The 72089-nt window shown below is 35.1% G+C and overlaps 1 protein-coding gene across 2 annotated transcripts; it reads left to right on the forward strand.

The window, feature by feature from the left end:
* The first annotated feature begins 6716 nt into the window (after positions 1-6716).
* On the forward strand, positions 6717-42506 carry LOC131157429 (uncharacterized). 2 transcript variants are annotated; one of them, XM_058111594.1, is made up of 7 exons: positions 6717-6881; positions 7038-7085; positions 7721-8075; positions 10567-10746; positions 19584-19710; positions 19933-20046; positions 42050-42506. In XM_058111594.1, exons 3-7 carry the CDS (start codon positions 7767-7769, stop codon positions 42163-42165), a joined length of 846 nt encoding a protein of 281 aa, XP_057967577.1. In that variant the 5' UTR covers positions 6717-6881; positions 7038-7085; positions 7721-7766; the 3' UTR covers positions 42166-42506. The 2 variants fall into 2 exon arrangements, with proteins under 2 accessions (XP_057967577.1, XP_057967576.1); XM_058111593.1 differs by having other exon boundaries at positions 6722-6881; positions 19566-19710.
* The last annotated feature ends 29583 nt before the right edge of the window (positions 42507-72089 follow it).

Here is a 72089-nt window from a genome sequence, read left to right on the forward strand (position 1 = left end):
AACAGGAAAATTAAGAAATCCTCACACACTCTCTCTCCCCCTTCGGTTTCTCTCTCCTCTCTCTTCGATTATGGCTCCGTCGCTCACCAGATCGACGATCTAAGGCCACCACGATGCTCCTGGAAAAGTTCTCTGCGTATTTGCTGGAGCGGATCGTCGGTGGAACTCTGTTGAAATTCATCCCTGAATTGAGGTAAGACTTTTTAAGCCAAATTTGGTCTTATGGTAGTTATAGGAAATGATAAACACGTGAAAATACTGAAGTTTAGTACTGTGAGTTTTCATTTTCAAGGTATTGACCAGGAAACCCTATGGGTGTTAGACCAAGATTTTTAGGGGCTTTCTCAATAGTCAGGTAAGGGAATAAATTAAAGCAGTTATTTTTCATGTAAATTATTGTTATTTATAAGCAAATTGATTTTCAGAAAACATGTATCATATTTGAATATTATGCAGTAAATGTATATTTGAGAAAATATTGTTGTTATACGGGAATTATGATTTTAGAATGAAATGTATGATTTACCCAACTTTGTGTGGCATGAATGTTATTTTCATGAAAGTATTATGATATGGCAGTTTTATGAGTAAAACATGCTTTCAGGAATTATGAAATAATGCAGTATATGAGGATTTTGAAAATACATGATAATTGATTTATTTTTCTAAATGATATTTATGAAATGTTCGGCGCAAGGCCGTATTTATGAAATGTTTGGCGTGAGGCCATATTTATGAAATGTTTGGCGTGAGGCCTATTTATAAAATGTTTGGCGCGAGGCCATATTTATGAAATGTTCGGTGCGAGGCCGTATTTATGAAAAGTTTGGTGCGAGGCCATATTTATGAAATTATGAAAAATGCTATATTATCATGTATTATATGTTATTAGAACCCGAATGTTAGTTTAGTTTAATTTAGGAGCACGGTACCGTAGCTTATAGATCAGATATTTATGATCAGATTGGTGCTAACCACCTCACGAGGGGGTGGGAGATGGATAGTCAATGTGACTTTCAATAGAGTGTGGACGTCCACCTGACAGTCCGGACCAAGGTGTGGTAGGCCCATCGTACTTATAGACATTTTTGACTCTACAGTGGTCGGCCAGTCATTGTCGGGTCCCGCCTTTTGGCTGCACAACCCGTCATGGGGGGTAATACATGACATCAGCTAGCTATTCATCCGGGGTATATTTTCAGTATTATCAGATATAATAAACAATTTATGAATGATATGAGTTACTAGAAAAATATGAAAGTATATGATGATTCAGTATGTTATGACGAATGTTTACAGATATATAAAATGTATTGTATATGTATAACTGCATTAAATATTCATGTTGCCACACATTTGTATTTAGTTTATTTTCATTTACTGAGATGTGTCTCACCCCCGAACTTAATTAATTTTTCAAGAGACCCTGAGAGATCGGCGGGTCGTGACCGCTGTTGAGTGAGTTGAGCTTCCCTGCTATAAGGGCAAGCTTTGATCTAGGATCAGGAGATTTTTGTTGTCAGATTCTAGATTTGTTTTGATGTTTTGGAGATTGTATTCAAATACTGTATTTTGGGAATGTAGTAGACTCTGGTATTATGTAATTAATAGTTTGATGGATGTAAATTATTTTTATTGCTGCTTAGGTTTCTGCTGTTTATGTTAGGCTATCCCCGCTTCCCACGAGTTCAGGTTGATATTATTATTATTTATGTTTATTATGTGATAAGTTAAGTAGGTCGTTACAAGGCCCGTGCCTATAAATACAACAGATGTGTATATAATTTTGCCTACAAGGAAATGCTTCTTACACTAAGCTGATTATGTACCATTAAGCACAATGTAATTAATACACTACCAAGAGATAAGATTTGATAAGGTCAGTGTAGTCTAAGTATCTACTCTTAAATAATTATGAAAATATTTCAATCAGCACGTGAGAGTGCAAATAATGTTATCTTTGTAGCACACTATATTTTTCAATCACAATGCCCAAACAAAGATGATATCAATACTTTAGATATCTCAAATGATATTTCTCAATATATAAGGCTCAAAAGATATTCAGATTTAATTTATAAAATAATTTGATCTTTGTGTTCAATAAGATAAAATCAATCAAAAGATATTTCAATAAAGATCTTTTTGCGTATGCACAAATATCTCAACAAAATATTTCTCAAAGTAAATCACACGAGATATTTGAAATAGATTTGCTAAAATTTATTTCACAAACAAAAAGCAATACAAACTCTTGAATATTGTAATGATGATGCAAAACTCACAAGCTCAAAAAAGTTTTCATATGGAAGACTTATTAATGAAGTCTCATAGAAAAACTTCAAGCATACTTTCGAATAAAAATATATATATCAATCAACTAGAACAAACGAGAGAGTAAGCTAAACTAGATACTTACAATAACACTCTTACTTAGCAAGATTTGTAATGAGGATTAGTAAAAATGGAAAAATGAAGCTTGGATGTGAGAAATAGAGCTTTTGAGAATCAGAGGATATTTGCTAATTGTTTTTTCTAATCTCTATGTAATTTTTCCAAATGAGGGGGTATATATAGACTTCCCCCAAAATATAACCATATGGGACACACTTTGAATTATTAGGAAAGTTTTAATATAATTTAATTATTTTAACCCTATTTAAAAAAGTTAACCATGGTAAAAAAATTAGGGGCAACCCGAGAGGTCTGGTTGACTAGAAACATTTTCGGTCGACCGAAGTTCATATGGTTCGATCGATCAGGCCAAATTTGAACTACAGGGTCGGTCAACTAGGAAGGGCGATTTTTCCAAATAGCGCGGTTCGGTCAATCTGGAAGAAATAAATTAGATGGTTCAGTCGACCAGACTGTTGGGGCATCTCCTGATGACCCTCGGTCGACTAGAGCGTTGACGTTCATTTTGGGCTTGGTTGACTAGGAGGTCAAAGTGTTGACTCAAAGGGAGTTCGATCGACCGGGTGTAAATGAATTATATGAGTTCGGTTGACCGAACTGTGGTCAAACTGTTAACCTGGTCCGGGTTCGGTTGATCGGGAGTATATGTATTGTGAAGTACGGTCGATCGAATGTGCCTATTTCGAACATTTTGGTCCTATTTAAGCATGCAAACACCCTATTCAAATGACCATTCATATATATGCATGTGTGAGTGTCCTAAAGTCATTTTTAGGTCCTTTTTAGTTTGAGGACACCGAAAAAATTCGGTGTTGGTTAACCTTTGTCATGAGCTTATCAATCCTACTATGCAGGTAAGACATTAATTATTACAGGTCATTTCCTATTTACTATTGCAGACTCAATATGATAAATCTAAATTACAATGAATACACATTTTGAGTCTTCGTCTTCTACAAATCCATGTGCATGCACCATATGATATGTTCGATTGGTCTTGCACACAAACTCATCAAACCATTAAATACTAGAGTATTTGTCATAATCAAAATGGGGTATGACCCATAGGGTCAACACCTTTTATAAAAATTTTTGTCATATTTTTTGTAATATCCTCTTGATGGCTTATATTTCTTATGTGATTGTTTCTTTTGATGTTTTTTAGACGGTGCTTGAATTCTTTTGTATCCATATTGAGCACAAAAATCACCAAGTTCTCCTTTATTCTTTTTAAATTCACTTTTCATTTGAGATTGAATTTTTAATTCATTACAAAGTCTTAAACCTTCATGATTGATAACACAAACAATTTTTCCATAAGTAATTGATTCATAATTCGATCGTACAGTTTCTTTGACTCGATCTCTAACTCTTTGAGCAAATAACTTGGGTAATCCACTAATGAACTTTTCTTTTCAAAACCCAGATCTCCCGTCTGGTCTACTCATAATTTTTGTAGTAAAAACATCTTTGTACCATTGAAAATATGATAACTTTGGACAAGTGAGATTAAGGAGTATGACACTGTTTTTCTCATGTTGACTGCTTTGATCTCCAATGAATTGTCTAAAGATTGCCCAAATAAGTGCTGCAACTGCATCACTTTCTTGAGTTTGAATTCCATTTTCTTCTTTAATCTTTTTGGCATCCACGATTTGTCTTTTTTCTTGAGTGGTAAGATAGTGATCCCACCATTCTTTGAGAGTTCCAACAAATCCATGAATAATTAAAGCAACAATTTGTTCTTCACTAACTCTAGGTGAGTGGAGCCTAAATGCTGTTGCCGCAACAACCATTTGATGTAGTAGAGCATGAATTTGATGTTCAGTTAATCCATCAATTCTCCATTCATGCATTTCATCTCCATGAAAAACCCTTGGGGGTAGCATGTTGTTTAATTCTTCGAATAAAAGACTAGGAGGGGATGGTTTCTTATAATAAGTTGTTTGACTTTGATTTTTCCAGTTTCTTATTTTATTGACTTCAAGGTTTTCATCACTTTTAAAATTTGATTCTAAAACATTAATAGCTTTTTTTTTTATTTATGACATATTAATTTTTAAGTTTGTAGTTTTATTAACAAGTTCATCATTTTTTTGAAAAAGAAGTTCATTCTGTTTTTCAAACTTTAAATTCTTTAAGCTTTTGTCTATGGTATTAATTGGCATTGGTTCTTCTAATTTAATTTTTGTTTTACTGGATTCTCCTTTTTCATAAGTGCTATTAATTATAATTTCTGAAAGATTTTCAAGACATTCTTCGATTCTTGTCGATTGATCAGCCATTGTTCTAAACATTTGATTTGTATAATTATTTTGATTAATTAATTGGTCAACATCATTTTTTCCTTTTAATTCTTTAAATGGTGAGGCAATAATTTCTATTCCTCTATAATTAAATTTGATTGAATTTTCTGGAGGATGAATTGATTTGACTAAGTGATTTTCTATAAGTTTCCAATTTTTGTTATGTTCTTGAATAACATTGATTGTTTGTCTTTCTTTAACAAATTTGAAAAATGGGATGTTTTCTTTTAAATTTTTCATTTCTTTGAACCATTCTTCCTTAATTTCCTCTCTTTCTTTTTTATAAATTTTTTGTAAAATAGAAGTCTATTTCTTTCGTTAAGTTTATGATAGAAATATTTTCTAATCATTTCCATATTTGGTTCAAAATCTTTGCTTATAGTCATAATATTTTTTCTTTGATTTTCTTCTTGAAGAAGTTCTCTTTGATCTTCTGTTAAGATCTGAGATTCTATTGGAGAGTTTTGTTCAGAGACTTCTTGGTAATATCCTTGGGGTATTTCAGAACCAAAATTAACTCCTTTAAGTTTGAGATTTTTATTTGGTTCAATATATGTCTAAAGACTTGGAATACTCTTTCTTCCTAAATCAATTGATTGTCTAGAAGATTGTCCAACACTTTTACTTTTTGTTAATAATGATTGAAAATTAATTTTGATATTTCCACTTTCATCTTGAATGATTTTTGTAGCCATTTTTTTTTTAAATATTTGGGATGATTTCGTGATAAGTTTCATTTAAATTGTTGAATTCCCAATCTTCTCAAGCTTGAATCTCATGCCATAGAAGTTTCTTGGGATGAGATACAAGTGACTTTCTGTTAAAATTGGCTTGAAGCATAATTGTTTCACATTTTTCGCTAGTTTGAATAAAATTTGGAAGAATTGTTAGCCTTGTAGTAAACTCTGTAAATCATTTCAAGATTTGAACTTCTTGAATTCATGTCATAACCTTTAGTTTGTATGTCAAGGGTTAAAAGCTTGTATACTGATTTATCTTGAAGATTAGCCCTGATGTTTGAATAACATTCAAAATAAATCGGTCCTTCTGCAATATTTGATTCTAACATGCCTAAAAGGGAATCATTGAATTCATGATGTCTTGCATCACGAAGAACAACACAAACTGGTTTGTTAAGACCGGCTCGTCCAAGAGGAAATAGTCTTACTGGGATCATTCTAATATGAATCCTATCGTATTTGGATCTAAGGGACTTTAGATCTTCAACATCTAAAAGCCTCTTTTGTTGTCTTGCTTCGTTTGTAACTAAAGAGATTGATTTGTTAATAACTTTGATAAAATATTCTTCATTATTTTCAATTGATCCTTTTTGCTTAATTATTTTACTTTTAGATCTAGTCATCTTCCAGATTTTGCTTGAATCTTGGTTTGGTAAATCTTTACCGTTCCAATTTATTGATTTTCAAATCCTTTAATTGTTTCCAAAGTAAATTTTGGAGATATAACAATTAAGTAAAATAGTTATAACAATTTTATTTTTATTATATTATTTTTTAATATTTATTGTTTTATAATTTTATTATTTTAATCATATTTTTATAATATTATTTAATTTAAAGACAAAAATGAGAATTTTTTATTAAGTTTTAATTTATTTTAATTTTATAAATATTAACCAAATAAGTTGTTAATTTTAGGTTTTTAGTTTATGTTTTCAATTTTTAATTTTAGTTTTTTATAATTTTTGAGACAATCCCTAAATTTCAGGATTACAAATTGAAAAATAATAAAAAGATGTTTTAAAATTTTATATAAATTTTAAAATATGTATTAATATTTTTATTATTATTTATTACCTATAAGTATTATAAAAATACAAAATTAATTTTATTAAAATAATTATTTAAAAAATTAAAATAAAAAAGAAAAACTATTTTTCACACGGCTCTCCGGCTGGCGACGCTTCCAACTAACCACTCTGCCCAACACACACACACACACACATATATATATATATATATATATATATATATATGGGTGCGTGCGTGTGTGTGTGTGTATCATAATACGTATATATATATATTTTCCTCTCTTTCTCTTCTTCCTCCGTTTTCATTGGAAACTTCTAGTCTAGGCATTTTCGTGCTGCACGCAGTAGCCCCCAAACCCGAAGCAGATTCCAGCCCTCTCTGGAGCCAAGTACTTCCACCGCCTGTCTCCTCTTTCTCTTTCCCTCCCTCCCTCCCTCCCTCCCTCTTTCGCCTCTGTCATTTTTCGAATACCCTTCTCATTTTTATTTTTCGTTTTCTGGTGCTTCGGTTGTTTCATGAACTGAATGTCTTCTTTTTTTCTCAGGCGACGATCTACACAGCGAGGGTCTTCTCAGGCGACGTGTTCTTCGTGGTACTCCTTTAACCTACCTCGCTCTCTCTCTCTGATCAAATTGTTGAAGAATCTGCTTCCCCACCGTAAAGGCAGATGCAGTGGGAAGTCCTTCAGTTGTGAAGATGGTGGCGTGAGAGGCCAAGGCAATGCCATGTGCTTAACACAGGCGCAACAAAGGGCAGAAGCAGGGGGAAGCGCTTCACCTTTGTTCTGCCTCTCACGCCTTTGATTGCAATCTTAGGATAGTTTTACTTTCTTTAAAACATGGATATTTTGGGATAAGGAACTGCAAATAAGAATAGGGTTCGTTTTCCTAATGCCAATCTAATTCAAACAACACATGGATCTTTAGAACATGAACAACATAGTTGGTTTTGTTTTTAGACAGTTTTAGATTTTCAACAAGTAGAAACAATTGAAAGCAAACAACCAAGTAGGTTTACAATTTTGCGATTTTAAGCCTCAATGATTGAACAAACTTATTGATAATTTTCATTGTAAGTTTTTATTCTTTATTTGATCTATTTTGTGTGTGTGTGTGTGTGTTTTTTTTTTTTGTTTTTTGATAGTGTAGTAAACGCCAGCTAGTTTGTTAACCACGATGCTCACGGAGCATTCTGGAAGCTCACAAGAACATTTTGTTGTCATTCCAGATCATTGAACGCAAGCAAAAAAAGGCTTCTCAAGCTTCGAATAAAAATGGTGGTGATAGAATCAGAAGCAGAACCAAATTCAGAGCACGGACCTGCAACAAATCTAAATAAAAAAACTCCATCAGCTTCAAGAGATGACACCACAACAACCACTGCGACGTATAGGGACGCTTCTGATGGCTTTGAAACTGCCAGTGAAGGCGATCATGAAGAAGGGGACGATGACGGAGAAAGCGCTGATGGTAATGATGAACACCACCATGTTCAACAACAACGACAACAGCAACAAGATGAAGCTGCTGCTATGAAGAATGACTCCTACGAAGATGCTTTGAATGATGAGGAGCTCAAGAAGGTTCCCCTTTCTGTTTTCTGTAAAATAAGTTTTCATTTTAATTGTTTATATAATTGAAGACCAGTACATTTGAAGTGTAATTAATTGTAGATTTGATGATATTGGTGCATGGAATTTATAATAGCAATTTGGTTTTTATGATGCTTTTCTGATTTGAGGTTAAATTCATATTATTGTGTTGCTATTAGAAATGTATGTGATTCTTCATTTTTTAGCTATTGCTACCATGATTGTTACTTTTATCTTGTTGACTTTAAATAGTTTGTGCTGCAACACAAGTACTTTTATACGATTACAAGATTCCTTTTATTGCTTCAGATTTTTGATACTTGGAGGACTCTTGTGTTTTTGTGAATGCGGTTCTAACTTGTATCAAGCTCTTGGGTTCAAGCAGTTGTTATTGTGGTAAATGAACTTTTGGCATTTTAATATGCTCTACAAAACCCCTTTGTCCAAGTTTTTTTCTGAGAAGTTTGGTGCTTTTTTTATGCTATGAAAATGCTTAATTTATTTAATAGATTTTTTAAATTCGATATTTTGTTTAATTTGTTGAGGTTTAGATTAGAATTGTCAAGAGTGAATTCTTCAATGTATATTGGAATTTGATAATTTGTTGAAGAAGGGTATAGTTATTATTCTGTGAATGAAAATTTATGAAGAGAGATGAAAGCAAGGCATACATATACTAAAAAAAGCACGCATCATCTCAAAACCCTTGGAGGGGAGAATTTTTGAAATGCTTGTGGAGTTGCTCCCAAAAAAAGAGAAAACATAATAAATGTATATCATTGAACTTTGGAGTGCTTCTATTCTGCACTTTTTTCCCAAGGTGTATCGAAAGTAAACAAATCAGGCTAATCCTCAATTAAGTTGACTTGCTCATCATCCCTTTTGTGCTCCACATGCAGAGTATCCGTAATTGTTGCTTCAAATGTTTCGATTCCATACCCTGGCAAGTCTTCTAGCAGGAAAAGCAAAAAAATCTCTAGTCACCATCATTGCGATTGCAACTGTGCGTCTGCACCACTCCCACCACAACTACTGCACGTTTACTGGCAGTATTACCTCCATTGCTGACACTGCCATAGCGCCATTTTACAAAACATTCTTGCCTGTGCTAAAACAACTCAATTTTCTATGACACATGATCCTTAATGCTCTTCATCAGGTTTTTATATCAGTTTCAGTAACAGAAGATTGAACATGCGTGTTATGTGATGAATATGATGCTAAATATTTTTGTTCCACTCTCTCTATAAATATAATGATGGTGTGCTTGTGATGCCTGTTTTAGATGGTCACAAATAAGTAATTGAAATGAGTTTACCAAAAGGTTCAGAATGTCAAACACCAAGACACATGAGTACTCGATCGCACCATGAACAAGCTTGTTGATCCTTAGGAATCTTGAGACAAGAATGACTTGAGGTGGTTGTGGCTGTGAGCTATGAAACAGGTGTGGGTATGTAGTGTTGATGATGACGTCGATGTTGTCATGGTCTCTCACCACCCAATCTCTGGGGAGACGGAACGTAGCCTCATACTACTCACTCACAAGGAGAGGAACAAGATTCACAAGTTCAAGCAAAAACTTCTTTTTTTTTTAATTGATAATGCAAGATGCCTTTTACAATACAAGTGATGGCATATTTATAGCCTTACATGCACATGACTTGAACATGGCTTCTTAAAAGATTAAAGATAATACAAAAGTAAAATAAAACATTTAAAACATAGGTAATGAGGTTCTTAGGAAATAGTTTTAATAGGAAATAGGTGGCCTAGGAACTAGAATAATTATGATAGTGGAGTCTAGGAAGCTAAAATGAAATAAATGCTTCTTGAAAACCCAAGACTCTTTGACTTGCAAGTTGTTATGCTTCTTGAAAAACCAAGACTCTTTGACTTACAAGTTGTCATCCTCTTTCCAAGCTAGCTTCTAAGAGAAGCTTCAATTGCTGCAAATAAATTTCACATTAATGGTGGACTTTGGGTAGTCGTCCACATGTCACAATATCTGCGAAAAATACTCGAGGTGCATATTGATCCCCATCACTTTTCTGTATTTAATACTTCATAATTGGGAAGAGTCATTCACTGAGGGTTGAGAAAAGAAGTGAGGCAAAAAAAAGAAAGATATTTCTAGTTGGGATGCAGATTTACTGTTCATGTATATCTTCTACTTTCTGCGCTTGTATGTTACCTTGTTAAGATTATAGTTTGAAGATCTTTGTGAAGGAAGGGGACTTTCTTCTTGTACAGAAGGATAGATTTCTCCATTAGTTGTATCATCTTCTCAATATATATGTGGAACATTTGTCTTCCTCTCTATTGTTCCTACGTGTGTCTTGTTTAATGCTTCTTTATTGAGGTGATCAAAATATTATTGTAAATTTTAACAGCTGTATCTGTTTTTTCTGCAACAAAATAAATAAATCATCTTTAGGATTTAGCTATTCATCTAAAAGTTGTTATTTCTTTCTTGGCATAGAAAGGAATGGCACAAGCAAATGATGCAAAATTGGAAGGCAACAAATTATTTGGAAATGGGAAGTATGAAGAGGCATTATTAGAGTATGAACTTGCTTTGCGTGTTGCTCCAGAGGGGCCTTTGTCCGTGGAAATACGTTCCATCTGCCACGCAAATCGTGCAATATGTTTCTTGAAGCTGGTATGTTATTTTTACCATGGCTATTTTTTAAACTGGTACTTTATCCATTCCAAGGGTGCATATATCATATACTTTGTTTGGCATATAGTTTCTTGTAACTTGCATATTCTTTATGTGAAGAAAATGCTTCCATGTCTTAGTTAATCTATGATCTGTTAGATTTGGTCATCAATGATTATCAAGTTAGACACTTGACATGATACTACTAATAACACAACTGGTATAGATTTACAAGTCCTTAAGTTTCTCAATGCGACATATATTATTAAATAATAGCAGAAGCAGCAGCAGCACAATAACAATAATAATTAACTTATTCTGTTTTATTTCCCAAGTTATAAAATAAATAATATTATTATCATTACTATATATGCACATGCACACAGAGTTGTGCTGTTGTGCCAAAATTTTGATACAGCTAAGGCATCCTCACCCTACATGTGTTAAGAGTGTTGCCTCTCAGATTTGAACACCCATGTCCATGTTAACTGTTGATGAAAGATTATGTCAAACCACCTTTTAGCTACTTGTTACTCATCCTCATAAATACTGTTGTGTATGTTCTGTAAATCTTATACATAAATTTGCATGCATTCATTATTATTTTGCCATTGCATCCTATGGATCTGCACCCCATAGCTGTGTCAAAGTGGTAAGGTTACCAGATGATGATATCTAGATGGTAGATAATCCTACTAGTTGATCTTGGTATAGCAGGGACATGTGCCCGCATTTTTCCTTTGAGGTGACTGCTTAGATTTTGATAGTAATCAGCGGGCTTTAAAATATTTTTTTGGGACCAGTATAAATAACTAAAAATTCTTATTTTGGTTTAGAGAATTTCCTTCTTATTCCTTTCTTCTGTTTTTAGTTTTTTTAAAGGATTGTGTGTGTGCGTGTGTGTTTTGAGGGGTGGGAGGCTCCAACCCATGTGAAGGGCAGGGAAATGGCTGCCTTATCATGTGGCACACCTTTGGCCTTGTGGAAAAGAGAAAATTAAAAGGATATTTGCTAGTTTTGTTGTGGAGTTCTGTCTGGGTTGGATTACATAATTTTGTGCACAACTTGTCAATGTATTTTGGGTTTGCCCATAAGTAGAAAGAGGTAGCGAAGTTACCAAGGGGTGGTAGCTTTTGACTCTTTTTTTATTCACTCACAACCTGACAGGGCCCTAGACATTTTGCACGTAATTGCCTGTATCCTAGATCTTTTTTTTGGTAGAAATCTCTTCTCTATAAATTGGATATTTGAGAGTTTTTCATTCATTAGTAGAGGGAAAAACAATCGTCGATCCCAGCTTGCTATGGCTAATTGAACCTAGATTGCAGAGAGCTCAATGGCAATTCTATTAGCAGAGATATGAGGATGGACTTGAGGGAGGAGATGAAGTGGCATCTGAATTGTGAGATTGAAGCTGAGATTTGGGCAGTTACAGCAGCTGATCCTGATGGGATTCTAATGTCAATGAAGCAGAAGTGCTGTATTTTGAGAGGGAGAGAGTAGAAACACACACATTCTGAATTTAACTTGATAACCAACTCCAACATGCAACTACCAATTTTACTTACATCCTAGAGTTAACTAGGCATATAATCACAAATTAACCCCAACATAACATAAAAATATACAACAACAAAGTCTAATGTATGCTTCCAAATTCCCTAAATCTGTGCTTAAAATATGCATGCCAAACAAACAGTTTGAATGATAGCGATCCTTAGTCATACTTTTCCTGCTGAAAGGAATGCGATTCCTGGGAATGTGACAGCTAATGCATCTAATAGTTCTTGAACACTCGTGAACATCATCTTAATTATGTACCATTTGAAGCCTAAACCAAATATCGTTAAGAAAACTACTTGAGGATAATCCACCAACTTGTATTGTAGAATGACCTCGACTTTATCTTGTGGCTGAGAAGTCGGGAGAGTCTAAGGAACTGCATAGCATGTGTAAGCACTAGAAGACAAAGCAGGAGGCAAATCAAGCAAATGGTAAGGTGGTAAGGTGTTGAGTGCTCCCCATAAAACAGAAGACTAATGGTCACAATAAGGAAAATCAAGCAAAAGAGCATTAGGTCCAAGTTTCCTAAGGATGGGCCAATGGCATGGGCATGGAGCTTCTTAAAGGAATTTTTTTACAGTAGTGCTGGGGGCTAATATGAGCCATGACACTATCACCCACATTAAATTATCTAGCCCTATGATGCATCAACAGTAATTTTGGATTCTATTTAGCCTGTTGGAGTTTTTAATTGCCTATCTTAGAGGCATCACAAGCAATCTCAAAGATTCTCAAGCCATCTTCACTTTATTCTCTCTAAAAGCTTTACCAGCTCGAGGGATCAATGGAACTCCCCTTCGTAAGGCAATCAGGGATGGGAGCCATAATAGTGTAAAAAATCCTCGTAATCTCCAATAAAAAGTAGACAAGCCATGGAAGTTACAAATTTTAGAAATGGTCTTGGCCTCGGGCTATAATCTAATGGTGCTACTCTTATTGGGATCAACTATCATACCTTGCCCAGAAAACATGAAACCAAGAAAGAGTATGCTACATTGGTGCTACACTTCTTAATGTGATCATACAACTTAGCTCCCCTCAAAGTGACAAAAACTTGACGAATATGTGCTAAGTGTTGGTTCCTAGTCACATTATTTAGTATCTTATGAAAATAGACCACGAGAAATTGCCTTGGCTATGAAACACGAGCATAGTCGTCAAATTGAGATTCAAAACACGAATCAAAATTTTGGTTTTGGGGATCGAGAATTGAATCAAATCACAAGCTTTAGTACAAATTTCCAAAATCAATTCTAAATGACATGCATGTATTGATATACAAACAACAAGCAAAACAATAAATACATTTAAATTTTGAAAATTAAAAAAAATCATATTTCATGTATACACTTTCCCTAAACAAATGAAAAGTAAGAGAATGAGTCAGGAAATAGTACTAAAAAATTAACTTTGTGTTGTTTAAGAGAAGGAATAAAGAAAATAAATAATAAAAAAGGAACTTTTGGTATTTATAAATAATTAAAAAAATAATATTTCATGCATATTGATTAAAAAACAATATTTCATGCATATTATTTCTTAGATTAAAAGGAAAAAATAATTAACCTAAAAAAATGATAATAATTAAACAAACAAAAAGCCAACTTTTGAATCTTAACAGCACAGTGAAACATAAGTACCACCTTAGCCAGAGATTGTTTTGCCCCTTCTTCTCAATAGCAGAACATTATACTACTCCTAGAGTGAAGAATGGTTGTGTGAAAGGCAACATAAGACCTAATGTTCTATTTTATCCCCTTTTTTTAGCACAAAACTAATCATAGACAAGGAATGGAAGGTAATCATGTAAAAATAAAAGTAATAATGAAAAACACTTTTTTCGAGTTTAGTTGGGTTTGTTGGGGTATGATAGGTCTAGAATTGTGCGAATTGATGGATTCAAAACAATTCGCTAGCTTCACAAGGTGAATCAATAGATAGCAACGATTTAGTTGTTTCTAGATTTGCTAGTAAGATTCAAATCGATTTGGTGCGGAATTGGTACAAATCGTATGAATCAAATCGTGAATCGTAAAATTATAACTACTATGAACATGATTCATAGCCCTCATAAAGTTTAGGGGCATTAGAGACTCCAAAGGGCATGACGAATGACTCAAATAGACTATATTGTGTCTTGAATGAAATTTTCCACTTATCCCACTCTCCATTTTATTGATTGTGTCGAGAAGAGAGAAACACGAGAACTTTTGAAGGAGCATCTACTTCTCTCATAATCCCAAGGACAAATGGTTCACAACTCTTATAAATTGGTTTAGCCGACTGTACATGTTGCACATTCATTTATTGATTTCTTGGATATCTTGTCACAGAGCTGATTTACAATTTTTTTTCTCTCTCATTTTCTTATTATGTATTTAAGAAGCACCCTTTTGGTGTCAAAACAATAAATTATCACTTTATTGAAAACAAATTAATCTAAATCGATGGTATCCAACATATAGATCAATCTTAGGGTACTACCTAAAGCCAGCTAATACCAAGTATGCCGTTAAGTCTAGCTGTGGAAAGCTAAATTTTATTAATAGCTCTACTATCTATGCACATCTGCCTAGATCTATATTGAAAGGTCACGAACAACAAGAAGACAAAGGCTATGTCCTAGAAAATCCTTCTCTATAAGCTCTCTGATCTGCCTATTCAATTCAGCATGCTTCTTAGCTATTCAATCTAGAAAGAGTGAAATTAGGTATCTGGGATCCAGGAACCAAATCTATGGCATGGTTAGTCTCTTTATTATAGGTGACAACTCAAATAGGAGCCTATCTCAGATATCTAAAACCCACTCATCAAATCTCATACAACAAGAGAGAGCTAACAAATATAGACATAATTAGAGACATTAGCAGCTAATAAATTCCTTTTCTTAAATGCCTTACATTTTAGCATATAGACTACCTTCTTGACCTAGACCCATGGGGTTGACTTCTCCTTACCATGATTTGTTGGATTCAAAACATATAACCAAGGACATCCTAATAGGACATCGACTACGTCTACAGGTAATACATCACAATAGAAATTATTCTTATAATTTTCTAAGAAAATGGGCACTAAACACCTTTGTAATTGTTGACACTAGGTTCGGATGACTCATTTTGGTTGCCAACATGTTTGGTGACTATTCAAAAACCAAGTAAAGACAACCATTGGTTCTCTAACTTACCAATTTATTTTAGAAAATGGAGTTGCCACTTCATTTTAGTTTTGACAAAGTAAAATAAAGAAAAAAACCTTTTGAAAATAGTTTAGGTCCGGGAGCACCATTGTGAATAGGGAAGGTAGCCCTTTAAACTTCTTTTAAATGAAGTTTAAAGATCTAGCACCTCTAAGACCCATTCCGAAAATGGTTACCATACCTACCTTGTGTGTGCGCGTGTGTCCCATTTTGAAAGTCAGTTTTTAGAAAGTCATTTGAAAAGAGTGAAAAAAAAGAAGGTGCAGCAATGGCAGGTCGACCGTCTTCAGAGGTTGGTTGACCGCCTGCTGCAACTTTCATTTTTCTTTGTTTGTTTTGGAAAAAAAACTTTCAGATCTTAAACCTCTTCTGAGAAGGCTTTTGTAGAGTCTATGCGGAGGCCTTAACCTCATGAAAACTCTACTACTTATGCCCTTTCAAAGCAACACACATTCATGTATCAAGAAAGAAAAGAAATGAAAAGAAGAAGGGAAAGGAAAATAAAATTTATGTTTTTGATTGTTATGGCTGAGTCTGCATGTGTAAATTGACTACATATCCTCTAGAAAGGAATCAAGTCATTTGTAGTTCATCAAAACATTTCCAAATTTGGTTTTAGAAAACATTTTTTGATGGAATCCTTGAAATCACTTGAAGTCTTGATTGAAAAAAATCTTTGTTTTCGTTTTAAAACTTTGAATTTCCAATTAATTCTTTGTAAAGCAAAAATTTGAAACCTAGTTGACGTTTGAAAAACACAAAATTTTTCCATCCTAAAGCTACTTTATAGATGATTACTTCGAAGGATGGTGTTTTACTTCCTTAAACTTGAATAAGTGTGGATTTTCAGTGGGAGAACCACAATGTCGCCTCAAAAAATTTATTTTTAGAAAATTTGAAGACTGTGGAGAATGTCCAAAAGCCACATCATGGGCATTTACTCTAGGACTTTGGTTTAAAACTTGAGGACTCTAGAAATCTTTTGAAAATTCTCTTTTAAAATGAAATCTTGGTTTTTTTGGAAAAACCATGAAACCATATTATAAGAGCTGCATTCAGACTTGACCATACACTCCAAAGAGTGTTTAAACCCAACAGCATCACGAAAAACTCAAGAAAATCTAGAGAAAATGGCCAAATAATTGGTCTCTGGACAGACCGGTCAATTGTGCTTGCAGGATTGTTGACTGTTGACTTGTAGCGAACGACTACTTTTCAAGAGCCCAAGGGGCCAGTCGATTGTGCCTGCAGGCCGGTTCACCGCTTGCATGCTCTCTTAGAAAAAAAAAATGCAATTTTAATGCAGTTTTAAACTTTTTTTTCATTAATTTAGGTCATAACCCTGTTCTAAAACTAGATGACATTACTGATGAAATGTAGATTTACATGCAAAAAACAAGCACCAACATTCTATGGAAGCAAAACCACAAACTAAACTTGAAAACAATAAGGAAAATGGATGAATGACTGACCTTGCGAATGCTGGATGTGTAGGTAAGTGGGGATATTCTCAAACAAACATACGCAATCCCAAAAATCCAATTGGAAAGATCCAAATTAGATGAAGATTCTTCCAAAATCCTAAGAAAGAATGAACTTTCTCTCCTACCTTTAAGGCATTTGAACCCCTCTTATTCTCTATAAAAACTCTCCCTTACCCCCACTTTTTCGTGCCCCAAAAGTTCTCCAAAGGTGTCTATTTTAGACCACCCAAGAGATGGAGGGAAACAACCACTTTTTGGGGGTTGTGGATGGAGTGTAATGTGCGCATTTTTTAGGGAAGAAGTCGGCTTAGTTTCTGGTTTTTGAAAAGATACACTATTTGGCTTCTCTTTGGTGTGTGGGACAAGGGAATTTCAAGGGGGTGAGTTTTTTTGATATTCAACGCGATTGGCGTTTGTGTTGGAGTGTTAGTTCATGATGGTTTTTTCTTTTTTGTTCTTTAGTATGTAGGTTGTTCCTTTGTGTTTTTTATGTAGATTATTTAGATTTTGTTAAGGAGATATCTTATTCTCCTAGCTGTATATTCTTATTCTATTGATGAATTCTTCTTTTATTATTAAAAAAAACAACTACCAATTGCCTTGGTTGTTGCCTGACATGTGGCAACTTCTGAGACACTTGGCATGCCCAGTTCCTGAAAACTATTCAAAACTTTGGAATTTCATTGGAGCAGTCGACTGCTTGTAGAGCTGGTAGACTGCTATTGTGTGGTGCCAAAACCCGAGAAGGGAACTAAAGCCGGTTGTCTGCCAATCAATGGCCGGTCGACCGCCATATTCTGCAGACTTCTTGGGCCTTCACAAATGATTGGACCATTTGCTCTCTTGTAAAAACATTCCTGCTGCCCAAGCCCAACTCAAAAGCCTGCTTTTGGGCCTCCTTAACAAAAAAGTTCGGCAAAGATTTTAATAAACTCTTATTATTTTCGAAAATCCGAGCCTAATAAATTATAATAGACAATAAGCCATGCTAAACCCATTTTAATTTTGTCAGTCCATCTTACATGCCAGAAACCCTAGCTGCCTTTGTCTTTGTTGTCTTGTCATCAACGCAAGAAACCCTAGCCGCCTCTGGTGATTGCTCAACCAACTCCATCACCTTCATCGGTTGTGCTTGAGGCACTACCTCTTGTGACCTTCCCCTCACAGCGAGCGCAAGCTTTTTCCTATTCATTTGTAGAGAATGAACGACCTTCATTGTCGCCTACACTTCTAGCAACGACCTAGCTCCAAGAGCGATTTTCGTAGGTCTTCTTGCTATCTGCTCCAATTGAGCCCGACCGACATGAACTCTCCAAAGTAACGAAGGCTTCTCCAAATCGAGGCCACCCTTACCTTTCAGCTTTCAAGAGCAAAAATGGAGTACTACTTACCTATCCATTCATGTCCTAATTCCATAAAATTTCTTGCCTTAGTAATGTGAATCCCCATCCAATAATCAACATAACCAACCCTAAAACTTCGAAATCTCTTGCTTGACTTACCTGCGAGAAGCGAGAATCCCTAAAAAAAACTTCCCTTCAATTTGGATGGAGCAAGCCCCCACCATTACACCAAATTAGAAACATGAAAACATATGTATGTCAAGTTATGCTGTTTACTAACCATGGGCAGGTCTTGTTTTTTGGACATTCCACATTATTTGAGTCTACAAAGTTAAAATTTAAAACCTGTATGAGTTAGCCAACTTCCATCCCAAAGTTTCCACATTATACTAAAAATCCATTTGTACATGCGGAGGAGAGTGCGAGGGGGAGAGAGCTTTGACTTGGGATTGGAATGGGTTGTAAATGAGTGAGGATATTTTTGGACTTAAAAACCCCGGATATCCACCTTTTAAAATGGGAATAGGACTGTTGGTGTTAAAGAGCTTTATGTACCATTCCTAGGAATGAGATTCTCAATTATAAAATGTGAATCAAATGTGGGAATACTCAGGAATCAATGAGGACTGCTGGGATTCAATGGATCTACAAACAGAATGCCACATCAGTACTTTCCAATTGCAAGAGCCTTTTGGTAGGCATACCTCAATGGTCTCAAGAGAGCACAACTCAACCTTTCCCGTAATTTTTTTTTAATTAAAAAAATTATCATCTATTCTTGAACCTCGTTGAATGGCTAAGGGCATTATGATTTTTTAGTGCCCCAAAATCTTAAGCTTGAAGTGTCTCTTCTGGAGTCTAGACTTTTTTGAGAATTGAATTTGCTGTTCTAAGGATGGGGGAATTTACTTGAAAATAGTTGAAATATGACAATTGAGCTCATGGTATTAGCTCTAGCATGGTTATTGGAATCGATGAACAAGTTACAGGGGTATGCTTGAATATGTGTTTGAAAGTGCTACATTAGTCCAGGGAAAGTCTAATGATGGTTAAATTTACTAGTTACATCATTCTGATTGGAAGGCAGTGGCTTTTTTTGCACCTGTGACATGATCGAACCATTCAAATTTGGAGGCCTTCTCATTTTCACATTATCGAATATGGCTGTTAATTCATATCTTTCTTTGGTGCATTTGTCCATCTGAGATATTTCATGAACCCTTTGCTTAGGTATTTGAAATGCCACAGGGAAAATATGAAGACACAATTAAGGAATGCACGAAAGCATTAGAACTAAATACGACATACATGAAAGCTTTGCTTAGAAGAGGAGAGGCCCATGAAAAGCTTGAACAGTTTGAAGACGCTATTGCTGGTAAGTTAGGATGCAATGATTGTGTCTGATGGGAAATTACTATTTTTCAATTTAAGATGATAGTCTTGTTGGTTTACTGATGCTGCATTTCAGTTTGTTTTCTTATATTCTTTTAGTCAAGCATCTTTTACCTGCTAATGCTGAAAGGATACGGAAGTCCTTGTAATTATTTTCTGGTCTTTGACCCTTGCTCTGAAATCTTATTTAGTTGCTTCATTGTAGATATGAAAAAAATCTTGGAATTGGATCCATCAAATGATCAAGTGAAAAAAACCATCCGTCGTTTGGAGCCATTGGCTGAAGAAAAGCGGGAGAAGATGAAGGAGGAAATGATTGGTAAGCTTAGACAATACTTTATTTGTACTCTTCCTCTCTTTTCTGGCCTTAATATTTTTGAACGGTCAAATCTTCTTGTTTGTTCTTTTTGAATGGAATGTTATAGTTTTCTGATTTGTCTCTGAACATGTAGTGTGTTGTGCATCAATATCGTTTGTATATCAATTTTTTATGATAGTGTTACTGTATTTATGAAGATTCAATTTTATTTTTATAAATAAGTTTATTAGGAAAAAAGTACTTAGTACTTTGGGATGTAATAAATCATGTCCATGAAAAGTTTGTCCCGGATGAAATTACACCATTATATTTGATGGTAGACTCTTAAATTTGGCTAAATTTATTATAACAATATCTTTGCTCTTACTCTTATGTATGGATGAACTCTAGTTCAGTTATTTCCTATCATCAGCATCAATATGAAACAACATACAAAGTACACAATGTAATGGGGAGCATACCTTCCAAAATGTGATTCAATATTGATTTCTACATGATATTTAATGTTCATACGAAAAATGTATAAGAAGGATGTGGTGATAATATTACCATTTATACAGATGCCTAATATATAATGATGGATTGTAGATTAATAATCCAATAAATAAGGCAAAAGAGTATAAATAGCAGAGAAAAATAGAAGAAGAATGGATAAGAGAGAAATTGATGCATGACAGGAGAGGGAAAAGAGAGAGATAGAAAGGGAAAGAAAAGAAGAGTTGACAAATGTGGACGCATGTCTACACCAAGGATAAACTCAGAAATTTCCAAATTCAATTTTTTTGATATGCAAGGGAGGGGGTTGGTGAGGTCTGAAAGCTGCTCAAATGCGGAGTGAGATGAATCCATTGTCAATTGCCCAAGCAATTAAAAAATAGTGATATATATTGCATCACCAAGAGATGAACCTTAAAATTCCAGCCTGCTAAACAAATATATAGTAGTGATATTATGCTTGGGAACCTGGAAAATAAGAATGGGGAAACCTGGTATCACCAGATCATTACTTCGCCAACAATTATAATGTCAGAATCCTACTCATTTATAACCTAATAAGGCACAGCTAGAAAAATAATATGAGAATAGTAGAATTAAAATGAAAAATAGAATAATACCCAATAAATCCCAATCCTTGAATTTGAATTTCTGGGCTTGCTGCCCATACTGCTAACTTCTTCCCTGCTTGGAGAAAACTTGGCTTGAATTTAAATGTGTTGTGGGAGAAGAAACCACCTTATGAACTAGAATTTTCTGATAGTATAGATATCCAAAAGCCAAAATTGTCTTGTTGGAAGCAACTGGAAATTAATTAGAGGGTGGCTTGTTCATCGCAGAATCAATCATAAAGGATAAACTTAATAATGTATATGCTCAGAAACTTATTAGCATCATTGGTTGCCTGCTCACCATTAGGTGGAACTTCAATTTTGGTGAGTTTGGGGAGTTTCTTGATATTTATGTTCTTGGCCTTGTCCTTCAATGGTACAGATGCTGCTGAGAAAAAAATTGCCTGCAAGGTTCCCTTCTTTCTTTGCCCCTTTGTCCTCAGTTGTGCACACTTGGTGGGTTAAATATTACCTTCAATGTTTTGTTTCTCTACTTCCTTTGCAACGTTGCCTTGGTGAATATTTGGGAAGAGCTTCTTTCTTTTCATACAGGCGTTAGGTTAATGAATTCATCATTCTCTATTAATTATAAATCGTTTCCTGTTTCATAGTTGCAAATACTCTTTATCTTTTGCTCTAAGTTTAACCGAGTAATGTGTATAACCTTTGTATTAAGAATGTCACACCAAACAGAACTCAAATGTTTACACATTCCAACAGGAACCAAACATCTCTGAGTGATTGGAAGATTTAGAACAAAATGAATATAAGAAGAATATGCAAAAGATCCCAATACCTTGAGTATGATTTCTGGCCTTGCTACTACTGCTTCATTCTCCCCTGGTTGGGAAAAACTTGGCATTGAATTTAAATGGGTTGTGGGGGTAAGAAACCACCTATGAACCTGAATTTTCTTAGAAGTACAGATATCCAAGTCGATGAAGCTAAAATTGTCTTGTTGTGATTGATTAGAAGGTGACTTGTTAATCGCAGAGTCACTCAAAGTATACATTTAATTTTGGATATTTACATATACTCGTTAACATTGTTGGTTGCCTGCTCGCCATTAGGTGGAACTTCAATTTTGGTGAGTTTGGGGAGTTCCTCGATATTGATGTTCCTGGTCTTGACCTTTAATTGCCTGCAAGGTTTCCTTCTTCCTTTGCTCCTTTGTCCCCAGTTGTGCACACAGGCTTGGTGAAATGTTACCTTCAAATTTTAGGTTCTCTACTTTCTAAGACAGAACATCTAGATAAAATTTTTTTCTATCCTATTGTTTGTATTTCATTGGCTTTTTGAACTGGCATCTCTTTCCCATTGAAAGCCTTGCTATTCCTTTCTCATTGGATGCCACAGCAAGCTCTTGGAGGTTTTTTTTTTGGGGGGGGGGGTGGGGTTGGGGAAGGATCTCAAGCCTTCCTTTTTGCCGCTAGGGAAGTACCTTGTGCCCAAGCACAACAGAAGATATGGCAGACACACAATCCAACATGGGCCAAATTAACAGCAATACACTGCAGGTGGAACTTCATTGCTCCAGAGCAACTCTGCAATGTATAGGAGGAGGTTATTAGATGTTTCCCTACTTTGAAGTGGAATTCTACATCTCCTTTGCAACTCCGCAGTGTATAGGAGAAAGTTATTATATGCCTCTTCACCTTGCACATTAAACACCACCTGGTTAAGATGATCCATCTCCTTTTGAGTTGCCCCACGTGAGTTTGGTTTCCAACATGAGGTTTAAAAAACCAACTCTTTTTGGGCCTTTTGGTTTCCAAATATGTTTCCAAGGAAAAATCCTTGCCTACTTTATGATAAGGGCATAAATATATTTTACACACAATTTTCAATTGTGGATACAATGATTAGAAGAAGAATTAATATAATTTGCCTTCAAGAAACTAAGTGGGTGGGGGAGAAAGCTAGAGAAATCGATAAATCAGGATTTAAACTTTGGTACACTGGAAAAGAAAAACATAAGAATGGAGTAGGCATTATTATAGACAAAAACTTAAAATATAGCGTTGTGGATGTAACTAGAGTAAGGGATATAATTATAAAAATCAAGATGGTATTAGGACAAGAGATAATAAATATCATTAGTGCTCATGCTCCTCAAGTTGGCTTAGCAGAAAATCTTAAGAGACAATTTTGGGAAGATATGGATAGTATTATACAAGGCATACCAGGGACTGAAAAAATATTTATAGGAGGAGATCTGAATGGAGACGTTGGAAGAGATAATAAAAATTATGAGAGGATACATAGAGGATATGGTTATGGAGACAAAAATGAGTATGGGGGGATGATCTTAGACTTTGCTATGTCATATGATTTTAGTATAATGAATACTTGCTTTAAGAAGAGAGAAGAACACTTAATAACCTTTAAAAGTGGACAAAATAAAAGTCAAATAGATTTTTTTTTAACTAGGAGGATAAATCGTTCATGCAAGGATTGTAAACTTATTCCAGGTGAAAGCCTAACTACACAACATAGAGTCTTAGTGTTAGATATATGCATTAAAAAATGGAAGAAAAAAGATAAAATAAACCAGTGTAGGAGAACTAGATGGTGGAACCTAAAAGGAGAAAATATAATAAAATTTAAAGATAAAATGATCAAAGATGGGGATTGGACCTTAGAGGATGGGATAGATACAAATACTCTTTGGAATAGATTAGCTAGCTCTATTAAAAAGATAGTAAAAGAGATTTTAGGTGAATCAAGGGGAAGATTCTCAAATAGCAAAGAAAGTTGGTGGTGGGATAAAGATATACAAAAAATCATAAAGACAAAAAGAATTTGGTATAAAACGTGGCAAAAATGTAGAAACAGAGATAACTTTGAAAAATATAAGGAGGCAAGAAAAGATGCAAAAATGGCTGTTAGTGAAGTTAAATATAAATCATTTAATAGTTTGTATGATAGATTAGGTACAAAAGAAGGGGAAAGAGATATATTTAAACTTGCTAAAGTTAGAGGAAGGAAGAACAAGGACTTAAGAAATGTAAAATGTATAAAAAGTGAGGATGATATTGTCTTGGTTAAGGACGAAGATATTAAAGAAAGATGGCGAAGTTACTTTAGTAAGTTGTTTAACGAAAACCAAATAGAAGGCTTAAACTTAGAATTGTCAAATGAGGAAAAGACTAAAAATATAAGATTTATTCACAAAATTAGAGTTAACGAAGTTAAGTTTGCACTAAAAAAGATGAAAAATGGGAAAGCTATGGGACCAGATAACATCCCAATTGAAGTTTGGAAATGCTTGTATGGTTAACTAATTTATTTAATACAATTGTAAAAACCAAGAAAATGCCAGATGAATGGAGGAAAAGCACTTAAATACCTATATACAAATATAAAGGAGATATTCAAAATTGTAATAACTATCGTGGAATTAAACTTATGAGTTGTACGATGAAACTATGGGAAAGAGTAGTTGAACAAAGATTAAGGTTAGAAATGAAGATCTTAGAAAATCAATTTGGTTTTATGCTTGGAAGATCTACCACAGAAGCTATTTATCTTTTAAGAAGATTAATGGAAAAGTTTGGGAAAAAGAAAAGGGACTTGCATATGATATTTATTGACCTTGAGAAAGCATATGATAGGATACCTAGGGAAGTTCTATAGTGGGTTTTAGAAAAAAAAGGTGTATGTTGTAGGTATACCGATGTTATCAAGGATATGTACGATGGAGTAATGACTAGTGTAAAGACTATAGATGGAGAAACTAGAGAATTTCCAATTGCCATAGGTGTACATCAAGGATTTGCTTTGAGTCCTTATCTTTTTGCTTTAGTGATGGACCAATTGACTAAGAGTATTCAAAAGGAGGTTCCATGGTGTATGTTGTTTGCAGATGATATTGTATTAATTGACGAAACTAGGGATGGAGTAGAGGCTGAGGTAGAATTATGGAGGGAAGCTTTGGAATCTAGAGGCTTTAAGATAAATAGAAATAAAACAGAATATATGAAATGTAATTTTAGTAATGATATGAGGAATATTGGAGACAAAGTTAAACTTGATGACGAAAAAATAAATAGCACTTGTAGATTTTGATACCTTGGATCTATTATGCAAGCTGAAGGAGAAATTGAAGATGATGTAGTGCATAGAGTTAAAGCAGGTTGGGTAAAATAGAGAAGTGCTTCAAGTGTGCTATGTGATCGTAGAATACCCTTAAAATTGAAAGGAAAGTTTTATAGGACAGCTATAAGACCAGCTATACTATATGGATCAGAATGTTGGGCGTCGAAGAAACATAATATTCAAAAAGTAAAAGTTGCCAAGATGAGGATGCTTAGATGGATGAGTGGTATTACATTGAAAGATAAATGAAGAAATGAACATATTCGTGGTAAGTTAGGTGTAACTCCTATAGAAGATAAGATAAGGGAGGGACAACACAGATGGTATGGACACTTGCAACGTAGGCCTTATAGTGCACCTGTGAGGAAGAGTGACTTAGTTACTGTGGGGGGTAGTAGAAGGGGTAGTAGTAGACCTAAAATAACTTGGGAGGAGATAGTGTGTAAGGATTTAATATCCTTGAATTTATCAAAAGAAATGATCCATGATCGCATAAATTGGCGGAAAAAGATTCATATAGCCGACCCCACTTAGTGGGACTAAGGCTTGGTTTTGTTGTTGTTGTTGTTGTATGTTTCCATCTGATTAGGATCCTCGTTGAGGCTGTCAGGTTTTTTAATATTTACAAAGGATTTTCAACATCAGCTACCTCCCAGTCTGTGATTGCCTTCAGTGATGGATATCCCAACTGGTTTGAGTTAATGCTGGACGAAGTAAACAGATCTGGGAAATAATCTTTGATAGCTGTTTCGCCACACCATGTCTTGTCAAAACCAAGCCTTAGTGGGACTAAGGCTTGGTTTTGTTGTTGTTGTATAACTTCAATCCTGGGAAATTTGGGGAATTCCTCTTTTTCATATTACCTTTCGAAAGGCTGACCCGTTAAGAGCCTCAGGTCACATTGAATAACCATCCTCTGGCAGAGTTGCCTTATTTGGCTTCAGCAACCTTCTTTCAAATTACTCCATTCTCATTTGCACATCTTCATAACCACCTAGGGGGCATTTGGTTTGTGGCATAAAAACTATTCCTATGGAATGGCATTTTCAAGAATCTCATTTATGGGATGCCTCCCTTGTGGGGATAGTTTTGTTGGGTTTGCGCTATAAGATTCCCAGGAATGTGCATATGATGCCTTGTTAGTGTTTGGTTCAACATGGGAATCCTGTATATACAATTTATGAAGAATAATTATGTCTTTAACACAACCTACTAAGAGTATGTACCTAATTAAATCCATCTCCTAAAACTTTCAGCAATCATAAATTTAAAAAATTCAACACTTAATAATCCAATTAGCCAAAATAATTGGCGGCAGTATGATCTCCACATGTTTTTGATAAAAGAAACTTTATTCAAGCAGAAGGAGAAAAAGATACAAGAAAAGGAGGTGAAGAAGTCCTCTAATGAAAGAAAATAGAAATTAAAAAAAAATTACATTGTCTTAATAAAGCACTCCAATGCCTGGTGATATCTTGAAAACGACATCCCTTGACACAGCCAGTGCTACTAGACCGAAGAGAAACCAAGTAATGAATCCTTTCCCAAATGATTCCCACTGAAAAACTCCCTGAAAAATTCTAGTGTTTCTTTCCAGTCAAATTCTCCACAACACAGCACAAAGAGCACATCTCATCAACTTTTTAGCATCCTTCCCTTTCCCTAAACCAGTAAAAGCCGTAGTCAACGGATCTTCGACTGATTTTTGGCAAAGCCATATTTCAACAATCACCCCACAAAGTGATTTCAACAAATTCCAGGCAAAAGAACAATGACAAGTGAGACACATCCACTGGACTGTTTGTTTCCACGCATAAGACACATCCACTTAACTATTTCCACACATAAGGCATATCCAGAAACAATTTTGACTATTGTATTATATTATATTATAAATAATGTTTCTTTCATTTTTATTAATTGTTTATTATTTTAAATATAATAATAAGCGTGTAATAATATTACATAAGACACATCCATACACATCCACTGAACTGTTTCCACACATAAGACATCCACCAAACTGTTTATATTATATGCTTTTTTTTTTTCATTTTTTATTGATTGTTTATTATTTTGACTATAATAATAAGCGTGTAATAATACTTTGTTATGGGGTATTGATGTCCAACCAGCAAAATAGTGAGTCCCAAAAGTAGGATTCCAATGGGAATAGGATTCTCATAAATTTTACCAATGAGGGAGGGTCGGAATGGGATGCCTATGTTTTGTGGGAGTCCATCCCTAGGCATAGATGACATAGGGATGCCTATGTTTTGTGGGAGTCCATTCCTAGGCACAGATGACGTAGGTATCACATTTTCGAGAGTGTTAAAAGATGCGACAAACCAAACGCTCCTTAGAGCCGTGCATAGTTGGAAAATTGTAAATTCCTTTTTGAGAATGTTGAAAGATGCGACAAACCAAATGCTCCTTAGAGCCATGCGTAGTTGAAACATTGTAAATTCCTCAATATATATATATATATATATATATATGTTTACGTCGGCTGTCCTTGCCTCCCCACCACATCCAGTTGACACTCCAGCTGACACTCCCGTTGACCGGACACACTCTGGTGGCGACATAGGGTACTCAGACTATACCCACGCCCACGCAACAGGGCCCCTCTCACTGCGCAGGGGTAAATACAGGATTTGCTCGCTGGGGTAGGAATTGAACCTGGGACTTAAACCAACAAGTGGCCCATTCCAAGCCAGCCTTTGCCACCTGAGCCATTGCCTGGGGGCATAAATTCCTCGATATTTGATTGAAGTGGGGATTGTTTCCTGCATAATCATATGGGATTTTTTTTTTTAGTTAATATCTCATAAAAGTTTCTATTATATCTGTTATGGTTTATTTACAACCCACAGTTGGAATATTAAAGTGGCACCCTAAATAAGTTGGCAGGCTAGAGAGAGAGAGCTAGAGAGAGTGCTCTTGATCAATGTAAATCTTCCCCCTTATAGTAAAAATGCTAGTAAATATCCCGTGTGCGCTGCACAGGATTGAATGGGAATAATATTGTGTAAACTAGTTTTATATTTCTTAACAAAGTTTATAAATGAATTAATAATATATTTTTTCATAATTTAGTTTGCAAAAAAATAAAAAAAAAGAATACTCAAAGTTCTTTATAAAAAAAATTACATTTTGTTTAAAACTATAAAATACTAATATAAACATGAGATATTATTATTATATCATCTAGATATAAGTATTAGAAAATATTTAAAATATAGTATATGATATGACAATGCTTTAACTTTAAATATTTATATAGATGGACACAATTTAGGGAAAAAGACATCGTCTCCCCTAAGGTTTAGTAAAGGACGTTAACGTCCTGTGAAGTTCAAAAAATTGTAGAGGCTTCCCATTAGCTTCGTAAAAGGACTTGGATCTCTGTCGAGGTCATATAACTCCCTTGACATTTATTTTTTGGGGCAATATACCCTCTTCCCATGCTTTATTTTTTGTAGATATCTAGAGTGATCCGTGTCTTTTTTCCAAACCTCAAGGGAGGTATACGGAGTTTTTGAAATGGGGAGATTTGCATCGTTTCGTCAAAACTTATGGGAGGTCAGTGTCTTTTGCTAAACAAATTGATAAATAAATGTAAAGTTGTCTCATTATTTTTTATTTTGTAAAAAATCTCAATATACAACTTCTTTCAATGAAAATATTAATAAATTTGTTGCAATTAATAAATTGTTATTTGCTTCCTAAAATCTTATAATTGTCATTTTTTGTTTACTTAATAATCATTTTGTTTAACCAAATGAAAGTTTTTTATTTTTTGTATAGTAACTTCTAGATATCTAATTTTGGTTGGAAATTTTTTTCTTTTACAAATATTTTGTTTTACTTTCAAAAGGTAAGAATGTTTTGGTATAGAAAATGATTTACAGTATTTTATACTTATATAAATATAGAAATTTATTACTTTTAGAATTTTTGGTCTTACTTTTAAAAGATATATGATACTTTTGTCTATAAATTGATTCACACCAATTATTTTGCATGGAAATTTACTTTTTTCACTTTGAAATGATAAGTATATTTTTTTCCACAAAATGATATATATTATTTGAACTTTGAAATGTCACAACCTCCCCTGAGGTTTCAAAAATACCACAAGCCTTCCTTGAGGTTTGCCAAAAAGACAGAAACCCCCCCTAAAAAAACTTATCTTTTTACAAAATACAAGGAGAGACTTGTGTCTTTTTGGCAAACCTCAGGGGAGGTCTTTGGAATTCTTCAAACCTCAGAGGAGGTCATTGTCTTTTTGTCAAACTTCAGAGGAGGTCAATGTCTTTTGCCCTATATATTATGGATTGTTTTTCCACCTTGCGAGTCTTCTTACAAATCCCTCCATCCTGCTAGCTTGCTTAGACTTGGAATCAGTTATTTCTGGGTTTGGAACATGAATGGAAATTGGAATTCCAATATTGCATTTGATCTAAAGTGTGGAGCGTTAAGGATATGCCTATACATATATATTTATGAAAAGCATGCAATGGAACTCGTATATTTTGGAGAGGATGTTGAGGTGTTTCTAAATCTAGAAGAGATTTTATTTTGTGAAATAGCTTGATATTGACAAAAAAAAAAAGTATAATGCGATGATTCCCACTTTATGCTAATAAAAAAAATGTTATGTGAAAAGTATTGAATTAAAACTTTGGATAGTTATATTTAGCCTTTTAGATCGAAAATGTACCTTGTTGTCTGTATCAATCATGGTTTGCTTGGTTCTTAGTGTTTTCACTATGCTTGGAATTGGAAGGAGCACCGAGAGGCATCCTGTGATATGCTGTGATATGTAGTCAGGGAGGTTACCATCCTTGCAACCCAAATGGCCTGCCAGCCTATCCACCTCCCCAACTTTCCCCAGAGTGATAATCTTAACTCTTCCCACATTAATTTTCCACCAGAGATGGTTTTGAACCAGAAATGCATATGAGAGATCTCAGCTGGTCTTTGTTTTCATGACAAAAAATAATTGTCTCTCTCCAGAGAGAATATGAGCCTCCTGCATGCGTACTTTTGCCAGACCTCTTAAGCTCTCTGATGAAGCAACACTTAATGTTTTCCATAGTGAGCAGCTTTCATAACAAGAAAAAAACTGGGGTGAAAGTGGGTCCCCTTGCCTAAGTCTACACGAGCTGGCAAAAAAGCCTTTAGCATAGCCATTGATCCAGATCGTGTACCGTGATGGTAGAAATGCAGAATTTTATCCATCTGTAACCCTGTCCACTTAGCCCGAAACTGAACCTTCTCTAACATGGTAAGAAGAAATTCCCCGTTCATGTGGTTGGTCTTTTGCCTTATCAGTGTCCATCTCGCTTATCAATTATGGTTCTGCCTTTCATTGGAAAAGGGCCTCTCTAGGCTGGCTTTATCCTCTTCACTAATCACAATAGCAATCTCATTAGTAATGTGCTCTTCACTAAACAGTATGCAACTAATGCTGATGGTGCTTGTGAAGCTTGCATTCCTATGGACTTTTGGCTACCACATTTGCTATCATTCTCTTTCACAGAGCCAAAGAGCTCTAGATTTCTGTGTCTAAGAAATTTCCTCTATTAAGTTGCCACTTCACCTTTGAGGTTCTCTCTCATTTCTTTCTATTGCTGAGTCCTATTACCAGCTTCTTCCTTTGAATCCAACCCTTTGAGCTCCTCTAGAAAGCCAGCTAGCTTGATTTCCACTCTTCCAAACACTTGTTCCATTTGCTCAGGTCTTCCTTCAGCAACTTCACTTTTCTGGCTAAGCAGTTGGCTCAGTGATCCTTCCACCCTATTCATGTTACACTGGTTCTGAATCAATCTTCCTTAAGCCACATGTTCTCAAATCTGATTGAATTTTTTACCCTTGAGAGATCATGATGGACACTAGAATCGAGAAGCAGGGGGAAATGGTCAGAAACTAGCCTTGCAAGGTGTCATGGTCTCACATCCTTGTGTCTGTGACATATACAAGAGGGACTGTAATGGAAGCCCTGGAAGGGCATTGGCATATGGATGCGTCATGGAAGAAGCTCTCATGGAAAAGTGATTCGATTATGGCAATGTCATAGACGTGCCTTGAGTGTTACTATGAGTAGATAGTGTATCCAGGATACATATCCAAGTGGTGTTCTGGTAAATAAGTGGAGTATGATTCCGTAGAATACTGATGCTTCATCATGCTGGAGAGAGTGGCTCAGAAAACTTTTTTTAGGGTGGACACTTGGTCAGCTTCCTACCACTCACTGTGTCCTGGTAGGCACTAAGTGAGTACCCCAAGCAGAGTTTTAGGAGTAGGCTGTTGATGTGCATGAAAAGTGTCTTGGTCTCATGGGATTGTGGAATTGGGAGCCCTATGGTGGCACTAGAATATTGTGCTGTGCATTACTCTCGATGGAGTGGTTGAGATGTGCTTGTGCTATGTCCCTTGGATTTACTACTATATGATGTTGTTTTGTACCGATTTGGCTATCGACGGATACCGAACCTTTGTATACCTGTCTTTAGTATATAGGATGCTACTGTATTGATGGCTTCGAGTTATGGATCTTTAGTGGTATGTATGCTTACATGAGGATTGTGTTGTGGGTTGAGACTTGAGAGTGAGCTCAGTGCTTGTGGGATATAAGCACGACACCTTACCATTGGAATCACGGCTTCTTAGTGACCATCCCAGTTGGGATTAGAGTTGTCATGCCGATGATACTTGATTACTGAATTGATCCACGGGTGCTTTCATGTAGTTGGAGTACAGCTGGACAAGCGTTGGTGTAATCTTCTTGTTGCATGGGCGGGCTTCTGTTAAATATTCAATAGACCAAGGCAAAGGTGACTCTTATGGCTTCTGTATCACTGGCCAAACTTTCCTGCTTCTGTGCTAGTATTATGTTCTCAAACTTTCTCTTGCCCTTTCACCTGTTGTCTACACTTGGTTCCCATTTGCTAGTAGAAGCTTCAGCATCCCATGCTGAATCATTGCTGGAGTGGCTACTAGACTCCAAGGCTTCCTCCACCACCCTCTTCCCTTTATCCTCTTGATTTCAACAAAGCTTCTGGATAGGTCCTTAGCCCTTGGGCAATGCCCATCATTGTTAGCATCGTAATCATGTTGCAAACTGGGCTGGTTCTACCCTTGGCCCAACACTTTGAACTGATTAGAGATTAATCATGAAGGCTTCTACCAAGTTCTATCTGGGCTCTGGATGTTTCCACGAAGTTCCAGGAAAATGCTCTCTGTTGATCCAAAAAATACTGCATAATAAGCCGGTTTCATAACTCTTTTTGGCTGCCAATTATATATTCTCAAAATCCTTCCTATTTCTCTTCCTCCACACCAGGAAAAAAATGGCTTTGAGGAATCACCTGTACATACCTCCTTTTGCTTCTATCTGTATGTATACCTTTACAGGCCCTCATCTCACCCTTAGTTTTTGCAGCTGCCCATTTAGCTCCCAGCAGGGCTGCTGCCCAGTCTCCCAGAGACCTGGTCCACCTGCAACTGATCAGTAAATGCTGCACTGATTCTGCTTGTTCTTTGCACAGGAAACATCTGTTGACAGATCTGATTTTTTTTAATAAGTCGAAAAACCTTGAGAAACTGTTCAGTTCCCAATGCTTTCCTAATTGATGTTATATTCCACACAATCCTCCCTTCAGAAATATGATAATTATAACAAACTGAAGCTTCTGTGTTCCTAACCAACATGAAAAGATTTAGAAATTGCCTCTTTAGGGGAGCATCCCCACTCCATCTGCCCTGCCAAAACTGAACTGAGTAGTTTACATTCTGAAGTAGAATCCCAGAATTTAGTGATCTATGACCCAATGAAATACAGTTAGAAAAAAAATAATGGGAAATAGAAAATTGAAAATACAGATATGCAATAATATCCAAAAAATTCTCAATTCTTTGAAGTTAAAATTTCTGCCGTGTTCATTGTACTGCATCAGTAACTTGGAGCTAAGGAGAAATTTTCTGGAGCACAAAAATTGCTGTTGAGGTCGACAACATGGACAAATGTTGAAGTTGACCATTTAATACCTTTCTTTTAATAAAAAAATGACTAATGCAACATTACCATATGCCTTATACATGAGGCGATACTTTCTAGTGTAGTTTATCCTACATGTCGTCGGTATATACATGTTACACCTACTATGCACACATGACAAACAGAAGTTCACGCTTAGACTACTTTTGGCAGTTTAATTAAAATAATTTTGATTTTGTTCCTTAATACAACCACACATGTATCATGTTATATGCAATTCAAATTAGTAATTAGGTTACAATACAACATGTATGGTAAGACCCCCTTGTTGAACCAAGATATTGTAGATTCCAGTCTCCCCCCTCTGCCCTATGCACCCTCAACGAAGAAAAGGAGTTTTCAAGCTTCAGCCAGTGTCACCCTCTGCCCTTTTCTCCTTATTTCATCTGCACTGATGATTGAATAACAGCACAGATTACTTCTGCAGTTTAAAAGTTGTGTCAGCTGTTTTTCGTTCTCTCTCTCTCTCTCTCTCCATATGCTTTTTGGTTTCGACTTTCTCATAATTTCAGTCATTGTGGTTGTTCTTTCTTCTTTGTGATTATAGCTAACCAATCTAAAGCCAACAAAGGTAAGTTGAATCCATGCATGTTTCACAAGGTTGGTTTTGTAAATTAAAATGCTTTTAAACATCCCGAACACACCCCTAACCAAGGTCTTAAATTTCAATTCGGCTCAAATTTCGAAACTTCAAAAGTACAAAAATTTTGATTTTGATGTCAATTTCGATTTCGATTTGAAAAAATAACATAAATAAGTAGAACCATGGAATTCTTTGTTAAACTTTAGAAATGGTTAACAGACATAACAATGTAAGTTTTAGGACTAATATATTACAAGTGAAATACATCTATGTTGTGTATGAGGTGGAAAAATTGTAATATAGTATGTTTATCAAACATATTTGTAAGATGATGTACATTAAACATATTCAGCTAATACAAATGAAACATAAATCTTTTAAATATTGTTTGACAAGAACCTCCCCTGAGGTTTTAAAAATTCCATTGACCTCCCTCGAGGTTTCAAAAATGCCACAAACCTCCTTTGAGGTTTGACACAAAGACACAAACCTCTCCTCAAAAGATTTTTCTTTTAGCAAAATACAAGGGGAGGTTTGTGTCTTTTTGGTAAATCTCACGCGAGGTCTCTAGAATTCTTGAAACCTCAGGGAAGGTCTCTGAAATTTTTGAAATCGCAGGGAAGGTCCTTGTCTTTTTTCCAAACCTTAGGGAGGTCAGTGTCTTTTACCCTATTATTTATTATACAAATAATGATAATTTAGACATGAATGGTTAAATAAAATGTCGTTGTAAGTTTATTTTTTCATATAATTTCAAAAGCACTTATAATAATATATTTTTTTTCCGATAAAAATAAATAAAATAAGTTTTCATTCACTCCTAAATCTCTTATTTGAATTCCAAGGAAATTTCATTGTATAGTTAAAATTTTGACAAGTTCCGCTAAAACTTCGAGATTTTGATAAATTTTGGATGATTCATTGAAATTTCGACGGAAATGGACTGCCATTTCAATTTCGAGGGTGATGGAAACCTAAAATTTCGACGGAAATTTCGACAATTTCGTGGAAACTTAAGACCGTGCCCCTAACAAACTGCCACACTTTGAAAGGTCATCTAAGCATGTGCTTCTATAAGGCCTACTAGTATCCCTAAATTATTGGTTCACTAGAAGTATACATTACCTATTGATTCCGAAAAAGAGTTGCATAACATTTATCATTGCTTAATGTTGCAAGTTTAATCTTGATGGGATGATAATAATTATGTTGGACCTAAAGAACTACTACAATTCATGACTCATTATTGTGACATGAATTGATGGAACTACTTGACGCTTATTTTCTTTTAAATTAATTTATTTGAATTTAATAATCCAAATTAATATCTAGTTTCTAAATATAAAGGTTGCATCTGTCTTGACTAATGATATATTTAGATGATTCTAAATATTGTTTAGATGTTGGGGACTCTCTCGTGATGTGTTCTCTCTCTCTCTCGTTCTCTTTTGAAATCTTTGGCTTTGTTTGTTTTAAATCTATCATGGCTACTATTTGCCATGAGAGAAGGTGGTTTTGAGCAGACTGCCTTGTTTGAATGAAATCTATTAATCTATATTTAGAGAGGGTGGGGAAGGGTTTTTTTTTTTTTTTGAGAAACCAATTACTTGGTCATTGGGTACTATTTCTTTGGCGACAGTGCTATGGTTTGCTGATGGTTTGTCTTGAGCATTTGGGTAGTTGGTGAGGGTTTCTTTTAAAATAAGATTTGGATGGTTGATTATTGAATGGTGATTAATTTGACGAGGAATTAGGGTTGAGGGGGAATCAGAAAATGATTTCTGTTTCATCCCATGAGGTGCTTGTGATGATGATTGGAGGAGTCTTGTGAGAGAGCTTCATTTGTTGGTCAGAGAAGGAGGTTCCTCGTATTGAGAATGGAACTAATGTTACGGGGAAGTGACAATCTTAGTTATGAAAGTAAGTTTGTTGCTAGAGAACCATCATCTCTATGCAAAGAGTGGTGAGATTTGTAGCTGAAGATAATTGGAGGTGGTGTAAGGCAATTGGAATGACAAGTTGTAGAGGAAGCAAAGGTGACTAGGGTTTTGCATAAGCCAATCTAGAAGTTGATGGTTTGGACTTGGGGCTCTTACTAATGTTACAGGAGGGGTTCATGGCTCATATTCGAAGGGAAGTAGATGTTACAATAACAACAACAACAAGCCTGAGGTCCCACTAGGTGGGGTCAGCTGCATAAATTCTTTTCTGCCAATTCACTCGATCAAGAGTGTTTTCCTCTATTAGATTAAGAGCTATTCAGTCTTTTCTCACTACCTCATTCCAAGTTATTATAGGCCTACTCATACCCCTTTTCATGCCAGATGCAATAACTCAGTCCTCCTTACAGGTGATCTACTAGGCTTACATTTCAAATGCCCAAACCTTCTAAGCCCCCCCTCCCTTATGTTGTTTTCAACTGCTACTATGCCTAATTTATTACGTATATGTTCATTTCGTTAAACCACTCATCCACCTTAACATTCGAATCTCACAAACTTTTATTTTTTGTACATGTTTCTTAGTTGCCCAACATTCTGAACCATAAAGGTGTTCTATGATCACACAACACAGTTGTCCTCCATTTTACCCAACCTATTTTAATTTTATGTACCGTATCTTCAATTTTCCCTTCAGTTTGTATAATAAATCTAAGATATTTAAATCTATCAGTGCTATTAATCTCTTGATTGTCAAGTTTAATCTTCTCTGTATTACATTTCATATATTCTGTCTTATTCCTCTTATCTCGAATCCTTTAGACTCTGATGTGACTCTCCAAAGTTCTAGCTTAGATTACATTTTGCTCCTACTATCATCAATTAACATGATATCATCTACAAACAACATACACCAAGGGATCTCATTTTGGATATTCTTACTTAGTTCATCAATTACTAAAGTAAAAAGATAAGGACTCAAAGTAGAACCTTGATGTACACCTATTGTGATTGGGAAATCTCTAGATTCACCTCCTACGATCCTAATGCTAGTCACTACTCTATGATACACGCATCCTTAATAATATCTGTATATCTACTACAAACTCCCTTCTTTTGTAAGACCCACCAAAGAATTTTCATAGGTACCCTATCATAAGCTTTCTTTAGATCAATAAAAACCATATGCAAGTCCCTCTTCTTTTTCCTAGACTTTTTCATTAAATTTCTTGAAAGATAAATAACTTCTATTGTTGATCTTGCAGGCATAAAACCGAATTAATTTTTTTAAATCTTTGTTTCTAATCTTATTTTATTTTCAATTACCCTTTCCCATAATTTCATCATATGACTCATAATCTTAATTCCTCCATGATAGTTTCTACAGTTTTGAATATCACCTTTGTTTTTGTACACAGGTACTAGTGTACTTTTCCTCCATTTTTCTGACATTTTCTTGGTTTTTATAGTAGTGTTGAATAGATTAGTTAACCAAAAAATTCCTTTATCTCCTAAACATTTCCAAGTTTCAATTGGTATTTTATTTGGTCCTATACGTTTCCCACTTTTCATCTTTTTTTAATGCCATCTCAACCTCAACAACTCTAATTTTGTGAATAAATCTTTTATTTTTAGTTTTCTCATTTGTCACTTCCAAGTTCAATCTTTCATTTTGGTTTTCATTAAACAACTCATCAAAGTATCAATGCCACGTCTCTTTTATGTCTTCTTCTCTAATTAAGACATTATCATTCTCGTTCTTTATAAATTTTACATCATATAAATCTTTGCATTTTCTTTCTCTAGTTCTAGTTTATAAATGTATTTTTCTCCTCCTTTTGTATCTAGTTTGGTAAATAAAGTATCACAAGCTCTATGTTTGTCTTAACTAATAGTATTTTTTTTTTCATTTTTTCTTGCTTATCAAGATTTTCTATATTTTTTACAATTTGGCCATATTTTTATACCAATTTCTTTTTAGCTTAATGGCTTTTGGACTTCTTGAATTCACCACCAACTTTCTTTACTATCTGAGTATCTTCCTTTGGACTCACCTAAAACCTCTTTTGCTATCCTTAGGATAGAATTTGTAATTCTATTCCAAATAGTATTTGCATTAACCTTATCCCCTATTGTCTAATCACACTCTTTGTTCATTTTGTCTTTAATTTTTACTATATTATCTCCCTTCAAGTTCCACCAACTAGTTCTCTTGCGTTGATTTATGCTTCTCATTCTCATCCATTTTTTAATATGCATACCTAATGCTAGGACTCAATGGTTTGGAGCCAAACTTTCACCTGGAATAACTTTACAATCCTTATAAGAGAGACGATCCCTGTTCATAGTTAAGAAGAAATCTATTTGGCTTTTACTTTTATTATACCCACTCTTGAAGGTTATTTTTACTGTCAAATCGTAAGACATGACAAAATCTAACATTGTATCACTGGCCTCATTTTTATCTCCATATTCATGACCCTCATGTATCCTCTTATATCCTATTATCCTTTCCTATGTGATCATTCAAATAAGTTCCTATGAATGCCTTTTCGGACATAGGTAACCCTTGTAAAATACTATCCATATCTTCTTAAAATTGTCTTTTAAGATTTTTTGCCAATCCTATTTGGGGAGCATATGCACTAATGATGTTCACCATCTCCAAGCCTAAAGCTATCATGATTTTAATGATCCTATCCTATATTCTTTTAACATCTACTACATTATCTTTTAGGTCTTTGTCTACAATAATACTCACTCCATTTTTATGTTTCTCTATACCAATGTACTAAGTTTAAATCCTGATTTTTCAATTTCTTTACCTTTATCTCCTACCCATTTAGTCTCTTAAAGGCAGATTAAGTTAATTTTCCTTCTAAACACTATTTCTACTATTTCCATATTTTTTCCCGTAAGAATTTCTATATTTCAAGTTGTTAATCTAATCTTAGTTTCTTGTGCTAACTTATTTATCCTTTACCTTTTATGTTGATCCGATTTATTCTTGACCGAGGTGAATTTGGTAAGAATTCATGATAACAAGATTTGACAAAGTTTTACGCTAGCTGTCAGCTATCTAACACAACCCTGCTCCTTTATTCGGGCTTGGGATTGGTTGTGTACAAAGAATTTGTGTTACACAGGTGAAGTACACATTTGTGTGTTTTTTTTTCTCCATAGACAATTTTCTAAATCACACCTACAACTAGTAGAAGCCACACACAATTTATAATACAAATGCTTTTAAAAAATATTTTAAAGCATAAAATTTTGAGTGTGAATCAAGCTAGACTACAATTTAAAAAAATTGTGCAATAGTACTTTTTGAAAAATTTGTATATTCCGAAACTTGCAAATGAAAAACACAAAACACAAAAATGCATATACTAAGCCTACAAATCATAAATACGAAATCACCACTACTAGACAACTATTAGAAATTTTTTTGATAATATTAATAAAAAAAGAAATAACAAGAGAGGAGAAGATTCACTGGTGATTGAAACTAAAAGGAAATGTCAACTACTTGAAAAATACTGTAGTATGTACCCTTTGCCGCAGGAAATTTGATGCTGCTAATGAAAATTAATTGAAGAATATTTAAGCAACTAGGGATTGTAAGAATTCTTCAATTTAAATTCAAGATTCAAAATCCAAGAATATTGAAGAAACAAGATTTCTCAACCCATAAAATCTTTATTGCTTCTTCATGATTTTAGGGCTGAAGAAACAAGAATCCTTGAATTTGTTTGGGTCTTTGGGAGAAAAGAAAGGAAAAGAAAGGAAAGAAAGGAAGTTTGGAGAGGGGATCTGTTTGGTTGGTGAGAAAACAAAACCAAAAAGGAAAGAATAGAATAAATAAAAATAAAAGAAAATAAATAGAAAAGAAAAGAAAAAGAAAAGAAACCTTGAGAAGTAGAAGCAAAAAAAAAAAGAAGAAACCTTTAGAAGTAGAAGTAAAATAAAGAGAAAGGAGGAATTTGAGTCAAAGTAGATGAAAGATGAAAGAGGAATTCAATTAATTGTGGGTTTTTGAGAGAATTTGATAAAATATCTTGAAGGCTGCATCCGATTGATCTCTCTATTGCTGCCGAAGAACGTCCAAGAATTTGATCCATGATTTCGGCTTCTATCGTATCAAGAATGATCCTCTTAAAGTGTGCCATGAGAAACATAAATTATGTCCCTTAGCAAATTTGAAGACTTGAAGTTTGATGAATGGGACTCCGGCAGCAACGAGAGTAGATGTGTGGTGAGAAACTTGATGTTGTGTTGGGAGGCCGACAGTGACAGGAATCGCGGATCACTGTCACTGAGGCATGGTGAGTTCTTTTTCTTTTTGGTTTGAGAGAGTAATTAATCCGATCGAAGAGAAGTAGATGTTCTAGGAGGAAAAGTATATCGTAAGGAAAGGAATTATGAGAAGGTTTATGCATGCTTGGTGGACAAGTGGGGTAAATTTGTTGGGACAACAAAAAAAGAAATGTTTAGGACAAATGCTGAAGGTATTCTTGTGAATTGTGGAATCTCAGAGAAATTCAGAAGGGAGAGGTAGATCTGACGAATTGAAAGGAAAAATAGGGTGATGTGTTAGAAAATGATGGCAATGATATTAGTGAGTTTGCGTACGATGGTGGTTTGCTTTTGGATGAGATTCAGGGACAATGTGGCTTAGATTACTAAATCATATGATTTAACTTGGAGATATATTGTCCATGCCACCATCTCCAATGGAGGGTTTAGAGGGTATTTTAATATTTGAGGATGGAATGGTTAAAGAGCAGCATTGTAAGAATAGGATTTTGCGACTTTGAAGTTCACAATTGAGGACAAATTGGGTTCGTGGCTATTTGGTCCCATAGTTGATGAAAGTTCATTTGGATGGAGATGAAAGGAAGTTGAAGAATGGTCAGCTTGAATTAGCAAATTGGAAGTGCTCATTGAATTACGGCAGAAAGGTTTTAAAGAGGGGTTTTCTTATTTAAATTCTTAAGTTTTTTTTTTTGCTTTTATTATGTTGTCCTTTCTCTTAGGTCATTTGAAACTTGGAATGTGTTAGGGAAAGGAAAGAAAAATATTAAGGTATCCACATTTTCATGTTTGGTTATCATGGAAAGTAAGAAAGAAAACAAAAGCTATACCAAATCAGTGAACAAAAATATGATTTTTCGCATTATTTACATTTGGTCTTTCTTGATTTTTAATTATATTAAAATAAAATTTTGTTTTTAGTAGTATTTGGCATAAGGAAAAATATATTGGAAAATGACCGGGGGAAAGCGCCATGAAGCGAGGGATCAAGAGAGAGATTCAGGGTGCAACCTTGAGGGCAAACCATCGACGGTTTAAGGCAGTGTCGCAAGGTGTTCTTCTGGACTTCAAACCGTTGATGGTTTCACTCGCGGTTGCCACGGAATTTCGAATTCGAGGTTAGTAGATTGGGAGTTTTTAGGAATTTCCTCCGGGGGATCATTACAAATGTGTCTTAGATTAACTATAGGTCTTTTGTACGCATTATATTAGTATATAATCATTATTATGTAACCCTAGTTGGTTTAAGCTTGGTGTAAGCTTCATTGATAGTGGAAAAGTGCCGCTGCTCCTGTGGATGTAGGCAAATTGCCGAACCACGTAAATTCTTTTGTTTTGATTGTTGCTTTCATTGATTCTCATTGGCGAGTGATTGCTAGGTTCGTATAGTTCATCATCGAGTGCTTGCTTGTTTGTTCAATTGATTGTTTGTGAGAGTTTGTGTGTCTTCCGCTGTGCACACTCGGTACCGACAATTGGTTTCTGGGTGCTGATTGTTTGGGAACAACAATTGGTATCAGACCCGGGTGATTGTTGGTGTGGTGAACAACAATTGGTATTAGAGTTAGGAGGTTGTTCGCACAACAAAAAAAGATATAAGTTTTAATTTATCAATTAAATTAGGTACATTTCACTATACTTTGATTATTGAAGTGCTGCAAGTGGATGGATGCACTTGAGCGATCTCTTTGCTGCATTGCCTGCACAATTTAACAGCCCAGGCATTGCATAGGTGAGGTAAAAGAACAATGGAGGGAAATGCATAACAATATGAAAATTCTTGCTGTGAATGAACAAATTTGTGGTATTATTTTCTTTTTTGGCAGCTGTGATATTGTATTATATTCTGCATGCTTTAGAATGATATTTAACGAAGTGATATATTCTGTGTGAGCAGGGAAATTGAAAGAAATGGGCAATTCTTTGTTGGGTCGCTTTGGGATGAGCCTCGACAACTTTAAAACTGTTAAAGATCCAAACACCGGTTCATACTCCGTATCATTCCAGCGGTAGTATGGTTGCTCGTCATTTCATGACCTGTTTTCACTGGGGAAAACTAGTTGGAGAAAGTGGAAGCACTTTTGATACAACGATACGAATGTTGCTCTCGTAGCATTATTCTTGTAAAATGCTCGAGCTGACTAAATGTTGAAAATTTTACCTTATTTTGTTCATTTCGGTGAATGATGCTTGTTATATAGACTGGATCTGGATAAGAAATGCAGGTGCTCAAGTGATGTGGTGTGGATGGTACTCTTAAATGCTTTCATACTGTGTTTCTGTTATTACTATTTTTAATTGTTTGCAGCTGCGGCTTTATTTATTTTATAATATAATAAAATTGGTTTTTATAATTTTACGAGTTTTTTATTTTATTCTATTCTTAATTTATTTCATTCAAATGTATCAATGGGTAGCCTGGTTATTTGCCCCCGTCATTTATGGCCATTGTGGTTCAATCTAATTATAATGCTTTGTGACGGTTGAACTTACCTTCAAGGAAATATGTTATAGGCCTGCTCACTTTAGGATACTCTGCTCAACGCAGGTTGTTCAAGTGCTTGTACAAACTGTGAAATCAGGCTGCAACCTCCACACCCCTCAATATGAATGAATGAATAAGGAGGGCTTATAGCATTTCATTTTGTTCAGAGCATCATATAGTTAAATTGACCTTTTATATTTTTTTTCGACGTTAGTATTGATTTTCAAGTTTTTAAGTGTCAAAAAGGCTTTTTAAAAGAGTTTAAAATCAGTTGTTTTTGAAAAATGTGAAGTTGGTTTCCTTGGGGGACAAATAATAATTTCTCTTTGGTAGAAAATAGGATTTTCTTGCCAGTTTTTTCTGCGCTAGGAGACTTCAGAAGGTCCTCCTCTCTCACCCAATTAAATTGCTCTCATCCCTAATCCTTTTGTCTCAAAAAACTCATTTTTAAGCTGTCCATATGTTTCAAAGGCTCACATCTATTAGGGTGAATTTCCAAATCACACTGGCAAATCCAAATTATGAAATCAGTAATTTGAGGGTAAGATACGAGTTGGTAATACATCAACATAGTTGCCACTAATCTATTATCTTATGTGAGATAGATACCTTTCCATTACTGCTGATTAATTTGGCCGACTAGCTATTCCTAGGCTCCAAAGGTCCAAATAATCGGTGGTCAAAGGTCTAAGCTATTCCTAGGGTCCAAATAATCGGTTGTCAAAGGTCTAAGAATCAAAATTCCAACTTTAGGATTATATGTATGTTATGGAAAGATTCTAACACTCCCTATACACTTGTTCTATGATGGTACTTACTAAACATCATATGATAACCAATCCATCGTTATTGCAATTCATTTTAATAAAGTCACATTGCCTTCAGATATTATTCCACTTTGCATTCCCACAATATTTCGATTTAGAATCTAAGGTTTCTCTCATCACAAGAAAACCAATAGGGGGTGCTATTGCGCCCCCCATGCCATCTATCATCAAAATCATTAACCAGTGTTTGAGAATTTTCATATCTTCGTCCATTCAAACCATTCAACTTCAAGTAAAGATTCAATCATGATTTCAAAATAAGTCACAGTCATATCATTGCAAAATAACATCGCAGGCCATTGAGGCATTAGGTTCAATTTAAACCATCGTAGGTACAAACAAACATCAATGAGCATCATTCTGTAATGTAATCATCCTTAAATTTACAAATAATTAAATGCACACAGAAGGGGTATTGTGGTCATTGAAGCTCGTTTTTCATATGTTCTTTAAACCTCATACCCGAATTAGGATGCAAATGAACTCAATACAATTGAAAGATTTTAAAAATAGAATAAAAACCTCTTTGGATTTTTTTGGTATTTTTTAGAAATATTTTGAAATTTTTATGAATTTTTATCAATTTATAAAGCTTAAAAATACATGAAAAGATAAGAAAATTTAATTTAAAAAACTTAAAAGGAAAAACTAATCTAAAAACCCCTAAATATAAAAAAAGGTTCTCTATAATTATTAAATAGAAAATTCTTTCAAAAAATCTAAAAGAAAATATTTTTTGAAATGGAAATAGCCAAATTAAGATAGAAAAAATAGTAAATAAATACAATCAATTAAGAAAATGGTTTCAAAATAAAAAAGGAATTTTTTTTGGCCATCTCATTTTTTTTTTTTCTAGAATTTTTCGAAATTTAAAGTAGAAAACAAATTTTAAAAATAAATAAATAAATAAACAAATATAAAAACAGGGTGAACTAGTTAACCAATTAGCTTGGACTGGTCAACCGGTCTAGTGGTTCGATCTAGAGGGGCAAGCTTGTGGCATGTGTGATCGTGTGAGGAGACACCGGTCAGATGTTTTCTGGTCGTCTTCTCTTACGAATTGGTGAAGATGTCAAAAATCTGAAGTGAAAAATGCTAATTTTGGTATCATTTTTTGTCCTTTTCAAGCCTAACAATCACCATTCTTTTCCTATCAACCCTAGGAATAATTTCCAACAAAAAATAAGATCTAAAAAACTGAGAAAAATTTTCTATTATTCTCTCGGTCGACCATGGCGATGGTCGGATCTTGGGCCTCCTAAAGCTTTTCTAGCCTATTTTCCTACCTATTTTGATCCTTGGAACCTTATTTTGCCTATTTCATACCCTTTTGGTGTTCCACGCATGTAAAAATTTCTTTTTTTTTTTTTTCAAACTCTCTATCATCTTTTTATTTATTTATATTTCCCTAGCCAACCATGGCTTCCAATAATCTTTTCTTTGTATTTTTCTCTACTTTTTCAATCTATCCTTGATCTATTCTAACCCTGGACACACAGATGGCCTAAAAACTCAAGCTTTGGCCTAAATTTCATGTAAACTATAAATTATCTATTCATAAATCTAGAATATCCTTAAACATGCTTTAATGGACCATCATATGCAATCAAACCCTAAAAAAATCATGGCTTTAATGCAGTATTTACCATAAAAATCACAGCTTTATCTTATACATTAAAGAAAACATATATATCTTACCTTGGCATAAATATAGAATGATTATGGAACCTAATCATTCATGCAGACTTAAACTCATGAAACCATTCAAGGGGAGCTAGAGAATGAGAGACTTGCCTTGATTTTCATCAAGTTTTGGTCTCTTCAACCTTTGAATGAGTCATTCATTCTCTTAACTTGAATCTTCCCTTTAAGCTTCAAGCTTTCCTTCTTCTTTTTCTTCTTTTATTTTCTTGCTTTTTATTTTTTGTTCTCTCTTCTTCTTTCTCTCTCTCTTGGAGCCAATGTAGACTCTAATCCTTTGTCTTGTTTGTGTTCTTGTAAAAGTTATAACTTATTATTTATAAAGAAGTAAGGGAACTTGCCCTAATCTTTAAATTTCAAAAATTCCCTTTTAGAGCAAGAAAACTTCTTCCTTGTCCTAAATGGGATTTTTTGCAACAAGGCTCAATTAAGCCTTAAAAGTGCAACTAAGGGTTCAAATTTGAAATTTATGAAGAAAGGCTTAAAGGAAGGGGAGAGAAACTTTATATAGACTCTCCTATTCTCCGAATTAATTTCAATCTGGCAAAAATTAGGTGTCTATAGCTACCCCTCTTTATGTGTTTATTGTCATATTAGGTTACAATGACGTTTTATAGTAATGAATATTTAAAATTTTAGACACTAGTTTTAGGTAGAGACAATAACAAATCATGATTCTAAGGATAGAAGAGGCCCAAATGAACATGTAGGTATTAATGGCAGTGCATGGGTTTCCAAAGATTTGAATAATACATTGTTGTGTTATGAATGTAGAAGGATTGATTTATTTTTGAGAAAGACTATCAGAGAATTGGGTAACCTTACCACTATATCGTTGATATACCTTGAAAGATTGCAAATCTTTGACATGGGCAACAAACTACCGTGTCATCAATAAGAAAAAGAAAACCATTCTAGATTTTTAGTGAATAAACCTATAGCATGGGAAACATACCACTATACTATCGGTAAGAAAACTGAAAGTGGAATAGTAATCCCAAGAGGGGGGAGGGGGTGAATTGAGTTATTAAAAATTTATGGTTCATTTTAATGATTCTTAAGTTTTTTATTTTATCAAACAAAAAACTTTATCAATTCAAAAACCAAAACTAAAACACACACTACAAGTTAACAAACACTTAACCAAACAATTCAACTTAAAATAAATAATCAATCAACCACAATGTTGCAACACTTTGTGCAATTTCAGCAGCCCTGTAAATGATATGCAAGCCTTGTTTTTGAAATGAATTTATGGTGCTCTCTTAATCAAGATTTCCGCAAATTAATCAACGCACTCCCTTGTAGGTTTCTGCAAACGGTTAATTGAAATGTACTTTCTTTGTTTTAAGAGTCTTCTATTTAATTTAGCAATGATCCCTGTAGCCTGCACTTAGCATACACACACACACACACACAAAATAAAAAGTGCTGAAATTTAAAAAGTAGGGAAAGAAGAACTCCACGATTTTACAAGGTCCGACTTATCCCCAGCCTACGTCCTCGCCTTTGGTCAATACCACCAAAGGATTCCACTATGAACGCTCCTTTCCGGGCAGAACAATCCTTTTACAAACCCCCCCCCCTTTTTTTAAGGAAGAGAAACCTCTCCAAGCAATCAACCCATGCTTGGTTCAACGATTCAAATCAGCCTTGAACCGTCAATGTACAACAAGAAGAGAACAAGAATTTGTGTACAAAAACACTCTCAAAACAGAGTAAGTTCGTACAATTTATAGTACTAAATATACTTCAATCAAATATTAAGATAGAAAGTATGAAACTCAAGATTAGATATCACTGGAGGTTCTTTAAAATTTGAGGAAACTCAATTGTAGATTAGAATCGTAGGCTTATGAATCAGTAGCAATTCAGTAGAGTTCTCCCAGCAAGAGTGTTTGAAAGAGTGAGCTTTATGAAAGATTAAGAGTAGGATGCTTGATTGCTTGAATGTATGCTTGGTGATTTGATTTCTTGGGTTAAATGAGTATTTATAAACTTTTTAGAATGAGTTTCCTTATTTCCCAAGTTACGTGGAGTGTCTACCAAGTTTTTATAATGTTCACCTTTGAAAAACTAATTTTTAGAATTTTCCCGTTGAGGTTCAAAATTTAAAATCCCGTAGGGTCAGTTGGTTGGACAGGCGACTGGGTAAGTATTTTTATACAGGTCAGTCGGCTGGACAGGCAGCTGAGACCTTTCTGTATGCCAGAAATTAATTCTATTAACTTGTTAGTCAGCTGACTGAATACAGTTCAAAAAGTATCAGTCAGTTGGACTTGTTAATCAACTGACTAATTATAGGTCAAAATGGTCAGTCAGCTGGGCATATATTCAACTTTGTTGTATTGTTAGTCAGTTGAAAAGTTTTAGAGTATTTTGGTCAGTTGGCCGACTAGTCAATTTTTTCAAAACTTCTAATTTTTTAAGATTTTAAACCTTTTGTTATTTGAAAAACTTGAATGTGACTTTTCAAAAATATTTTCTAGGGTTTTTTTTTTTTAAAAAAAATTTGGTCTCTAAGTCTTTGTTGCATCCTAATGAGCTTCATATTTCTAAATAATATTTGAATTGAAATACTTACAAATGACTTTTTAAACATGAACTCATTACGCACTAAGTCTTTAAGCTTTTTTGTCCATCTCTTGAGGTTCAGCTTGAATTCAAATCCCAATAACCTTTAAGCTTTGACATGTATTGCTTCTATACTTTGAGAAGCTGATCAGTCAATTTTTTCAAAACTTCTAATTTTTTAAGATTTTAAACCTTTTGTTATATGAAAAACTTGAATGTGACTTTTCAAAAATATTTTCTAGGGTTTTTTTTTTAAAAACTTGGTCTCTAAGTCTTTGTTGCATCCTAATGAGCTTCATATTTCTAAATAATATTTGAATTGAAATACTTACAAATGACTTTTTAAACATGAACTCATTACGCACTAAGTCTTTAAGCTCTTTTGTCCATCTCTTGAGGTTTAGCTTGAATTCAAATCCCAATAACCTTTAAGCTTTGACATGTATTGCTTCTATACTCTGAGAAGCTTTTATTTGATTGACTTTAATTGCAAGCTTTCTTCCGTGATAACCATGAGAGTATTTTGATTATTCAATCTTGAAATAAAGTCACTCAACAACTTATGTTAATATAACCTTCATTTGTTATCATCAAAACAAGATTGAAAAGCCTAGTTAGGCCAACAATCTCCCATTTTTTTATGATAACAAACAAAGAACAAAGATGAAGGTTCCTTTGAGAAGGCTCCCCCTTACTATAGGCATACTTTCAATAAGCTTATGAACACATATAATCCATTATAATTCAATATGGCATGTATAGTGCTTCATATGCTTTAATATGTTCAATATGCTCTTAGAGTGCTTTAACATGATGAAATATGTTTCAAAAATATGCAATATATTAAAAAAAAAAAAAAGTCATACAAAGTCAAAGTATTCAATATACTCAAAATATCATCTTTGCTTTCCATAATCTCTCCCCCTTTGGACATCAATCAAAACAAGGGAAAAGTTCTAGGCTTTAAGAAGTCGTACAAGCAAAGCAAAAGAAAACCCAAACTAAGTTATACAAAATATTGAATATAGTCTAGCTGTTGCTTCTTCTTCACCTAAGCAGCAGTAAACGTAGATTTCATTCACCAAACCATAAAATACATTATACCAGAGTTACCTACATTCCTTTATAGTACTGTATACATATATACAATCCCCAAAATCATCAAAAGAAACATCTAGGATCTAATATCAAAAACCTATTGACCCTCGTTAAAAAGAGTCACCCTCCTAGTGGGGTGGTAAACACTGCCTCAACGGCGGCCTCGGTCCGCCGGTCTTTCTGGGTTACGGTTTAAGTTGGCGTGAGACACCTCTCAGTAAGGGAAATAAACTAAATACAGTTGTGTGGTAACATGAATATTTAGGTGCTATAATAAACATACAGTACATTTCACATATTTGGAAACTGATAATATCATAACTGATTAAACATATCATTTCATAAATATACTAATTCATACTGCATATCACTGTTCATAAAATCATCTGATATAACTGGTAATTCTAAAATTTACCTAGGATGAATAGCTAGATGATGTCATGTACTACCCCCCATGATGGGTTGTGTAGCTCAAAGATGGGACCTAAAAATGGCTAGCCAACCATTGCCGAGTAAAAAATGTCTGTAAGTACGAAGGGCCCGCCACACCCTGGTTCGGATTTCTAGGTGGACGTCTACAACTCTACACTGAAAGTCACATCGACTATCCATCTCCTACCCCCTCTACTAGCAGGGGCGGTTAGCACAAGTCCAAACTGAACTGATTTGTATAGCTACGGTACCGTGCTCCTGAAACTGAACTGAACTACCATCCGGGTTCTGATAACATATAATCCATGATAATATACTGTTTGCACATAAATAGATTGATAGCGTTTTTTTATTTCTGTAATAACATAAATAAATACGGCCTTGCGCCAATTACATTCATAACTGCGGCCTTGCGCCGAACACATACATAATTTATGGCCTTGCGCCGGCTATCAATCATGACCTTGCGCTGAACATAACATACTGATCTATATAAATGTATTATTTATCATGTATTTCTTCCTCCTCCTCCTCCTCCTCTAAATCATCCTCTTATTCCATATTTTCCTCATTTTCAGCATCACTCTTTTCCTTAGAGTCCTCATCACTCCCATCATTACTTGCTAGAGCAAAAATGATGTCCATGGATCAGTAGAACGTGAGGAGCTTGCTGAGTGTTTCTCAATACGACTTAAGCGGTCATCAAGTGAAGAGTAATTTTCTTGAAGAGAAGAAAAGTTGGTTTGAAGTGATTGGAGCCCTATTTGCATGGTGTTACTAAAGGTGGTAAACTGTTGATAAAAAGGATTAAACCATGCTGGAAGAGTTGTAACAGGAGGTTGGTGTACTCGGTCTCCACTTCCCTTTAAAATCCATCCATCCTCATATTTTTCATAACCCATTAGCTTTAGAGTAGTGGAATTGAAAATGTCATAATGGGTTTGTTTCACAAAGAAATCAGTAGGAGACGATACTTGTATCTTAGCAAAGAGTTGATTCAGGATTCCTTCATAGGGAAGAGTAACTCACCGTGCTTCCACACGAAATATCATCCATTTGAGCATTAGACTAGGTAGGTCAAGTTTCTTACCCTTGAGCAAGCACCATAGTATGAAGCAGTCTAAATAGGAGATATACGCGCGTGAACCAGCTTGAGGAAGTATATTATAAGTGATAATTTTCTGAAGAATTTGAGCTTGAAGGTTCATATGCTTGTATAAGGGTGGATTGTCAAATGAAGCAGGCTCAGTGTCCAAGATTAAGGGAAGAAATTCTTCTGGAGTAAAGCCTTGTTCTAGGATCCGTGAAGTTGGAAAAGGAGGGCATTCGAAATCTCCTTTGGTGATTTTGAAAATTTTGGCTAGGGAGTCAGGAGTGAGAGAAATAGATTTTCCTATAACCTCGGTAGTAAGCTCGGTTTCTTCCTTAACCAAATTTGCATAGAAAAGTTTTACAAGTTTTGGGCAGTGTCCCTTGGCTTGATACAAAATAAAATTTTTCCTTCCTAGGGCCTCAAACAATGAAAGGATGTGAGGGAAATCGGATGTGAAAAATGAAGTGTCAAGAATTTTACTGAGTATTGTCATGCATTAGTGATTTCGGTAGAAATTCTTGGCATGCGGAGCTACTAGCCATTGCTTGATAGAAGAATCCTCAATAGATTGAGAAGAAATGGAGGATTTCTTACTTCCAACACTCTTGGTTCGCGACATTTTTGAACTTTATTTGAAACCTGAAGGTGAAAAACCTAGAGTTGCACGAGGAATGGAGATGGATGATGATATTTTTGAGGGTGAAGGACTGAGTAATAGAGGAGAGGGAGAGTACAAGTGAAGCTCAAACCCTAGGTCAGTTGGTTGACCACTCGAAGGACTGGGGTTTTTATAAATGAATTTGGAGTTTTCTATCAGTCAGTTGGCTGACCCTGTGGTCAGTTGGCTGACTCCTTGCTTTATTAGAGGACATGGTTCCTTTAGTCATTCGGCTAGGTCTTTGGTCAGCTAGCTGACTGTAACCTTCTTTACATACAATTGTTCAGTCAGTCGGCTGTACCTTTAGTTAGTCGGCTGACTGTTGATCTTTCTTAAAATTTGATTCTTTACACAATTTCTCTGTTATATAATAGACCAAGCTCTCTTCTAATGGTTCTGAATCTATCTTCTGAGAGAGGTTTAGTAAAAATATTAGCCCATTGATCATTTGTATTGATAAATTCAAGTGTTATATTTTCTTTTTGAACGTGATCTCTCAAAAAATGATTTCTAATATCAATATGTTTTGTTCTAGAGTATGATATAGGTTTTTTAGATATATTAATTGCACTTGTATTATCACACTTGATTGGAATTATTTGATATTCTAGATTAAAATCTTTTAACTGTTGTTTTATATATATACTTTGTGCACAACAACTCTCGGCTGCAATATACTCAGCTTCAGCAGTTGATAAAGCTACTGAGTTTTGTTTTTTTTGAAAACCACGATACTAAGGAACGTCCTAGGAAGTGACATGTGCCACTTGTGCTTTTTCTATCAATCTTGCATCCGGCATAGTCGGCATCCGAATAACTAGTTATTTCAAATTTAGTGTCTTTTGGATACCATAGTCCTAGCTTGATTATTTCTAATAAGTATCTTAGAATTCTTTTTATAGCTACTTGATATGATTCTTTAGGAGCTGATTAAAAATGAGCATATAAGCACACACTAAACATTATATCCAGTCTACTAGCTGTTAAGTATAATAAACTTCCTATCCTTCCTCGATAGTATTCTATATCTACTGGTTTTCCTTTTTCATCTTTTTCAAGACTTGTTGAGGTATTCATAAGAGTTCCTATTGGTTTACATCCTTTCGTATCAAATTTTTAAGCATTTATTTTATGTATTTTGATTGATTAATGAATGTTCCATTCTTAGCTTGCTTTATTTGTAAACTTAGGAAGTAATTCAATTCTCCCATCATACTCATTTCAAACTCTGTTGACTTTGGTGTGATTCCAAGAGGGGGGGGGGGGGTGAATTGGGTTTTGAAAACTTTTCGGCTAACTAAGCATTTTTCCGATTCACCAAAAATCATATCCCATTCATAATGCAAATGTGTATGTAACATAACTGAACTGTGAGTGCGGACATACACGTGTGCAACATATCTTATTTAAAATAAAGGTGTGCATGCAACTAATATAATAGTAAATAAATAGGCATACACATACTGAATTAAAAGTGCAGGAATTAAAATAAGACAGGGAGAGAGTGACACAAGATATTTGTTATCGAGGTTCGACCAAATCAGCCTATGTCCCCGCCTTGGGCATACCCCCCAAGGATTCCACTAAACCTGCTCACTTAACCGGGTGGAGCAGAAGCCGTTTACATCCTCTCCTTACAAGGTGAGGAAAAACCCAACTCAATTATTAGGTTGAGCCAAACTAGTCTCACTTATGGGGCTGAGACTCCCCAGTTCAATTTCTGGGATGAACCGAACCAGTCTCACTTATGGGCTGAGACTCCCTAGTTTAATTAATGGGTTGAACCCAACCAGTACATGGAAAATATTTTTGTACATGAAAATGCTTCTAAAACATACAAGTAGAAATGTACACAATAAAACTCAAATATACACACTCCAATGATATGAAATATGCTCAGGGAGTAGGGGTGCGTAAATATATTTAAACCCAAACAAGAAATTTTCTCCAAAAAATATTTTTTAAGAACAAACCGGAGAACCTAGAGTTTTGGTTTCAAATGATTTTGCACTAGACAAAAATACATGCATTTGAAAATCTATGTGCAAATCAAAACAAATAAAAGCCCAAATAAAATATATGCTCTCTTTGAAAAGATTTTCTAAATAATAATAAAGAGAGATTTGGAGAGTAAAAGATTTTCCCCAATGAAAGAGTTTTTGTAATAAAAATGTTTTTGGGGGAACTTTGATTAGGATAAAAATTAGAGAGAAAATGGGCTAATCAAAGTTGCTAATTTGAGTTATGAGAGGGGTATATATAGACTTAGAGAAATTTTTGACCATCAACTTATGTTAATATATCCTTCATTTGTTATCATCAAAACAAGATTGAAAAGCTTAGTTAGGCCAACAAAAACCACTCTAGGCTTTCAAATGGTGAACCTTTGACATGAGCAACAAACCATTGTGTCATTGGTGAGAAAATCACTCAAAGATTTTTTTGGGGGGCAGGGCGGGGCGGGGGGGGGGGGGGTTAGGAGATAAATCTCTAACATGAGCAACAAATCACTATAACATTGGTGAGAAAACCACATTCGGTTTTCGAAGGGTGAACCTTTGACATGGGCAATGAACCACTATATCATTTGTGAGAAAACAACTCTAGGTTTTCGGGGGGGATAAACCTTTGGCATAGGCAATGAGCCGCTGTACTATTTGTAAGAAAACCACTCTAGGTTTTTGAAGGATTGAGCTATGACATAGGTAATGAACCACTATGTCATTGGTGAAAAAACCACTCTAAGTTTTTGAGGGGATAAACCTTTGACATGGGCAACGAACCATTGTACTATGAGAAAACCATTCTAGGTTGTTGACTTTGGTGCAATCCTAAGAGGGTGGGGGGGGGGGGGAGTGAATTGAAGATTTAAAAATTTCCTCCTAGGTTCAACTAATCAAGCAACAATATAATGCAACCTAAGAACAGTCTAAGTATATATGAAATTGCAGATATGATATATTAATCACCTTTTAGTACATACAACACAATTCCAGTATTTCCCAATTAAATGCAATACCGTGCCAATCAGATATGCAATATATTCAGTAAGGTAAATCAAGTACAAAGTAGAATATAATGCAGGAAATGTAAACTTGATATCGAATATGATATCTGGGTTCGGCCAACCTTACCTACGTCCCCGCCTTGGCTCACAAGCACAAGGATACCACTAAGGCTCACTTCACGGGTGTAGTGGCACCATATACAACACCTTACCAGGATGGTGCACCTAACTTTCCTAATCGGGTCAAAGCCAATATGAGACTTTTACTAGGGCAAGTCTCCCTCTTCAGGCCCGCGCCTGGAATACAATAATCAATATAGTTTTTGCTTACAAAGGAAGTGCTTCTAATTAAGCAAATATGTACCACAATACAGTCCAGATATGCATGCACAGACAATAGTAAATATGCTTAATGCAAATAACGTGTGCTAAACACTCAATCTGATGTTAATGTGCAATCAAGGCCTAGAGTGTATTTCCAAACAATCTTTGAAACAAAGTATCAAATTAAATCAATCACCACAAGTTTCAAAGAGTTCCAACTAGAGTATTCAAAATATTTCAGAAATAATTTTCTTAAAATAAAAGCTTAAGATATATTTGAAGAATACGTAAACTTGTGAAAAATATTTTGCACAACCAAAAACCACAAGCTTGATGAGTCTTGCAAAAAATATGCAATGACTCACTAGCTACAAGGTTTTCCCACACAAAGATTTATTAGTTAAATTGGGGGAAAAACCCTAACTAAAACTCTCAATCAAAAACAATAAATCAATCTATAACCAGGAGAGTTTAAACACTAGAATCACTCAAGAACACTCTTTAGAAACTTGGTTTCTCAAGGGAATAGCAAAGAAGTGAGTGTTTGGGCTTTGTAGTATGAAAAATAAGCTATCAAAATTTTAGAGAAATTTTCTCTTAATGATAATGTTAATCACCCCTTAATTGTGCAAATGAACCCATATATATAGAGACAACCAAAATTATAACCGTTCGGGACCCATAGGGAATTATTAAAATTATTTAAAATGGTTGAAGAAAATTAACCCTGTTTAACCCTAATTAAGCATGGTAAAAATTTGGCCAACTTGAGAGTTTCGATCGACTAAGCCATAGGTTCGATCGCCCGAATAGACACAATAGGAAAAGGTAACTTTTAAAGTTTGGGTGCTTGAATGGGGGTTTGATTTGCTGATCGAGGCAATTTTCCATTCTATCCAAGGTTCAGTTGCTTAGACTTAAGTTCGTTCTACCGAACTTGAACATTCGGTCGCCCGAGGGTAATTTGAACGTGTGGTTTGGGTGCCCGAGTTGTTGGAAAAAGTAAGGGCATGAGTTCGGTTGCCTGTGGACACTCAAGTCATTTGAGTTCGGTCGCCCGAAGACAGGTCAACTATTTGACCAGTCCACGCTTTGGTCGACCGAGGCAATTTGACTTGCCTGGTTGGGTCGCTCGAAGTTGTTATGATTTTAGTCTAAGGTCCATAACTTGATTTTAATTTTACCCCTGATGACATGTGAACTATAGTGGGGTCTTGTGCATTAAGTGTGGGAACCTAAGGTTAATTTAAGGCATCCTAAGCATACAGTCCTATCATGCATGATGCAGTTATTATAGACCATATTGAATTACAATCCAGAAAGAAGAATATAAAAATACAAATAAAAATTAAGCAAAATATTCTTCAATCTTCTGTGAGGTCACCATACGCCATCATGATATAGTGTTCTTTTCAATTCTATGCGTAGAGTGAAAATGCATGTATGCTCAGGGCAGACATTAGTACCAAGTGTATTTGTCATTATCAAAACGAGATATGACCAATTAGGTCAACAATCTCCCCTTTTTTGATGATGATAAATACTCTATGCAAAAGTGGGTACAACAAAAAAAGGCTCCCCCTAACAATATGCATAAAGGGAATTGAAAGCTCAATTAACTAATGTACCCAATGTACCCAGTTTTGCCTCTTCTCCCCCTTTTGGCAATAGCAAAAAGGGCTAAAATAAAAGAATTATTGCATGTAGGAAAACAATGAGTGACAATCATTATAGGTAGCATGCCATTTGAAAATGAAGCATTTACCAAAATTAATCTGTACCTAAGTGACCTGTTCGAGTTTAAAAAATAATATACAACAATTTACATCCAACAACTCAAACAGTCCAGTATAGATCAATGCAAATGATGATATAATCATGTAGCACACAATGATTGAAAGACATTCCCACAAGATATAGAGTATAGTAGTGATATTTGTGAGATAACATTTAATATTTTAGAGCCGTATATTTCTAAATGAAGTGGCTCCCCCTCAAATTGTGCATTCTCTTTATTCTTACAACTTTAGCATATGACCCAAGTGTTTTAGAAATATATAAATACACAACATGACAAAAGATTATTTTTAAGATCATTTCATGCAAATTTACCTTTAAAAGAAATCTTCCCTTTTGAAATAGTCAACAAGTGTTTTGGGGATACAATTTGCCACAAAATATTGAATTTAAGTCTAGTAAAAAGAATGAAGTAAGCTAGAACAGATCATTTTGAAAATATTCATGATGCATAAAAGATGATGTTCTAGAAACACAACCTAAGTTCAAAATGTTTAGTTTTTATAAAAACATAGGATGTGTGCAGTGAATTTGGAAAAATTTTGGTAGTATTTCGTCTAAAAATACAGCTTTTCCCAGGAATACCTACCTATTACCAAACATTTAAGCACATGCACAAGCTTCAGATGTTTCAAATTAAATTGAACTAAGTGCAAGAAATTTAAAATTTGAAACAGATTTTGCATGCATATCCATCAATATTTTAGCAAAAGTTTTGAATATTTTAGGAAAATGTCGAACGAAAATCCGGTAGCATGCTGTCTGTAAACAAGACATTTCCCATATAAACTTGCATAAAAAGGATTCAAGCAAATAGTATATCATCCAGTTTTGAGCATGCGAGAACCTAACATATCTACTAGCAGGCAATACACATCAACTGCATTCGCCATGCAAGAGACATCAATTAGGAAAACATAATAATCAAAGACATTTAAAAAAAACATGCATGCAAGCCATCATATATAGACTGAAACCAATCACCACAAAACAATAAATATATGTATTTGTGTGTGAGTGTGGTGAGAATGTAGTGCCAAAAAATAAAATAAAAGCAGTATAGTTATTACAGACCCAAATGTATATATATATATATAAGATGAAATATATGAGCCGTAGATCCTCAGGCATCCTCTAGGCCTCTCCATCATCAGGCTCTACCTCATCGACACTCACGTTCATCTACTTCTCACCATCCTCCTCCTCATTCATCTAACTCAGGCACTCACCGAGGATGTGGAAGTTCGCCTTCACGACCGATTGGAACTTTGAGAACTCGGTGTAAAACTCAGCATGCTTGGCTTGTGATGAGGAAGCTTGTTCCCTGATCTCGCTCTGGATAGACATCTTAAAATCAACAAAGGACACAGTGAGACCAGTGATGGCAGCCATAGTCTCAGCATTAGATGGAATGTGGGGCTACTTCTGTGGAACCTCTTGAGGCCCTGGTCCTCTTTCGGGTATGGTAGGTGACCACATGTTGCCAGTCAACTCGTAACCCATCATCTTCAGGGTTGTGGAGGAGAAGGTGTCTGTGCCCTTAATCTTCTTCAATACTGCATACAGAGTCCTAGTGAGTCTCTCTTTAACAAAAATCTGAGTCAGGATGCCCCCGTATGGTAGAATGATCGTCTTGCCCACCGTCTTCATAAACATCCATTTCAGGTTCAATCTAGGCAAGTCTAGCTTCTTCCTTGTAAAGAGGCACCACATCATGAAGCAGTCTAGGTATGAAACATGATCCCTAGACCCAGACTTTCGGTAAGATATTGTAGGAGATCAAGTGGTGCACAACTTTAGCTTCCAGAGTCAGCAACCTATAGCTGAGGGTGTGACTGAGATCAACTAGAGGATTAGTCATAACCAGATTCACAAAGGTACTCACAGTGAAATCCTGCTCGTTGATCCAAGTTGAGATTGAGTCAGGGCAGTCAAAATCTCCTCTCTGGATATTTAGGGTCTTGGCCAAATAGCCATCGTCAAATTGTAGATCAGTCTCAAAAACCCGGGAGTAGCATCCTTGGTTATCCTATCCTAGGTTGGCATAAAACAATCTGACAAAGATGGGATATATCCCTTTGGGCTGAAATCTAATGAACTCATACCATCCTTGATACCGAAACATGTCTAGCACATTATTAAAATGAGATTGCATGAATTCTACGTTGAGAACTTTACCTAGGATAGGCTCCTTGAGCTTGAAGACCTTCTCGTATTTAGTCCTCCTTTTCGGCGAGGTAAACCATTGCTCGAGAGCAATGCTGGATTCAGCTCGTACTTGATCCCTCGACATGGATAGAAGTGGTTTTCTAAGTAAAATTAGGCTTGGAATAGGTGCAGGAGGCAGCAGGAAGAGAGAAAAACTCGAGGATCTCTTAAAAAGGATGAAAAAATGAACCTGTTCACGTGGCCAAATATATATATAGATCGCGGTTTGGTCACCCGGTCCAACGTTTGGTCACCCAAACCATAATAATTATCCCAAAGGCTGATTCTATTTGGTTGGTTGAACACTGGGTCGGTTGGCTGAACCTATGATGCCTTTTCGTATTCCAACCCTTGGTAGCTCGAATGAAATAAGTTCATTTCAATTCGGTTGGCTGAACAGAGACTCGGTGGCCTGAAGTACCGTTCGGTGGCCCAAACCAATTTTTAACTGAAATGTTTAGGCACCCAAATGTGGTCAACGGCCTGGTCAATTTTCATGCTCGGTCGACTGAATGGTCTAGGCTGAAAATGTTCAGCCAACCGAACCTAGTCAACTTTTCTCCTTTTGACTTTTTCTCGTATACCATGACTCCCTATGATTTAGATGCATGATCAATGGGTTATGAAGTCCACCTAATCTAACCTTTTGACACTTAGGTCATTTTTAGGGTCAAGGAGAGATGGACTCGGGTTTTTCTTTGACTCTCCACACTTGCTTCATTTTTACCCCTTTCCATTTAAATAGGCAATCAAACTTTGTGTGCCCCTATGTTTACATAATGCGTAGTAAGTGAGGGTCTAAGGACTGTAGGAGGTACTAACATAATGTTTGGAATCTCTGACGAAGTACCCCATGTACAGATTCTTCTTCTTTCTGCTTTTAACTCCATTATATCCTATACCTTCCTTATCTAAGTTAATCTTTTGTGAACCTAGCAACCTATTAAAGTCGTCCTTACCTCTTGTGAACGTATAGATGATCTTAGCTTGGTCTTCTATTTTCTTTCTAGATCTCCAATTTTTAAGTTCTTTAGACCTTTGCAAACATCCTGTAATTTCACAAATTCTTTAGTCATATTGTTTACTTTACATTCAAGTTTTGCAATGAGATGATCTTTACTATTATCACTTGAGGTTTGAGATCTTAATGCATTCAAATCCTTTTCCAACTTTTCATTCTTATTTACTAACTGTTTGTTTTTTAAATCATTTTCCATTTCAACATGAACTTTTGACTCACATTTCAAAGATGCCTCATACTTGTTTTTCAATGCAGTATATCTTTTGTTAGCTTAACAAGTGACTTATGAATTCTAACATATTCAATTTGCAATTCTTCATCGGTAGGCATGCTTTCACTATCATAACTATCACATGATTCAGTATCAGATGCATCATTAGAATTATTAGATGAATCATTCCCAGGATTATTTGATAAAATAGAAGGCAACGAATTTACTTCATCGTCAGTTAAAGTTATAAAGCACTATTTTTCTCCTTCAAGATCATTTGAGCTTGAGTCACAAGGAGTGATCGCCTTTTCTTGATTAGTTTCTCTATATCTCTTTTCAAGTTCCTCCCATATCTCTTTAGCACTGTTACATGCCATAACTTCACAGAGAATGTTAGAATCTAAAGCATGCAACAAGGTGTTCATGGCATTAAAATTTGTTAGCATTAAGTTCCTATCATTATCATTCAGCTCAATTTCAGAATTAGGAACATCAACACAATCAATGACTTTTACTGGTATACTATCTCCCTGGGCAATGACGTTCTAGATGCTCCAATTCAAGGCTTTAACAAATATAGTCATTCTAAATTTCCATACGAAGAAATTTTCACCACAAAACATTGGAGGGTTCGTAACTAACCTTTCCTCACAAGATGAGGATACACCAACATGAGCCATCATGATCTTTTTACAAACTAACGATTAAGTCTAGGTAGCAAGTCTGTGATACCAATTGTTGAATTTGGTGCAATCCCAAGATGGGGGGGGGGGTGAATTGGAGATTTAAAAATTTCCTCCTAGGTTCAACTAATCTAGTAATAGTATAATGTAACTTAGGAGCAGTCTAAGTATATATGAAATTGCACATACGATATATTAATCACCTTTCATTACATAGAACGTAATTCTAGTATTTCCCAATCAAATGCAATACCATGCCAATTAGATATGCAGTATATTCAGCAATGAAATTAAATCAAGCACCAAGAAGAATATAATGTAGGAAATGTAAACTTGACACCGAATATGATATCAAGGTTCGGCCAATCTTGTCTACGTCCCCACCTTGGCTCATAAGTACAAGGATTCCACTAAGGCTCACTTCATGGGTGGAGCGATACCGTATACAACACCTTACTAGGATGGTGCACCTAGCTTTCCTAACCGGGTCAAATCTAATCTGAGACTTTTACCAGGGCAAGTCTCCCTCTTTAGGCTCACATTTGGAATACAATAATCAATATAGCTTTTGCGTACAAATGAAGTGCTTCTAATCAAGCAAATATGTACCACAATACAGTCCAGATAAATATGCACGCACAGATGATAGTAAATATGCTCAGTGCCAATAACGTGTGCCAAACACTCAATCTGATGTTAATGTGCAATTAAGGCTTAGATTGTATTTCCAAACAATCTTTGAAACAAAGTATCAATGTAAATCAATCACCACAAGTTTCAAAGAGTTCCAACTAGAGTATTCAATATATCTTAGAAATAATTTTCTCAAAATAAAAGCTCAAGAGATATTTGAAGAATAAGTAAGCTTGTGAAAAATATTTTGCGCAACCAAAAACCACAAGCTTGATGAGTCTTGCAACAAAGATGCAAATACTCACCAGCTATAAAGGTTTTCCCACACAAAGGGAAAAACCCTAGTTAAAACTCTCAATCAAAAACAATAAATCAATCTATAACCAGGAGAGTTTAAGCACTAGAATCACTCAAGAACATTCTTTAGAAACTTGATTTCTCAAGGGAATAGCAAAGGAGTGAGTGTTTGGGCTTTGTAGTATGAAAAATAAGCTCTCAAAATTTCAGAGAATTTTTCTCTTTAAGATAATGCTAATCACCCCTTAATTGTGGAAATAAACCCATATATATATAGACAACCAAAATTATAACCGTTGGGGACACATAAGGAATTATTAAAAATTTTTAAAATGGTTTAAGAAAATTAACCCTGTTTAACCCCAATTAACCATGGTAAAAATTTGGCCAACCTGAGAGTTTCGATTGACCGAGCCATAGGTTCGATCGCCCAAATAGAAAAAATAGGAAAAGGTAACTTTTGAAGTTCAGGTGGTTGAATGGGGCTTCGGTTTGCTAACCGAGACAATTTTCCATTCTGTCCAAGGTTTGGTCACTTGGACTTAAGTTCGATCTACCCAAACTTGAACATTCGGTTGCCCAGGGGTAATTTGAATGTGTGGTTTGGGCACCCGAGTTGTTGGAAAAAGTAAGGGCATGAGTTCGGTCACGTGTGGACACTCAAGTCATTTAAGCTCGGTCGCTCGAAGACAGGTAATCTATTTGACCAGTCCACGGTTCAGTTGACCGAGGCAATTTGACTTGCCTAATTCGGTCGCCCGAAACCCTTATGATTTTATTCTAAGGTCCATAAATTGATTTTAATTTTACCCCTGATGACATGTGAACTACAGTGTGGTCTTGTGCACTAAGTGTGGGAAACTAAGGTCAATTTAAGGCAACCTGAGCATACAGTCCTATCATGCATGATACAATTATTACAGACTATATTGAATTCCAATCCAGAAAGAAGAATATAAAAATACAAATACAAATTAAGCAAGATATTCTTCAATCTTCTGTGAGGTCACCATACGCCATCATGATATAGTGTTCTTTTCAATTCCATGCGTAGAGTGAACTTGCATGCAAGCTTAAGGCAAACATTAGTACCAAGTGTATTTGTCATTATCAAAACGGGATATGACCAATTAGGTCAACATAGGTTTTCGAAAGGGTGAACCTTTGACATAGGAAATGAACCATTGTGTCATTCATGATAAAACCACTCTCGGTTTTCAAGGGAATGAACCTCTGGCATAGGCAACAAATAACTATAGCATCAGTGAGAAAATCACTATAAGTTTTCCTTCTCTAACATGAGCAATGAACCACTATGTGATTGGTGAGAGAACTACTTTAATGTTTTTGGGAGGATAAACCTTTGGCATGGGCAACAAACTATTGTACCATCGGTGAGAAAACCATTCTAGGTCTTCGAAAGTTGTGTCATTGGTCAGAAAACCACTAGGTTTTTTTTTTGGGGGGTGGGGGGGGGGGGGGTAAACCTCAGGCATGGGCAACGAACCACTATACCATAGGTGAGAAAACCATTATAGGTTTTTGAAGGGTGAACCTCTGACATGAGCAACAAACTACCGTGTCATTAGTGAGAAAACTATTCTAGGTTTTCATGGGGATAAACTTGTGATATGGATAGTGAACCACTGTATCATCAATGAGAAAATCACTCTGGGTTTTTGAAGGGTGAACCTTTAAAATGGGGTAATGAACCATTGTGTCTTTGGGGAGAAAATTACTCTAGATTTTTAGGGGGAAGGGGATAAACCTTTGGTGTGGACAATGACCCACTATAGCATTGGTGTGAAAACCACTCTTAAGTTTTCAAAGGGTGAACCTATGACATAGGCTATTGAATTTTTGAGTCCGATCCCTATTTTGATTATGAAAAACCACAATATCTCATCTGTGTGCTAAGTATATGAACATGTTTACTTTTCTAAGCATGGATGACAGATGAGAAATGGAAGCTGAGAAGCACTTAAACGAGCACATCATTCTGCGCAATCCATGCTATTGCAAAGGACTAGAGCATGAAGTTCTTTTTTTTTTTTTTATTTCAAGTTGTATTGTATTGTGTTATATTTTCTTTGGGCCTATAATAATTATATGGTTTGTAATAATTTGCATATCATGCATAATAGGTATTTATGCTCAAGATACCTTAGAATGACCATAGGAACCATCACCTATCAAACTTAAATGACACAAGCTTATTCCCGTAGGGTTGATATAGCACAGAGGCCAAAATGGACTTAAACACACATTATTAATTGGTCTTGGTTGAACGAGACCTAGGCAATAAGAAATGCCTCAGTCGACTGAACTGGCTGGAGGTCAACAGTTGACCAAAGCTTGGGCGACTGAACCTAATTTGAATTGATTGTCCACGGTTGACTGATTGCTCAAAATAACTTTTCCCACAGTCCTCGGGCGATCGAACTCTAAGTTCAAAATAACACTAGGCGATTGAATTATGAAGTTCGGTAGACCAAACCATTCACCGAGTGACTGTACCTCGAAGCATTTGGAAAATTGCCTTGGCCCAGCCACCCGAAATGTCCCTCGGGCACCCAAACTTGAAAAATTAACTTTTCTATCTGGGTGACTGACTTTAAGGATCGGGCGACCAAAACTCTCGGGTTGCCTTATTTTTACTGTAGTTAATTAAGGGTAATTAGGGTTACTTTTTAACTAAACTTTTTCAAAATCCTCAATAGGTCCCCAGTTGTCAAAATTTGAGGGATATGTATATATACCCTCTTATTGACCTTGATAAGCATGAGGATTAGCAAAAGCAATTAGAAAAAATTCCTCTCAAATTTTTATACTTCTTTTGCTATATACTTTACATTCCAAGCATATTTTTTAATACTCTCTCTTACACTTACTAGCAAATATTTTTGAAGAAGAGAGTTTCATATTATTCCTCTCTTGCAAATCAATTGCAAGTTTGTAGGGATTTGATTGTGGTTATTGTGTGCATCTTTCAAATCATTTCCTTGGCATAATCTCACATATTTATACATATTTTGAAAAATCTTTTTGAGAGTTTTTCTTGATTGTTTATTCCTATAATATTTCGTATATAAATATTTGATTGGGAATAACTTGTTTTAGCTTCCTAGTCTTTGCATTCAAATTGAAAGAAATGAGAGCTTGCATACGTTATTTGATAAATCTTTTGCAAGCTTAAACCCTAAGTATCTGCTGTGATTATATTTGATAAAATATTTGTGTGATACTTGATTAGATTTTTGAGGTAACTTTGAATATTCACTTGTTGAATATATTATCTTGAATTAAATTTTCAAGATCTTACTTGAGCATTAAATACTATTATCTGTGAGTGCATTGGTTATTGTTTGTGCATATTGGTACATATTTGCTTAGTTGACAAAAATTTGAATTGTACAAAATTTTATATTTATTGTTGTATTCTAGGTGTGGCCTAAGGAGGTGTTGATCTAGCCCGTAAGGATCAGTTGTAATTCAAGCGTGGCTTAAGGTGGGTCTTCTCCACCCCTTTAAGGAGAGGTTTTAAAGGTTGAGGTCAGCCCTGGTAATTTGACCTGGTATTGTATCTGGTGCCGCTCCACCTTTTAAGTGACCATTAGTGGAATCCTCGGGCTTGGGAGTTGAGGCGGGGATAGAGGCAGCATTGGCCGAACCCCGATAACATACCGTGTGTGCACTTTATATTTTCGCAATTTATTTATTGCACATGTATGTTATTTTCAATAGAATGTGAATGTTGCGCATGATTTAATTTCCGCACATTATATTTATCTGCTCATTTGGGATTGCATATAGAAAGACCCTAGGTTGTGAAATATTGCTAATATTTGGTTAATCCTAGGAAGAAGTGTAAAATTCCAATTCACTCCCCTCTCGTGAATACACCAATTACAACATAGGCAGTGAACCACGATGTCAATGGTGAGAAAACCACTCTAGGTTTTCATGATATATGCAAAAATGAGCAAATAGATGAGTCTTTATGATTTCCTAAACCTTTAAACAAGTGACATGTCATGTGAATGCGTAAAGCTTGCACTTTACTCTAGTGATGAAGCATGGGATTCTTGTAATATTTGCTTCGATTTATGGATAACCCTTACATATGCAATTAAGGATTTATCAAGTTGTTATTATTATTATTATTATTGTTATGGACATGAAATAAAAATTTTGGCAAGAATTTTTACCAATTAATATCATCAAACCTGCATTATACTTGATTTGTTTCTAGAGGAGAGACGACACCTTGCTTCATACCTAGATCCATTGTTGAAGCCTCCATATTGGAAATCCTCTTTTATTACTACCTTCAAGCTATTGAGCCACCTTTCCAAGTTTTTAACCCAATACTTTTTTTTCCTTGGTTACTTTTGATGCCATTCTTGGTTTTCATCAAAAGCTAGCATTGACACTATATTGCCCTTACAGTTTTCAATATTTGACCAAGTATCCAGGAAGCACCCCCTGTTGCTCTATCATTTGCTCTAAACATCTGAGTCCCTTATCCCAATTCACCTAGTGAATGTTTACCTTGCTTCCATTCATTGGTAAACTAAGAACTCTTTTCAAGTATTATTGTTGATTTTGGACCTTGAGGTGGTCTTAATGACACAGATGAAATGTAGGCCTAAATTAAGGATTTTTGAGAAATGCGAAACTAGGCTTAAAGTGTATCAATGCCCCTACCCTAATTGATATAAATATTGTCACTTTGGTATCTTTGGATTTGATCGAATTTGTGCTATGAGATCGAAGCTGCCTACGTACGCTTTCGAGATCAGTTCATGACGTAGTTCAGGACTCAATGTCTCGCATTGAGAATTAAATTGAGATAAAGAGCAATATATTAATTTGGTTAGGATTTATATTAGGACTATAATGTAGGTTGAGCTTCATGGGCTAAAGAAGACATGATTGTAAGGCTCAAAATTCATATTTATGAGGGTTTTAAATTGGTCAAGTGATTACTCTTGAGAGGGTTTTAAAAATTTCTTTCTTCTAGTTGCCACTTGGCACTTGTTTCTTTATTTTCTCTTTTGCATTGTGAGCTTCCATTTTATTTTTTGCTTTTTCTTATTCCTCATTTTTTTCCTTTTGACTTTTGATTTCTTATACTTTCTTTTCTTTTGCCTTTTCTTTTTCATTAGCACCCTGAAAACTGCGCTTGTGTGCGTGTGTGTGTGTTTTGGGGGGGGGGGGGAATCCTTTGACGGTGATTAAGAGATATATGTATAGGCTCAACTAGGTTTAGCAAAGGATAATATTGTTTACAATATGATAGTTGAAAAATGATCTATTGCCATCTTGGAATTTGTCATTATCTCAATTGGACCATCTTTTACTAGGAACCCTAGACCCCAAATAAATTTGGTTAGTGACTTTAGAAGAAAATAACTTAATTATTTAGGCTCAACAGGCTAAGAAGTGGAAATTCAAATTATTAAGGTTCTTGGGGATTTATGGGTTGGCCAAATGATGTCAACTTGTCTTTAGTCCAAATATCAGTTTTTATACTTTTAAAGAAAATTCCTTCATACACACCAATTGAAGGAAAACAAGATTTTTATTTACTTTTCAAACTAAAATTAGGCACATCAAACATTACACTTTCTTACAACATTACAATTAATAGGATTAAGCATATCTTCCCTATCTATGTCTACAAGTAGTAACACTCCTATGAAAAAGGTTTTCTTTACCACATATGGTCCTTTATAATTAATAGTCCTTTCCTCTAGGATTAGTGTGGATTGACAAGATCTTTATGAGAAATAACTCTTCTTCTCTGAACTGTTTTGGTAACCTTCTTATAGGCTTTAATAATAATTTTTTGATAAAGCTGCTCATATTCCAAGGCTGTTAGCCTCTCCTCTTATATCAAGTTCTACTGGTCATATCACATTTGAACCCATTACTCATCATCTAGCTCTAACTCCTTCAGTACTCTAAGTGATGGGATCTCAATCTCAATAGGAACAACTGCCTTATATCCCATAGACCAAAAAATAAAAAAGAGTTGCTCTTATAGAGGTCCTTGTTGTGGTTCTATAAGCATGTAGTGCAAACGAGAGTTTATTATGCCAATTCTTGTAGGTATCTATCTTTTTTTATAATAGGTTTTTGAAATTCTTGTTTGCAACATCAACTTCTTGTTCATCTTTGATTGATATGACACTAAGTTATCATGATTAATGTTGAATTGGCTACTCAACTTCCCCATTACTATACTTCCCCATTACTATATTGTTTTGAGATTCTTTGCATTATTAGTAATACGCATCTTAGGTAAACTATAGTGACAAATTAGTTATCTTTTCATGAATTTGCACACCGCAGCCTACATGAAACTATAATATAAGGCTGCCTCTACCTACTTGGTAAAGTAATTAGTTGTCACCAATATAAAATGATGTCCATTAGATGCCTTTGGAGTGATAGGTCCAATCACATCCATGCCCTAAGCTGAGAAAGGTCATGGAGGTGACAGGATGTGTAGTGGACAAAGAGGAGCTTGCAATTTTTCTACATAGATATGACATTTGTGGCACTTCCCTACATAACTAATGTAGCCTCTTTCCATGGTTGGCTAATAATAGCCAAGTCTCAAGATCTTGCAGGCTATGGAGTGGCCATTTGTATGCATGCCGCAAATTCCATTATATACTTCTTTCACGATGGTTTCTGCTTCCGTAATCTCCAAGAACTGTAGGAGAGCCATGTCATGATTTGTTTGCATAGCACATCACCATCCAAGAAGAACCCCATAGAAAGTTCCTTGATAATTATTTTCTATTTTTTGATGCCCATGGAAGATACTCCTTGTCCTTAAGATATCACATGATATCACTATACCATAGTTGACCATCCTTTTCTTCTTTTACATTCTTGTAATGGGTAGTTGTGTCACATACACAAATCAAAATTGGTTCAATTTCTTCTCCTACTTTGACTTTAAACATGGTTGAGAATATTGGCAAAGCTTTTGTCATTTCAATATTTTCTCTAGGCCAATTCTGAAATTCTACATCCTCAAATTCCTTAGCCAATTGTAAGATGAACTTATGGTATAGTATTAATTTGGAATCTTTGATTTTCCACTCCCCTTTTAACTGATAAATCACTAAAGCTAAATTTCCCTTCACCTTCAATCTTCTAACTTTCCTTTCTAGTGCTGCTTGTAAGGCCATGATGCAAGCCTCATATTATGACATGTTATTAGTGTAGGTAAATTTAAGTTTAGTTGTAACTAGATAATACTTATCCCTATTCCTTGACCCAAATCATTTGAAGATCCATCAAATATTATTTGCCATTTATCTTTCTACTCTTGATCCATCTAAAATACCTATGCAATATCTTCATCTAGGAAATCAAATTTCATAGGCATCTTCCATTGCCCTTTCTACCAAGTAATCTACCAATATACTCCCTTTTATTGATTTTTTGAGTGACATGGACTATATCATATTCTAAGAGTAATACTTGCCATCTATCCATTCATCCGACAGTGCGGGTTTCTAAAATACATACTTGATTAGATCCATTTTATATCCTAACGAAGTGGTATGATATGAGTACACTGTCTCAGTCAATGGACTACCTATGCCAAAAGCACAACATGTGCATTTCAAGGTAGAATACTTTGCCTCATACTTAGTGAATTTTTGCTCACATAGTAAATGGTTTGTTCCTTCTTTCTAGAATTATCATGTTGCCCTAGGATACACTAAATGGATGTTTTTTGAAATTTTTAGATATAGTATGAGAGGGTGCTCTAGGACTTGCAGTAGAACACTAGTGGGTTGAGGAGATACTACTTGATCTTTATAAAGGCTTCTTGGCATTCTTTATTCCAACTTTCCGAACTATTCTTTCATAGAGTTTTGAAGAAAGGTTTACATGTAAAGGTCAATTGCGAAATAAACCTCGCTATATAGTTCAACTTGCCTAAGAATCCCCTGATTTATTTTTGGGTCCTTGGTGGTGGCATCTTTTGGATAGCTTTTAGCTTGTCAGGGTTCGCCTCGATTCCATCTTGGCTGACTATGAAATCTAGCAATTTCCTTGATGTAGCATCATATATGCATTTTACAGGGTTTAACTTGAACTGGTACTTCCTTAATCAATTAAACAACTTTCTCAAGTTCACTATATGATCCCTACCTCGGTTAAACTTAGCAATCATGTCATTGATAGACACATCTATCTCATTGTGCATCATATCGTGGAATGATGTAACCATTTCTCTTTGGTATGTTTCCCTCACATTTGTTAACACAAAGGGCATAACCTTATAATAGAAGGTTCCTTATTAAGTAATAAATGTCATTTCCTCTTGATTTTCTAGGGACAAATTTATTGAGAATCCATCCATGAAGGAAAACATAACATGTTTTGAGAGTACATCAATATGTGGGAGTTGGAAATTGTCTTTTGGACTGGCTCCATTCAAATCTCTATAATTAACACACATCCTAACCATGCCATCCTTTTTTGGAACAAACACAATATTGGCAACCTATTTTGGATATTTTGCAACTTTCAAAAAATCTTGCTTCAAATTTCTTGGCCATTTCTTCCTTGATTTTCATGAGTATTTTAGGTTTCATCCTAATTGTCTTATGTCTAGTAATTAGGGAAAGTTTGTGAGGGACTATGCCAATATTTAACCTTGGCTTGTCTTTATAAGAACAGGAAAACACGTCAACATATTCTCTCAACAAATTGGCAATTTTACCCTATTATTCTTTAGTTAGTAGTTCCAATTATTACTTCCTTCTTTTCATTGTCCACTCCCAAATTAATGTTTTGGTTCGTTCCTTATTTGACACTAGTTATTTTTTCATCTTTTCCTAACATCCTTTTCATTTCTATTTTGACGTTCAACTCTTCATTGTCTCATGATTTATCATTGGTTTCAAAGAGTGTTTTCCCAGCCTTAAATTCTAGGTCTACTTCTTGGCTATGGGTAAAGTTACTTCTTTGATCCTACATAGGAGATCATAATAACAAACAAAAGCAAGATGATATTAATGAGATATGCAATACACATGAAACTTTTACTGAAATACTTGTTCCTTTTAATTGAAAATACTCAATGGACAATATTTTGGGTGAAGCATGCCCTTTTTTTTCAAAAGACATTTTCAAAGACTCAAAAATCCAAAATAAAAGATGAAAACATTAATAACTTAAGAAAACAAAGAATCATCTAAGGTCGAAAAATATTACATGTAGTCTTCTGCAATAATAGAAGCATAACCAATCATTTCCCAGTTGTTGAGCTAAGATCTTGACTCTGTCACACAAATGCTCTGTCTTTTTGACCTCTCCAAATTCTACTATTTGAATAGTCAGAATGTTCATTATGGAGCAAAATTGTTGCTCTGTCTTAATGTGAGTCTCCATCTAATCTAGTAGTATAACACCTCCACTTCTAAAACTATCAGTGAGTTTGGGATATGCCATATGCGGGAACTCTCTTTCTACGCTAGTCAATTGAGCCATCCTTCTTTCCCTTTTTCGATAATTGACTTCCTCCACTCCTCACACATTGGCATAAACCCTAAATCGAACTTTTGTTTGCCTAGTTTAGTTGTAATAGTTATGTGTTCCCCTGAAGCCTCTTGCGTAGCCTTTTTTTAGGGTATGAAACCTTTCTATATGAATATTTTGGCTACCATCTGTATTGTATTAGGGACATTCTATCTACTTTCCTTGTGATGCACCACAATGACCACTTCAAAAGAGTAGAATGGGATCTTAACTATTTCTTCAACCACTTCCATGTGTAAAATGAATGTTGGTTTTGTTTCTACAAATCCTCTTCCCCTTTTAAGATCACCATTTTACCTTTAACTGCAAATTTGATTTTCTGGTATAGGGATGATAGTGCAACGCTTGCCATATGAATCCAATGTCTTCCTAAGAAGAAACTGTAGGATAGTAGGATATCCACTACTTGGAATATTATGTTAAAACATATAGGCCTTATTTGACTCGGGATCTTTATTGCTCCAACCACCTCCCTTCATCCTCCATCAAAGGCTTGCCCCACCATGTAACTAGGCTGCATGTAGGACATATCCATCAGGTGCTTCTTCAACATTGATAGAGGCATGACATTTAATAAGGAGCCGTTATCAATGAGCACCCTAGCTATCATGTGATCTTTGCACTTAACAGAGATATGTGAAGCTTTAACATGTACTCTCTCTTTAGTAGAAATTTCATTATCTGCAAAAGTGGGATAGTTAGTAGTAGTGATATTCCCTACCAAATGATCAAAGTTATTAATGTTTATGTTATGTGGGACATAGGCATGGTTCAAGAATTCAATAATGCATCTTTGTGAGATTATGAATTCAATAGTAGGGATAGAATGGCGATGCTTCCCTGATAATTTGTTTAATTGCTCCACTATTCCATACTTGTTGTGCTTGATGATATTAAGGAATTCATAAACATCTTTTTGAGTGATTGTGAATTTAGGTGTAAACCCAAGAGGGGGGGGGGGGGTGAATTGGGTATTTTAAAAATTCTAAGACTTTAACTCCTAATTTTAAAATGGCACAATCACACAAATACAAGTTTGGAGATACAAATATTTCAGTATTACGCAACCTAATAAATTCAAGCTATGTATTCCACAACCAATCAATCAATCACAAGTGCAATATATATTTAAGACATACAAAATAGGAAAATGTGAAATCAAACGCAAGTGGAAATAAAATGAGATAAGGGAAAGAGAAATGCAAACGTCATAATTTACGAGGTTCGGCCAACCTGACCTACGTCCTCACCTTGGGCAAACTACCCTAGGATTCCACTGTACCACTCCTTAACCTGAGACAAAGCTTCCCAT

The sequence above is a fragment of the Malania oleifera genome, chromosome 6, assembly GCF_029873635.1.
Source record: "Malania oleifera isolate guangnan ecotype guangnan chromosome 6, ASM2987363v1, whole genome shotgun sequence".
Classification (NCBI taxonomy): Eukaryota; Viridiplantae; Streptophyta; class Magnoliopsida; order Santalales; family Ximeniaceae; genus Malania; species Malania oleifera.

Bases quoted from the DNA above. Each gene is read 5' to 3' on its own strand.
- LOC131157429 (XM_058111593.1), top strand. From the start codon at position 7,767: ATGGTGGTGATAGAATCAGAAGCAGAACCAAATTCAGAGCACGGACCT. The intron at 10,747-19,565 runs GTATGTTATTTT...CCCTTTGCTTAG, and splicing joins CAATATGTTTCTTGAAGCTG to GTATTTGAAATGCCACAGGG. The intron at 19,711-19,932 runs GTAAGTTAGGAT...GCTTCATTGTAG, and splicing joins GTTTGAAGACGCTATTGCTG to ATATGAAAAAAATCTTGGAA.